Source organism: Hippopotamus amphibius, chromosome 4 (assembly GCF_030028045.1).
Source record: "Hippopotamus amphibius kiboko isolate mHipAmp2 chromosome 4, mHipAmp2.hap2, whole genome shotgun sequence".
In the NCBI taxonomy this organism is placed as follows: Eukaryota; Metazoa; Chordata; class Mammalia; order Artiodactyla; family Hippopotamidae; genus Hippopotamus; species Hippopotamus amphibius.
Window position 1 is genome coordinate 11393458 of NC_080189.1, and position 72089 is coordinate 11465546.

The following is a 72089-nucleotide window of genomic DNA, read 5'->3' on the forward strand; positions in this document are numbered from 1 at the left end:
CTAATTTGAAGAGCCACCACTCAACCACATTGGGAAATGTTGATGAGAAACCTGCTAAGAGATAAGAGAACCCCTGCCACAGCTCAGCAGACAGAGGCTCCAGGAGCTGGGGTGGGTGTAGTCATTACTATAATACTTTTAGTAATATAATTACAATAATATATAGTCATTATATATATAGTCATTATATATATACATGTGTACACGTACACACAGATATATATAATATGTGTAATTTCGATGCATGCAAGAACTCATAAAATATGCTCCTATGAGATATTCTGAAAAAAATTCTTTTTTCAGTCAATTGTATATTACAGATATGTGCATGAATTATGATAACAGGACTATTGTACATTATAAAATTCATTTCAATAGAGGAAGAACAGTCAAAATTGTGGGATGATGATGGATAAACAGAATGTAAATGGTACAAAACTTGACAATGTGAAAAATAATATTACAAAAGCCAACAAAACCAAGCTGTTATGGAAGGAGGATTATGAGAAAACATAAGAAAACAAATCTCCCCAATTTTGAAGTGGGAAATTAAAAGTCAAGGTTATGGGACTTCCCTGGTGGTGCAGTGCTTAAGGATGTGCCTGCCAATGCAGGGGACATGGGTTCCAGCTCTGGTCCGGGAAGATTCCACATGCTGTGGAGCAACTAAACCTGTGTGCCACAACTACTAAGCCTGAGCTCTAGAGCCTGCGAGCCACAACTATTGAACCCATGTGCCACAACTACTGAAACCCATGTGCCTAGAGCCTATGTTCTGCAATGAGAAGCCACCATAATGAGGAGACTGCTCACCACAATGAAGAGTAGCCCCCGCAAATAGAGAAAGCCCGTGTGCAGGAACGAAGACCCAATGCACCCAGTAAGTATGTAAATAAATAAATAGTTTATTAAAAAAATAAAAGTCAAGGTTCTAAATTTGAGAGATGTAGTTTACAAAAAATAAGATGTAGATTTCAGTTTCTGGGACGATGAGAGACTACTTACTCTACCACATATTCTTCTATGCAAAACAACTGAAAGAATACTGTCAGTGTCCTCTGGTACTTAGAACAAGACTGAACTAAGTACATAACAACAGCATATATGTTGAGCAGAGGCTGATGGGAGTTACAAGGTTCTAATTTCCACATATTTTGACAGAAAAGTGTAACATCTGACTTTCAGTAGCCTTTTCCAGCCAATGTTAATCACTCGACTGTACTGATAAATTTGGCCCATGAAAAGTACATATTCCCAGACATAAATTTAAAGATTTTGCTTTAAAAAAAAACTATATTGAAAACTGTCATTAACTGAGAAATTAAATGTCTTTACAGACCAACATCTGAGTAATTATTACATCTGAGTAAGAAGAAAATATTAACTCCAAGGGAAATGAACACTGAGAAGTCAAAACTATTTCTATAAAAGCAACATATAAAATGGAAAAACCTGTCAAAATAAACCTCTTTAGAAACTGGAATCTAATCAAAAAGCTACAGCAGCCTGAGGAGTCTTTAATATAGAAAACAAACCAACCAACCTGAAAATCTGTGGGAGAGATTTGTAGCATTTTAATTTACTCTGATACCATCCCTCACTCCCTAGCTCAGGAGCAGCCCTGAAGAAGATAGTCTGCATTTCTGGTGTATGCTCAGTACCAGAATGAGCAGAAGAAACTTTATACTCATAGAATTATGAATGTTTGGTTGGATCTGTCTGGTGCCTCCTCGAAGGATCTGCTCAAAGGATTTGCCTTTATTTTGACTAACTCAAAAATCTCTAAGGGCTGAGGCAGCTCCCCAGAAAGCAATTGTTGAAAACATTTAAAGACAAAAGTATTAGCTGCTGCCACATAAGACAAGTAATAAAAATTGGGGTAAACTATAGACTAACTTAAAAGCTTGAGTGGAAAGATTAGAAATAAGATTATTTGGAAATTGACTGATTTGTATAGCTCCAAGATTTGCTGGGAAACTAGAATGCCACATACAAGACCAGGGCTGGGAAAATGCTGAGAAGGCATCTGCAAAGATTCTAATCATTCACCTCTGTCTAAACTTCAGTCTTTATGCAGGCAGAAAATTGTCCAAGTTGCAAATGACCTGGACGAGGGATGAAGGCATGTTTCCAACACATAAAAAAGAGGTATTTTACAAAAATATGAAATGAGGTTGCAAATCTCTAGAGCTGCTGAATAATATGCATATAAAACAGTCAATATGCTTGCTGTTTAATTGGATTACCAGAGCCTGAATTGCCCTTATATGATCTGGTTCTCTATTAGGGGGCTATGGAGTAGGGTTAAGAAAAATAAAAATTCAAACCCACAAAATAGAAGAATGGATGGAAAAATAAAGTCAATTTCAAATAATATTAATGAAACTCTTCTACTCAAATTGTCCTAAAAAACCCAATTTTCAAACACAAACCAATCTAGTGCCAGAATTGTACAAGGTAAACAATGGAACACTATATTCACTAAAGATTAAATTGAATGTCTAGAGCAATTTTATAAAGACTCTAATGAAAGTATGATTAAATGTTCCAATAGGTCAATGAAAGTATTGTATTTACTAAAATTTCCAATAAATTATAAGCAACAAAAAAGTGGGAACAAAAAAGCAGTCACTGTATGTGAAAAAGGAATCTATGAGACAGCCAGGAAATAAGTAGAGTCATTCATTTCTTTCAAGCTCAATAAAGAGGATAAAGTACTAATTGGAAATTGAGATAAGGAAATAATTCATTTCAAGATTCTATTTAAAAATCTACATAGATCTCAACATATACAGACAAGGGGTACATTCCTATTTTGGATATTTTATTCATATGTTATTCTTCTAGTTGTATTGAGTTACAATCAACAGTATAATGACTTGTACAGCATAATGATTTGACTTTCATACATTGTGAAATGATTACCACAATAAGTTTAATAAACATCCATTACCTCATATAGACACAAAATAAAAAATATTTTTCCTCATGAGAACTTTGGGATTTACTCTCTTAACAAACTTCACATATAGCATATAGCAATGTTAAATATATTCATCACCTTGTACATCCCTAGTACTTATTTACTATACTATATAATGATGAAAAGATCAATACAAGAAGAGGGTTTTATACTCATCAACATATATGCACCTAATATAGGAGCACCCAAACACATAAAACAAATACTAACAGGCATAAAGGGAGAAACTGACAGGAATACAATAAGAGTAGGAGACCTTAACATCCCACTCACATCAATGGAAGGATCATCTAGACAGAAAATCAATAAGGTAACAGAGATCCTAAATGATACAATATAACAGTTAAACTTAATTGATATTTTCAGGACATTACATCAAAAAAAAAAAAAAAAAAAAAAAAAAAAAAGCCAGAATATGCATTCTTTTCAGGTGCACATGGAACAGTCTCTAGGATTGATCACACAATAGGGCACAAAATAAGCCTCAACAAAGTTAAGACTAGAGAAATTATCTCAAGTGTCTTTTCTGACTACAACAGCGTTAAAGTAGAAATTAGCCACATGAACAAATGAGAAAAAATAACTACACGGAGACTAAACCACATGCTACTAAAAAACCAATGGGTCAATGATGAAATTAAAGAGAAAATTAAAAAATACCTTAAGACAAATGACAATGAAAATACAACCATACAAAATCTATGGGATGCAGCAAAAGCAGTTCTTAGAGGGAAGTTCATAGTGAAATAGGCCTTCCTCAAAAAACAAGAAAAATCTCAAATAAAGAACCTATCCTACCATTTAAAAGAATTAGAAAAAGAAGAACAAAGTCAGCAGAAGGAAGAAAATGATAAATATCAGAGAGGAAATAAATAAAATAAAGATTAAAAAAATTGAAAAATGAATAAAACCAAGAGCTGGTTCTTTGAAAGGATAAACAAGATTGACAAACCTCTGGCCACTCTCACTAATAAGAAAAGAGAGAGAACCCAAATACACAAAATAAGAAATGAAAAAGGAAACATAACAACCAATACTGCAGAAATACAAGAAACCATTAGGGAATACTATTATACTGACAAATTTGACAACCTAGAAGAACGGTACAAATTTCTAGAAACATACAGACCACTAAAATTGAATCAAGAAAAAACAGATACTTGAACAGACCATTCACTAGTAGTGAAATAGAATCTGTAATAAAAAAAACTCCCTAAAACAAAAGTCAAGGACCAGATGGCTTCACAGGCAAATTCTACCAAACTCACAAAGAAGAACTTATACTGATCCTTCTCAAATTCTTCCAAAAAACTGAAGAGGTGGGAGCACTGTAAAAGACATTCTATGAAGCCACCATCACCCTGATACCAAAACTGGACAAAAACACCACCAAAAAATAAAATTACAGGCCAATATCACTGATGAATTTAGATGCAAAAGTTTTCAACAAAATATTGGCAAACCAAATCCAACAACACATAAAAAAGTCTATATACTATGACCAAGTGGGTTCATCCAAAGTTCATAAGGATGGTTCAACATATGTCAATCAATCAATGTAATACACCGCATCAACAAAAGAAAAGACAAAAACCACATGATCATCTCAATAGATTCAGAATAAGCATTCAACAAAGTTCAACATCCATTCATGGTAAAAACTCTTACAAAGTGGGTATAGAGGGAATGTATTTCAACATAGTAAAATCTACTCATGACAAACCCACAGCCAATATAATATTCAATGGTAAAAAGCTTAAAGCCTTCCCACTAATGTCTGTAACAAGACAAGGATGCCCACACTCACCTCTTCTATTCAACATAGTATTGGAAGTCCAAGCTACAGCAACCAGACACGAAGAAGAAATAAAAGGTATCCAAATTGGTGGGGAAGAGGTAAAATTCTCATTATACTCAGATGATATGATACTATCAATATATATAGAAACCCCTAAAGACTCCACACAAAAACTACTAGAACTGATAAACAAATTCAGGAAGGTAGCAGGATATAAGATTAACATATAGAAATTGGTTGTATTTTGTTAAAATAACAATGAAATATCAGAAAGGGAATGTAAAAAAATGCCTTTTAAAATCACACCCACCAAAATAAAATACTTAGGAATAAATCTGATGAAGGAGGTGAAAGATTTATATACTGAGAACTACAAAATATTAATAAAGGAAATTGAAGATGATTCAAAGAAATGGAAAGATATCCCATGCACTTGGATTGGAAAAATTAATATTGTTAAAATGCCCACACTATCCCAAGCAATCTACAGATTTAATTCAATCCCTATCAAATTACCCATGACATTTTTCACAGAACTAGAACAAAAATCCTAAAATTTATATGGAACCATATAAGACCCAGAAGTGCCAAAGCAAACCTGAAGAAAAGGAACAAATGAGGAGTTATAGCTCACCCAGACTTCAAACAATACTACAAAGCTACAGTAATCAAAACAGCATTTGTGCCAATAAAACCTGACATATGGATCAATGGAACAGAATAGAGAGCTCAGAAATAAACCCACACACCTACGGTTGATTAATCTTTGACAAAGGAGGCAAGAATATACAATGGGAAAAAGACAGTCTCTTCAGCAAGTAGTGTTGGGAAAGTTGGACAACTGCATGTAAATCAATGAAATTAGAATACACCCTCTCACCACACACACAAATAAACTCAAAATGGCTTAAAGACTTAAACATAAGACACGACACCATAAAATTCCTAGAAGAGATCATAGGCTAAACATTCTTTGACAGAAATCGTACCAATGTTTACTTAGGTCAGTCTCTCGAGGCAACAAATACAAATGCAAAGAAATAAATGGGACCCAATCAAACTCACAAGCTTTTGCACAGAAAAGGAAATCATAAACAAAATGAAAAGGCAACCCACAGAATAGGAGAACAAATTTGCAAACAATGCAACGAACAAGGGCTTAATTTCCAAAATATACAAACAACTCTTACAACTCAGCAACAACAAAGAACAGACAACACAATCAAAAAATGGGCAGAAGACCTAAATGGACATTTCTCCAAGGAAGAAATACAGATGGCTAATATGCACATGAAAAGATGCTCAACATTGCTAATTATTAGAGAAATGCAAATCAAAACTACAATGAGGTACCGCCTCACACCAGTCAGAATGGCCATCATTAAAAATAACAAATGCTGGAGAGGTTGTGGAGAAAAGGGAATCTTCCTACACTGTTGGAGGGAATGTAATTTGGTGCAGCCACTATGGAAAACAGTATAGAGGTTCCTCACAACACTAAAAATAGAATTACCATATGATCCAGCAACACCAATCTTGAGCATATATCCAGACACGACTATCATTCAAAAAGATACATGCACCCCCTATATACATAGCAGCACTATGCATAATAGCCAAGACATGGAAACAACCTAAATGTCCATTGACAGATGAATGGATAAAGAAGATGTGGTACATATGTACAATGGAATACTACTCGGCCATAAAAAAGAATAAAATAATGCCATTTGCAGCAACATGAATACAACCAGAGATTATCATATTAAGTGAAGTAGTCAGAAAGAGAAAGACCCTGTCCAGTATTTGCAGATATTTTTGGATGATGGTCATTCTGAACGGTGTGAGGTGATACCTCATTGTAGTTTTAATTAGCATTTCTCTGATAATTAGTGATGTTGAGAGTATTTTTATGTGCCTATTGGCCATCTGTATGTCTTCTTTGGAGAAAAGTCTATTTAAATCTTCTTTCCATTTTTTGATTGGGCTGTTTGGTGTTTTTTTTTGATATTGAGCTGTATGAGCTATTTGTACCTTTTGGAGATTAAAGGAACCCTTCTAAATTGTTAATGGGAATGTAAATTGGTACAGCCACTATGGAGAACAGTATGGAGGTTCCTGAAAAAACTAAAAGTAGAGCTACCATGTGATCCAGCAATTCCACTCCTGGGCATATATCCAGAGAAAATGATAATTCAGAAAGATACGTGTACCCCAATGTTCACTGAAGCATGGAAATGAAAGCAACCTAAATGTCCATCAGTGGAGGAATGGATAAAGATATGGTGTGTGTGTATGTATGTGTGTGTGTGTGTGTGTGTGTGTGTGTGTGTGTGTGTATAAATGGAATATTACTCAGCCATAAAAAATGAAATAATGCCATTTGCAGCAACATGGATGGACCTAGAGATTGTCATACTGAGTAAAGTAAGTCAGACAGAGAAAGACCAATATCACATGATATCACTTATATGTGGAATCTAAAAAATGGTACAAATGAGCCTATCTACAATACAGAAATAGAGTCAAAGATGTAGAAAACAAACTTATGGTTACCAAAGGGGAAAGGGAGAGGGGGAGGGATAAACTGGGAGATTAGGATTGACATATACACACTACTATATATAAAACAGATAACTAATAAGAACCTATTGTACAGCACAGGGAGCTCTACTCAATACTCTGTAGTGACCTATATGGGAACAGAATCTAAAAAAGAGTAGATATGTAAATGTATCACTGATTCACTTTGCTATACAGCAGAAACTAACACAACATTGTAAATCAACTATACTTCAATAAAAAATTTTTAAAAATAAATAAAATAAAATGAGAGAACCCCAATGGGGAGGTAGGAAAAACAAATTACTCCTCTCTGCCAGCCCCAAATAGGTTTGCGATTTATTTTTAATTAAAAAAAAAAGCTGTTTTCTTAAAAAAAAAAAAAAAGAATGAGCAAGCAATAAGACAGAAGGATAAAACAGAAGGACTAGGATTTAAAATGGACAATGAAATAGAATTATTGACAATGCATTTGTGTATGTTGAAAATAAAATCTCTATGGATGATGTATTATTACAAATAATCAAATATGCAAAAGCTGGGTTCAAGGATGATGTACAAAATGGGGAGTCATATATACCTTGTTTATGCAATAAGTACTTTGTAAACATTGCAAATCTATCCAAATTGTTCTAGTGGCTCAATAAAATTAAAATCAGAATCCAAGGAGGTTTTTCCAGGTGTAGGAATTGAGAATCTTATAAATATCATATGAAATTACAAAATATCAAGAAAAGACAAGGCAATCTTGAAGAATGAAGTAAAAGGACTTACTCTATGGCATGTTGAGATCTACAAGTTTACAGTGCCTTTATACAGTCTATCACTGTTGTATTGGGACAAAGATAAATAAACAGAGCCATGAATTCACACAGTTAACTCAGAAATTCAGAAATGTGTACACATATGCACATGCACACACTTGCATACTTGAACCAAGACAAAGGCTCTAGTGTTTTTCATAAACAATGCTGGATCAATTGGCTATCTATGTGGGTAAAAGCTAAAACATGACTTCTACCAATATACTACAAAAACATCAAGTAGGTTTCAGATCTCAGTATAAAAGATAAAAACAAATTTTATAGGGGCTTCCGAGGTGGTGCAGTGGTTGAGAATTCGCCTGCCAATGCAGGGGACACGGGTTCGATCCCTGCTCCAGGAAAATCCCACATGCTGCTGAGCAACGAAGCCCATGCACCACAACTACTGAGCCCATGTGCTGCAACTACTGAAGCCCATGCGCCTAGAGCACATGCTCCGCAACAAGAGAAGCCACGGCAATGAGGAGCCCACGCACCACAACGAAGAGTAGGCCCCACTCACCGCAACTAAAAGAAAGCCTGTGCACAGCGACAAAGACCAATACAGCCAATAAAATAAATAAATAAATAAATAAATTTATAAAAAACAACAAACAGGTTTTATAGAATATTAATTATTGGCTTATAGTGATCATCTCAGAGGGAGCAAAACTTTCTGAAACAGAATCAAAACAGTATTAAAGAAAATATGGATAAAATTGAGAATCTAATTCCTGTTTATCTAGAGGCATCATTGAGAGTAAAAGTGAAATCCACAGAACAGAAGCAAATATTTATAACACATATAACCAATACAGCCCTCATATTCAGAATATTTAAAGAATTCCTGCACAATTTTTTAAAAAAAATTTTATTTATTTATTATTTTTTGGGTGTACACCAAGTTCAATCATCTGGTTTTATACACATATCCCTGTATTCCCTCCCTTCCTTGACTCCCCCCGCCTCGAGTCCCCCCCACCCTCCCTGCCCCAGTCCTCTAAGGCATCTTCCATCCTCGAGTTGGACTCCCTTTGTTATACAGCAACTTCCCACTATCTATTTTACAGTTGGTAGTATATATATGTCTGTGCTACTCTCTCGCTTCGTCTCAGCTTCCCCTTCACCCCCTGCCCCCTCCCAAACCTTGAGTTCTCCAGTCCATTCTCTGTATCTGCGTCCTTGTTCTTGTCACTGAGTTCATCAGTACCATTTTTAGATTCCGTATATGTGAGTTAGCATACAATATTTGACTTTCTCTTTCTGACTTACTTCACTCTGTATGACAGACTGTAGATCTATCCACCTCATTACATATAGCTCCATCTCATCCCTTTTTATAGCTGAGTAATATTCCATTGTATATATATGCCACATCTTCTGTATCCATTCATTTATTGATGGGCATTTAGGTTGCTTCCATGTCCTGGCTATTGTAAATAGTGCTGCAATAAACATTATGGTACAAGTTTCTTTTGGGATTATGGTTTTCTTTGGGTATATGCCCAGGAGTGGGATGACTGGATCATATGGTAGTTCTATTTGTAGTTTTTTAAGGAACCTCCAAATTGTTTTCCATAGTGGCTGTACCAACTTACAGTCCCACCAACAGTGCAGGAGAGTTCCCTTTTCTCCACACCCTCTCCAACATTTGTGGTTTCCAGATTTTGTGATGATGGCCATTCTGATTGGTGTGAGGTGATACCTCATCGTGGCTTTGACTTGCATTTCTCTGATGATGAGTGATGTTGAGCATCTTTTCATGTGTTTGTTGGCCATCTGTATGTCTTCTTTGGAGAAATGTCTATTTAGGTCTTCTGCCCATTTGTGGATTGGGTTATTTGCTTTTTTGGTATTAAGCTGCATGAGCTGCCTGTATATTTTGGAGGTTAATCCTTTGTCCATTGTTTCATAGGCAACTATTTTTTCCCATTCTGGGGGTTGCCTTCTAGTCTTTTTTATGGTTTCTTTCACTGTGCAAAAGCTTTTAAGTTTCATGAGCTCCCATTTGTTTATTCTTGGTTTTATTTCCATGATTCTAGGAGGTGGGTCAAAAAGGATGTTGCTTTGATGGATGTCATAGAGTGTTCTGCCTATGTTTTCCTCTAGGAGTTTTATAGTGTCTGGCCTTCCATGTAGATCTTTAATCCATTTGGAGTTTATTTTTGTGTATGGTGTTAGGAAGTGTTCTAATTTCATTCTTTTACATGTTGCTGTCCAATTTTCCCAGCACCACTTATTGAAGAGGCTGTCTTTTTTCCATTGTATATTCGTGCCTCCTTTGTCAAAGATAAGGTGCCCATATGTGTTTGGGCTTACTTCTGAGTTCTCTATTCTATTCCATTGATCTTCCTTTCTACTTTTGTTCCAGTACCATACTGTCTTGATCACTATGGCCTTGTAGTATAGTTTGAAGTCAGGAAGCCTGATTCCACCAACTCCATTTTTCCTTCTCAAGATTGCTTTGGCTATTCGGGGTCTTTTGCGTTTCCATACAAATCGTAAGATTTCTTGCTCTAGTTCTGTGAAAAATGCCATTGGTAATTTGATCGGGATTGCATTGAATCTGTAAATTGCTTTGGGTAGTACAGTCATTTTCACAATGTTGATTCTTCCAATCCAGGAACATGGTATGTCCCTCCATCTGTTTGTGTCATCTTTGATTTCTTTCATCAATGTCTTAAAGTTTTCTGCATACAGATCTTTTGCCTCCTTAGGCAGGTTTATTCCTAGGTATTTGATTCTTTTTGTTGCAATGGCGAATGGGAGAGTTTCCTTAATTTCTCTTTCTGCTTTTTTGTTGTTAGCGTATAGGAATGCAAGAGATTTCTGTGCATTAATTTTGTATCCTGCTACTTGACTAAACTCATCAATTAGTGCGAGCAGTTTTCTGGTAGAGTCTTCAGGGTTTTCTATATATAATATCATGTCATCTGCAAAGAGTGACAATTTTACTTCTTCTTTTCCAATTTGGATTCCTTTTTATTTCTTTTTCTTCTCTGATTGCTGTGGCTAAAACTTCCAAAACTATGTTGAATAATAATGATAGAAGTGGACACCCTTGTCTTGTTCCTGTTCTTAGAGGGAATTCTTCCAGTTTTTCCCTATTGAGAACGATGTTGGCTTTTGGTTTCTCATATATGGCTTTTATTATGTTGAGGTAATTTCCTTCTATGCCCATTTTCTGGAGAGCTTTTATCATAAATGGATGTTGAACTTTTGTCAAAAGCTTTTTCTGCATCTATTGAGATGATCATATGATTTTTATCCTTCAATTTGTTGATATGATGTATCACGTTGATTGATTTGCATATATTGAAGAATCCTTGCATCCCAGGGATAAACCCCACTTGATCATGGTGTATGATTTTTTTAATGTGCTGTTGCAGTCTGTTAGCTAGTATTTTGTTGAGGATTTTTGCATCTATATTCATCAGTGATATTGGTCTATAGTTTTCTTTTTTTGTGACATCTTTGCCTGGTTTTGGTATCAGGGTGATGGTAGCCTCGTAGAATGAGTTTGGGAGTGTTCCACCTTCTGCAATATTTTGGAAGAGTTTGAGAAGGATAGGTGTTAGCTCTTCTCAAAATGTTTGATAGAATTCACCCGTGAACCCATCTGGTCCTGGGCTTTTGTGTGTTGGGAGATTTTTAATCACTGCCTCAATTTCTGTACTTGTGATTGCTCTGTTCATGGTTTCTATTTCTTCCTGGTTCAGTCTTGGAAGATTGTATTTTTCTAAGAATGTATCCATTTCTTCCAGGTTATCCAATTGATTGGCATATAGTTGCTTGTAGTAGTCTCTCATGATGTTTTGTATTTCTGAGGTGTCCGTTGTGACTTCTCCTTTTTCATTTCTAATTCTGTTGATTTGCATCTTCTCCCTTTTTTTCTTGATGAGTCTGGCTAATGGTTTATCAATTTTGTTAATCTTCTCAAAGAACCAGCTTTTAGTTTTATTAATTTTTGCTATTGCTTCCTTCCTTTCTTTTTCATTTATTTCTGATCTTATCTTTATGGTTTCTTTCCTTCTGCTCACTTTGGCATTGCTTTGTTCTTCTTTCTCGAGTTGTTTTAGGTGTAAGGTAAGGTTGTTTATTTGATCATTTTCTTGTTTCTTAAGGTAGGACTGTATTGCTATAAACTTCCCTCTTAGAACTGCTTTTGCTGCGTCCCATAGGTTTTGGGTTGTTGTGTTTTCGTTGTCATTTGTTTCTAGATATTTTTTGATTTCCTCTTTGATTTCTTTAGTGATTTCTTGGTTGTTTAAGAGTGAATTGTTTAGCCTCCATGTGTTTGTATTTTTTGCAGTTTTTTTCTGTAATTGATATCTAGTCTCATGGTGTTGTGGTCTGAGAAGATGCTTGATATGATTTCAATTTTCTTGAATTTGCTGAGGTTTGATTTGTGACCCAAGATGTGATCTATCCTGGAAAATGTTCCATGTGCACTTGAGAAGAAAGAGTAGTCTGTCGTTTTTGGATGGAATGTCCTATAAATGTCAATTAAGTCGAGATGTTCTAATATGTCATTTAAAGCTTGTGTGTCCTTATTTATTTTCTATTTGGATGATCTGTCCATTGATGTAAGTGGGGTGTTCAAGTCTCCCACTATTATTGTGTTACTGTCAATGTCCCCTTTTATAGCTGTTAGCATTTGCCTTATGTATTGAGGTGCTCCTATATTGGGGGCATAGATATTTACCATTGTGATATGTTCTTCTTGAATGGATCCCTTGATCATTATGTAGTGTCCTTCCTTGTCTCTTTTAATAGTCTTTACTTTCAAGTCTAATTTGTCTGATATGAGTATTGCTACTCCAGCTTTCTTTTGACTTCCATTTGCATGGAATATCTTTTTCCATCCCTTTCCTTTCAGTCTATATGTATCCCTTGGTCTGAAGTGGGTTTCTTGTAGGCAGCATATAGAAGGGTCTTGTTTTTGTATCCATTCAGCCTGTCTGTGTCTTTTGGTTGGAGCATTTAATCCATTTACATTTAAAGTGTTTATTGACATGTGTGTTCCAATTACCATTTTCTGAATTGTTTTGGGTTTGTGTTTGTAGGTGTTTTCCTTTTCTTGTGTGTCCTACTTAGAGAAGTTCCTTTAGCACTTGTTGTAAGGCTGGTTTGGTGGTGCTGAATTCTCTTAACTTTTGCTTGTCTGGAAAGCTTTTGATTTCTCCGTCAAATCTGAATGAGATTCTTGCTGGGTAGAGTATTCTTGGCTGTAGGTTTTTCTCTTTCAGGACTTTCAGGATATCCTGCCATTCCCTTCTGGCCTGCAGAGTTTCTGTGGAAAGGTCAGCTGTTATCCTTATGGGTTTTCCCTTACATGTTGTTTGTTGCTTTTCTCTTGCTGCTTTTAATATTTTTTCTTTGTGTTTAATTGTCATTAGTTTGATTAATATGTGTCTTGGTGTATTTCTCCTTGGGTTTATTCTGTATGGGACTCTCTGTGCTTCTTGGACTTGGTGAATTATTTCCTTTCCCATGTTGGGGAAGTTTTCCACTATTACCTCTTCAAATATTTTCTCAGACCCTTTCTTTGTTTCTTCTTCTTCTGGGATGCCTATAATTCAAATGTTGGTATGTTTAATGTTATCACTGAGGTCTCTGAAACTATCTTCTTTTCTTTTTATTCTTTTTTCTTTTTCCTGCTCTGTGGTAGTTATTTCCCCCATTCTATCTTCCAACTCACTTATTCATTCTTCTGCCTCAGTCATTCTTCTGGTTATAGCATCTACAGTATTTTTAATTTCAGTTATTTTGTTATCCATTGCTGTTTGTTTTTCTGAGTTCTTATGAACTGTTTCTTGTACTTTCTCTATTTTGTTATCGAGATTTTGTATCATTTTTACTATCATTACTCTAAATTCTTTTTCAGGCATTTTTCCTATTTCCTCCTCATTTATTTGGTCTTGTGGGTTTTTTTCCTGCTCCTTTGCCTGCATGGTGTTTCTTTGTTTCCTCATGGTTGTCCAAACTTTTGGGGTTGCTTGTCCTGGTGATAGAGGTGTTTATAGAAGCCTGTCCAAGCCTCAGACTAATGTCCGAATGTTGGGTTAAACAAATATTAAGTCTAGGAAAGACATCCATGTATAAGACACACAATTACTGAATCCATTAGGACATAAGGCTCTAGAAAGACCTGACAGAACCCCAGTATGCTATCAGATATTCAAAGAGAAACCCAATAGAAATTGACAACTGAAACAGAACAAATCAGAGACAAAAGCAAAAGCAAACAAACAAACAAATAACACCTTACACATACAAACATTAATCCAGGGAGATTTTGTAAGCTAGGATCAAATATAGAAAAGAGACAGAGTACCACCAGAGAGAAAGGAGATTCTCAGAATGAAATTAGACAACTGTACTAAGAACTAAGATAAAGACAAAAACCTAATATTAAATACCAAGGCGGTGCATCATCTGGAGACTAGAGCAAGGAGTCTGAGCCGATCGATAGTGTTGCTTATTAGTATGTTAAGATAAAATAAACTTAAAATGGCTGGAAGAAAGGGGAACAGAAGAGCATAGTGTGCTTGGAAATATGCAAATAAAAAGAAAGGAATAGAAATGTATAAAAGATAGGGATGAAAGGAAAGTATGAGAGATATATTCTCCATACTACCAAAAACTTAGCTAGATATAGAAGTATATAAAAAGGCAAAAAAATAAAAAAGAATAAAAAATAGCATTAAAAAATTATGTTGTAAAACTTGTAGATCCCTTAGGGCTAAGATGGTATTTAATAAAGAAAAAAAAAAAAAAAAAGAGAGAAAAAGAAAAAAAAAAAAATCCAGAACTGATCCCAGAATCGACCAGTTCAGTAGGAATTGATACGAATATTTCTGTTTTCTTAGAGTCTCAGCTGTAAGTGTCCTTCTTCTCGCCTTGGGTTTTTTTGCATTATTCTGTGACCAGCAGAGGTTCCTTTATTGTTCGTCTGTAAGCATCGGTGTGTGGGGAGGGAGAGGTTACAATCGTGGCTCCTTCCCCTGGGTATGAGTGAGCAGTGGCGCACTGTTGTTTCAGTCGGGCTTGGAGGTGCCTGTTGCAGAGGGATGCTGGTGGCTCAGGCATAAACAGAAAGTCTTAGAGTTGGGCCTCTCTCAGGTTTTTTTTTTGTTGTTGTTTTTCTTGGCAGCCTCCCTGCTGCCGGCATTCCAAGGGGTTTTAATCTAGCCCCGCCCGAGTGCCTGAGAGTGCTTGTTATCCCTGAGCACCTTAGGTGGCCCACGGGACATCTCTCCACTGCCTGTTGCAGAGGCATGGAAAGAGAGAGAGAAGCTATGCGCGAGGCTCCTCCCCCCTCCACCCGTGAGCCTGCGGCATCCAGCCGCCATCATGGCCGGGCAGCTGTCAGGGGCAGGCCCTCCTCACCGTGGACCTCTTCCCTCCTGTCCTCTCAGTCCGTCACCTTACTGGCAACAGTGTTTCTCACCCTGAACCAGCTCTCCGGTTCCCACTCTCCTGCTCCCGGACCCTCTCTTCAGCTGTGGATCGACGTCTCGGTCTGGGAACGATAAGCTGCGGTGCGGACCCTCCGTGTGTTTCTCACTCCCTCCTGTCTGCCACAGCTCCGCCGCTTCACCCTCTTTGAGCCCTCGTAGATGCCTCCCTACCGGTTATGTTGGGCTTCTTGCGGTCCTTTCTGGTGTCCGAGGCCATCTGCTGGTGTTCAGCTGGTTCTCTGTGGGAATTATTGCGTCCTTCAGTGCATTCCCAATGCATCTGTGGAGAGGGATGCATTCCATGTCCCTCTACTTCACCGCCATCTTTTTTTTTTCCTGCACACTTTTAATGAAAAGATAGATAATCCAATTTAACTTGGACAAAATACTTGAACAAACATTTCATGTGAAAGATCATCCAAATGACCCATGAGTACATTAAAAGATTAAGAGGCACTAGGTTACCAAAGAGATGGAAATTAAAATGCAAAACACTGTGATGGTCAAAATTCAAAAGCTTGAAAGTACAAAGACTAGGCAAGGCTATGGAGCAGGGATATATTGCTATTGAGAATGTAATTTAGTGAACCCATTTTGGAAAACTCTGGAAGTATACACTGTTTTTGAACATATATATTTCACTTTCAGATATGGCTAAAATAAGTGCCTACATATATATTTATATGTTATACACATTTATAGATTTATAAAAAGATTGTGTATATATATTGTATATGAATATTCTTCAGATAATTATAACAACTTTTTCCCCTAACTTCCCGGGAAAAACCTACCATAGCTTATTAAAGAAGAGTGAAACAAGGACTTATCTCTTTCTTTGACCTTATAATCCATGTGACCACACAAATATTTACTTCAGGGACTCCTACAATTAGTTTTAATTTTTTACACTTAGTTTTAGAAATAAATTATTTCATTTACTTGTTCTTAGAAAAATTGATGGTTTTGGAAAACTACTTGACAAGAACAATCAGCCCTATTTCTCTAAACAAAATTTTTCTCTGGAAAAAAAAGTGAGAGTTATAAAAACATTCCCAAAGTTATGTAATCAATAATGAATTCCATGAATGGTGCTCCAATTACAAAAGTTAGGAACATCAATTATCATTTTTTAGTTTGTCTTTGTAATATGAATGAAATGGTATAAATGAGAATTTTAAAAAATTTTAGTGCAATATATTCTGACAACCAAGTATTTTGGTGCTAGAATAACCAGCCTGATACAAATATTTTAAATACTTTTAATCACAAAAATCACCACGTCATATTTTTATCCATGTTCAAAATTGCCTGTGTTTGTGAATACCTTTTCTATTATCAATTAAGTAAATCTAAATATTGGTTCCAGTTAGAGATGTATCTTAATTTGGATTCTTCCAGAACCCAATCTTGGGACAATTATGCAACTACAAGTAATTTTTGGGAAGAAATCTTAGAAAATGTAAGTAGGAGAGCAGAAAAGGGGGACAACCAAGAAAAGATAGCCACTGAAGGTTGAATGATTAAATACCATAAAGTTGTAGTAAATGAAGTTACATCCTAATGAGAAAATCTTGAAACCAGTGGAGAATGTGCCTCTCAGTGTTAATCCACCTGCAGTTGGAGGGAACTGGAGTGTCTATACCCAAACCACTATCTGTTATTGGATGAGAGTTTTGAAGTGGGTGGGCCAAGTGCTGGGGCTCCTTTTTCCTGTGTGATGGGCTAGTAAAGTGGCTCTGGTTTCCAAGGGACCTGTCCAGGCAAAGAAATGCAGATGGTGGCATTTGGAAGTCAGGCCAGTATGCACTGAAGTGGGAAGGCAAGGTATTACGGATGGGGCACTCGCAGCATCAGCTACAAAATCCCTGTCTGTACATCACCTCTGAAATCCAAAATTTGATTGGACATAATCAGGCAGAGGAATGGGTGCAGTTTTCTGGTTCAAGATTGAAGAGGTTAATTGCCAAAAACTTTTAATAAATATTTTCTAAAGAGTTTCAAAAATTACAGTAGCATAAATATTTATCCATAGTTAAGTTAAAGTAGGTTTAATATTTTAATTTCAAAAGTTGGTTTTACTTATACTCAACCTACTAGCCTCCTTTATATTTTGTATCTTGCACTTGAAGGAATTTGATTAAACTTCTCTACTTGGAAAAAATACAATCTAAGGGATACTATCTAATATTAGCTCTTATTCACCATAAATAATATGAGAAAAATATTTAAGTGCATCAGTATGTTTTGAGAATGATCTGGCAAATCTATGTAAATGAGCTAATGTTTCTGGCTGGTTTATCACATGAAAAGTGTTCAGCAGATTTTCAACAAGAGGAAGGCACATTTAGGATGCGACGTAGATTATATAATGTGTACAAAGTCCTATTTCAGGTGCACTCATCAAGGAAGACAGTCACCCTCCAAAGCTTGAAGCTGCAGAAAAGTCTAATTTTTGATCATTGCCATTGGGATAAAACAAATAGAAAATCAGACACTAATTTCAAATATGAGTGAGCTCTTAATTAAAAATCAAATGGGCAACTAGAGCATATATCAGGCATTGATTTACTAACTTCTTAGAGTAACCAATCTTTGTATTGTGTAACAGGGAGGACAAACCAGAGATTTTTGTATTGAATGACAGTTTATGAGGCTCTCCAGTAACTTGGGTCAGCCAGCTACTAAAAATGACTCCAAGGCCTTCATCATATTTCACTGTATGTCTCTAACATCCAAGTTTTAGGTACTGATATTACAATTAATGGTAGCATGAACATCAAATGTTATTCATGTCAGCATAAACATTAAAAGCCTCCACGGTGGCTCTGGTTTAACTGCTAGTTCTGGTCTATCCTCCTGTTCTGATTTGTCTGCTTAGAGACTTAGCAACTTAGTTTAATGTAGAATCTGCCTTCTACACAAATTCATCTATTTACAGATAAATCAAACCTCTAGTAGCTTTTGTTATTCTATAAATAGTAGTACCCTGACAACACTGCCTGATTCTTTGGTTCCCACACTTGTGTGCTCTCAAATGCCTGTTTTTCTTCATTGTCTCTCCTGGCAGCTCCCAGTTTTCTGATATTAGCATCTAAGTCCAGTTACCAATAGATTCAATATCTCTAAAATTCATTCTATATTTCAGGCATGCTGTCATTATAGTTTAAAAGAATACATTTGTCACATTGTACATTATATAAGAATATACCTTAGAGGATATTCAGTTAATGTACTTATAATTCTACACATTTTTATGTATAATTTAAAAGGTTTATAGAGTAAGAAAATAATAGAATTAATAAACATCATATTATCAAAGGGCTTTCTCTTTATATTTATTAGTCCTAGAATATTTCCCATCCTACCTAATGTCTGCAAGAATAACTTTTTCCCTTACTTGCTGCAGAAGTGAAACTCTTTGGTCCAACACCTCCTACTAGCTCAGTGGACTCTGACGGCTTATAAACTCAGGTCAGTGCTACCTAGAATGCCTTTCCAGTAACTTCCTGATAGTGGAACATCAATTCTTGAATTTTACACAGCAGAAGTCATATTACTATGAATATGAAAATCCTGTTAGTCTCATAAATAGTAACTTGAATCTTAAGCATTACAATGCTGAAATATGGATGAAAATAAATTATTGCAGTATAGAGGAAGGTGTTAGAAATCCTATGCTTCATTGTAACATTACAAACACTGACAGGGTTCTCTTGGTTTTCTTTTTACATTTGGTATAATTTAAGAATGATTTATTTTCATTTACTCCAATTTATTTTAAAATTGCCTTAAATAAATACGAAGAGAATAAAAGCAAAAGTTTTCATTGAAAATTTGGCAGGTACAAACACATATCAAATAGACAAACTGTTTTTGTAGTAGTGATATTTTGCCATATTTTTTACCAACTAGAACATGCCCCCCAATTTGATAAGTGACAATGGTAATCAGGTTTACCCAGGAGATGACAAAGGGTTATCCTCAGATGAAGTCAACCATCCCTGGAGAGTAACCCTGGACAGCAAATCAGGATAAGCCAAACTGGCTCCTGAACCAGCTTCCCTGCTACAAGAAGAAGAAATCAAGCTATAAAGTTTCTCCCTGCCACTTACTAACATCTCTCTCATGGACAGCAAAGAAAAGGAAGCTAATTTTCCTCCCTTCTCTGGCAAGAGGATATTTCCAGGATGTAGTGTAAGAACATGGTCCTCAGCAGAGGAAGAAATGAAAGATAGTAAAGGACAAATCACACACTACACCTTCAGCGTCATCATTTTTAAAAGGAAGCAACAGGGTTAGAGGGCTCTTATACACCTTTCAGTTTGATACCATGACTCAGGGATGTCAATTTTCACCAGCTGCTTCCCATAAGTGTTACTGGGGAGGGGCTTTGATAAAGAGGAATAAGGAACTTATGTTTATACAGCATGGGTATCAGATGTTACACTGAGACAGGCTCAGTGCAAGAAAGGGGTCTCATGAAGGTGCCTTTTCCTAAAATTGATGATTTCTGCCAGCCTCCTGTTTTCCTGCTCCTCTGTAAACTATTAACTGGTATAAAAATAATGATTTGTTCAAAGAGGAAGGGTGGTACTACTTCTGGTATTTTTCTCAAATTGAGCTTGAATGTACAGGAAAACTCACACAGATGTGGAATGGTTGGAGCTGAGTCACCTGCTTCCTTCAGCAAGTGCAATGTATGATGAGTTCCAGATACCTTTTCTACCCTGATGGAGAGGACAGGGCACAGGGGTGATAAGGAGCTTATATATATATATAGGCTTTATAGTCTGATCAACTAAAACCAACCTATTCCCCAAAGACATTCCTGTGTTGTCCAGGGAACAAATTATAAACCATATTTTCACCATTCTGGGTCTTTCCTACAAAGCAGTGTAAAACCTCCCCCTCCCCTATTGGCTCTCCTGCTTTGTTATCTATGGTAGTGTGTATGTGTGTGTGTGTGAGTGTGTGTGTGCATACGTGTGCATCTGCTCATGAAGAATAGCAAAGATGTCAGTGCTCAAGAGGATCTTCATATAAAAATTTAACAGATAAGTCATACTTTATTGATTATTTGCCATAGTACAATCCCCAAGGATATGAATATATTATGCACTTGATCTTGAAATTATTCCTGTCTCCATATCCTATTTTTGGAAAGATTCATGAGGTAATAATGTGACCCCCATGGAGCTTGTTAAGGCAGCTCCTCAAAGGACTACATCTTTCTCAGGGAGTGAACAATCTCTGTCTGCTGAAAAGTGTTAATGTACAATAATTAAAATTTTCTATTGCAAATATTAATAATCATTACTTGGAAACTCATGTAAACTGAATCCTATTGCCTAAATGCTTTCCTGCTTTAAGCCACACCTTAAGAATTTGCCCCATTTCAAAAATATTTTTCCCTAAAGATATCCTACATTTGGAGAGGCCATTGTCCCCTTTCTGTTGTTAGCATAGTGTTGTAAGCACTGTATTTAAATGATGGATGGCTTTGCCTGAGCCCACAGATCCACAGGACAGCAAACAAACATCATGACTCAGATACCTTAAATTCATGAAAATTCACATTGATTTGGCCCTTGATGCTCCCAGAAATCATATCATAGTGTATTTCCTAGTTTCTCCTCTCAGGTTTTTTTCCTCTTTCTTTAAACCTCCCATAAATCCTTCCACTCACAGTCTTAGCTACTGAATGAGAGTAACTGAGAACATAAAAGCAATTAGATGACAGTTTGAACAGTCCTAACCAACATACTGACTGAGTTACTGAATTTGTGCATTTATCTCAAGTTCTCTGCTCTTCCTATGGAGTTACTAATTTTTCTCCCAGCAAAGGCTAGAGTACAAATTACACTATAAATTCCATCCCTCTTGCCTACTCAAGAACGTCTCTCCAGAAATTTGTCTAAATGTTCCTGCTTCTATTTTGTCTTGAACACACTGGATCAGAATGTGAAACTCTCGAGGGAGGTTAGGGAAGCCTGCAGGAGCACCAGCTCCTCCCTTCTCTGCTGCTTGGTAGCCAGGGGTGGAAGGAAGTCACAGCTGAAATCCCAAGTCAGGCCTCACTGCCTTGTCCCACTATCTTATTTCTCCCCATCAGCCCTCTCTGTCCTGTCCCACCATCTCATTTCTCCCCACTCAAGGCTGAGAAGTCTCCAGATCTGCAGTCATTAAGCTAGAGATCCAAGAGAACCAGTGATGTAGTTTCAGTCTGAATCCAAAGGCCGAGGAACCAGGATAGCTGATAGTGTAAGTTCCAGTCTGAGGGCAGGCAAAGACCAATGTCCCAGTTCAAAACAGCAGAAACATTTGTGGACCATAAAGAACCATAAGAGACTACTACAAGCAACTATATGCCAATAAAATGGACAACCTAGAAGAAATGGACAAATTCTTAGAAAGGTACAATCTCCCAAGACTGAACAGGAAGAAAAAAATATGAACAGACCAACTACAAGTACTGAAATGGACTCTGTGATTTAAAAAACTCACAACAAACAAAAGTCTAGGATCAGCTGTCTTCACAGACAAATTCTATCAAACATCCAGAGAAGAGTTAACAACTATGTTTCTGAAACTATTCCAAAAAATTGCAGAGGAAGGAACACTTTCAAATTCATTCTATGAGGCCACCATCACCCTGATACCAAAACCAGGCAAAGATATCACAAAAAAAGAAAATTACAGGCCAATGTCACTGATAAACATAGACACAAAAGTCCTCAACAAAATACTAACAAACGAATCCAACAATACATTGAAAGTATCATACACCATGATCAAGTGGGATCTATCCCAGGGATGCAAGGATGTTTCAGTATCCACAAATCAATCAGTGATTGTTAACCACATTAACAAATCGAAGAGTTAACTCTATATGATCATCTCAATAGATGTAGAAAAAACTTTGATAAAATTCAAAATCCATTTATAATAAAAATTCTCAAGAAAGTGAGCATAAAGGGAGCCTACCTCAATATAATAAAGGCTATATATAACAAACCCACAGCTAACATCATGCTCAATGGTGAAAAGCTGAAAGGATTTCCTCTAAGATCAGAACAAAGACAAGGATGTTCATTAAGTTCACTTTTATTCAACATAGTATTGGAAGTCATAGCCATAGCAATCAGAGAAGAAAAAGAAAGTAAACAATCCAAATTGGAAAAGAAGTAAAACCGTCACTGTTTACAGATGACATGATACTACACATAGAAAATCCAGAAAACTACCAGAACTCATCAATGAATTCAGCAATGTTGCAGGATACAAAATTAATACACAGAAATCTATTGCATTTCTATACAGTAAAAATGAAAAGTTAGAAAAAGAAATGAAGGAAACAAATCAATTTACCATTGCATCAAAAAGAGTAAAATACCTAGGAATAAATCTATCTAAGGAGGCAAAAGACCTAAACTCCAAAAATTATAAGATGCTGATGAAAGAAATTGAAGAGGACACGAACAAATGGAAAGATATACTATGTTCTTCAACTGGAAGGATCAATATTGTCAAAATGACTATACTACCCAAGGCAACCTACAGATTCAATGCAATTCTTATCAAATTACCAATGGCACTTTTTCACAGAAATAGAACAAAAAATTTTAAAATCCTTATGGAAACACAAAAGATCCCAAATAGCCAAAGCATATTAAGAAAGAAAAATGGAGCTGGAGGAATCAGGCTCCCTGACTTCAGACTCTACTACAAAGCCACAGTAATCAAAACAGTATGGTACTGGCACAAAAACAGAAATATAGATCAATAGAACAGGACAGAAAGCCCAGAAAAAAACCCATGTACACATGGTCAATTAATCTACAACAAAAGAGGCAAGAATATACAATGGAGAAAAGACAGTCTCTTCAATAAGTGGTGCTGGGGAAACTGCACAGCTACATGTAAAATAATGAAACTAGAACATTATCTAACATCATAAACAAAAATAAACTAAAACTGTATTAAAGGTCTAAATATAAGGCCAGATCCTATAAAACTTCTAGAGGAAAATATAAACAGAACACTCTTTGACATAAATAACAGCAAGATCTTTTTGCTATCTGTTTCCTAGAGTCATGGAAATAAAAACAAAAATAAACAAGTGGGACCTAATGAAACTTAAAGCTATGTCAGGAACTGTCTCCACCCACCAGCAGGCTTACACTAGATCTGGGACCCCAGGCTCTGCAACTACCCACCCTTGAACATGGCTCCATCCACCAATGGACTGGCACTAGCTCTGGGACCACTTGGGGCTTGTAGCTAGCCCCTGCCTGACCAGGTCCTGCCCATCAGCAGCAGCAGCCTCTGCACAAGGCAGGGCCTTGCAACCAACAGAACTGGAGTCAGCCATGCCTACCAGACCACCCACAGTAGTCAGCTGGCCACTAAAGGAGGATACAAGCAGCCCTCATAGGGGGTACCCCTGGAGCACATACCTCTGGTGATCAGAGAGGAGTGTGCTGCTGGGATATATAAAACATCTTCTAGAAAAGCCACACCTCCAAGTTTGGGAAACAGAGGCAACCTACCAAATAAATAGAAATAAAAATGGCAAATTAGGCAAAATGAGGCAACAGAGAAATATGTTCCAAACAAAGGACCAAGATAAAATGCTGGAATGAAGTAAAGTGGAGATAAAGAGTTCAAGGTATAATGATCATAAAGATGTTCAAAGACCTCAGGAAAAGATTGGAAGAACAGAGTGAGGAGTTAAAAGTTCTTAGCAAAGAGTTTAAGAAAATACATAAAGAAAAACCAAAGAGATAAACAAATATTACTGAAAAACAAAATACACTAAAAGGAATCGATAGTGGATTAGGTGACACAGAGGAACAGATCACAAAGCTGGAAGACAGATTAGTGGCAATTACTGAATCTGAACAGAAAAGAAATGGCAACAATTTAAGAGACTTCTGGGACAACATCAAATGTACAAACATTTGCATTATAGAGGTCACAGAAGCAGAAGGAAGAAAGGGGCAGAGAACATATTTGAAGACATAATTGCTGAAAACTTCCTGAACCTGGAAAAGGAAAGCGATATCGAGGTCCAGCAAGCAGGGAGAGTTCCAAACAGGATCAACCCAAAGAGGACCACATCAAGACTTGAAAAAATGTAAGACATTGATGACAGAAAATAAAGACACAAGCAGGTGGAAAGATATACCATGTTTATGTATTTGAAGAATTTATATTGTTAAAATGCCCACACTATTTAAGACAATCTTACAATTTCAATGCAATCCCTATAAAAATACCAGTGAGATTTTTCATAGAATTAGAAAAAATAATCCTAAAATTCATATGTAAACACAAAAGACCACGAATAACTAAAACAATCTTAAGAAAAAAGAGTAAAGCTGGAGGTATCACACTCACTGATTTCAAACTATACTCCATAGCTACAGTAATCAAAACAGCATAATAGTGGCACAAAAATGGGCACATTCATCAATGGAGTAGAACAGAGAGCCCAGAAATAAACCCATAGTTATATGGGCCATTAATTATGACAAAGGAGGAAAGACTATAAAATGGGAAAAGACAGTTGGGAAAAAAAGACAGCTACAGGAAAAAAAATCAAATCTGACCACTCTATCATACCATACACAAAAATAAATTCAAAATGGCTTAAATAATTAAGTATGAGACCTAGAAACATAAAACTCCTAGAAGAGAACATAGGCTGAATACACTTTGACATAAATCATAGCAATATGTTTTTTTAGATCTCTCCCCTAATACCAAGGAAATAAAAGCAAAAATTTAAAAAATGAGACCTATTAAATTTAAAACCTTTTGCACCAAAAAGGAAGCCATGCACAAAACAAAAACTATGGGATGGAAGAAAATATTTGTAAATTATATGATCAGTAAGGGATTTATTAATTAACAGCTCACACAACTCAATAGGAATAACACAACCAAAAAAAATAAATTTATTTGTTAACAGCTCATACAACTCAATAGGAATAACACAATCAAAAAATGTGGAGAAGACTCCAATAGACATTTTAACAATGAAGACATACAGATGGTTAACAGGCACCTGAAAAAGGGCTCAACATCACTAATCCTCAGGGAAATGCAAATCAAAACCACAATGAGCTATCACCTCACACCTTTTAGTGTGACTATTATCAAAAAGATAAGAAATAACAAGTGTTGATGAGGATGTGGAGAAAAGGGAACCCGTGTTCACTCTGGTGGGATTGTAAGTATGTGCAGCCACTATGAAAAACAATGGGGAGACGTCTCAAAAATTTGAAATTAGAACTACCAGATAATACAGAAATTCCACTTCTGGGTATTTATCCAAAGGAAAAATAAACACTAATTAGAAAAGATATGTGTACCCCTATGTTCACTGAGGCATTATTTACAATAGCAGATATTTTGCAGCAAGCATAGTTCCCATCAACAGATGAATGGATAAAGAGGATGTAGCATACATACATGATGGAATATTACTCATACATAAAATGAATGAAATCCTGCCCTTTGCAGCATCATAGATGGACCTACAGGTATTATGTTAAGTGAAATAAGTCTCACAGGGAAAGATAAACTTTGTATGTCATCACTAGTATGTGGAATCTAAAAATAAAACAAATGAACAAACATAACAAAACAGAAACAGAGATATAGACACAGAAAAAACAAAAAACAAAAAAACAAAACAAAACAAAACAAAAACCAGGTGGTTTCCAGATAGGAAAAGGGGAGGGAGGAGGAAATAGGTGAAGGAAATTAAGAGGTACAGACATCCAGATGAAAAATAAATGAGTCAGAGTATGAAATGTATGGTGTGGGGAAGATAGTTAATACCTATATAATATCTTTTTTAATTGGAGTATAATTGCTTTACAATTTTGTGTTAGTTTCTGCTATGCAGTGAAGTGAACCAGCTATATGTATGTATATATGTATACATATATATATATACCCTCCCTCTTAGACCTCCCTCTCCCCCCATCCCACTCATCTATGTCATCACAGAGCACTGAGCTGAGCTCCCTGCTCAGGTTCCCACAAGCTATCTATTTTACACATGGTAGTGTATTTATATCAGACCTAATCTTCTAACTCATGCCACCCTCCACTTCCCCCCTTCCTGTGTCCACAAGTCTGTTCTCTATGTTTGCATTTCTATTCCTGTCCTGCAAACATGTTCATCTGTACAATTTTTCTAGTTTCCACATATATGTGTTAATATGCAATATTTGTTTTTCTCTGTCTGACTTCACTTTGTATAACAGACCCTAGGTCCATCCACATTTCTACAAATGACCCAATTTCATTTCTTTTTATGGCTGAATAACATAGTGGAATATTATATATATATAATATACATATTATATATTATACACACACACACGCACACATACCACATCTTCTTTATCCATTAATCTGTTGATGGACATTGAGGTTTTTTCCATGTCCTGGCTATTGTAAATAATGCTGCAGTGAACCTTAGGGTACACGTGTCTTTTTGAAATATGGTTTTCTCAGAGTATATGCCCAGTAGTGGGATTTCTGGGTCATATGGTAGTTCTATTTTTAGTTTTTTAAGGAACAACCATAATGTTCTCCACAGTGGCTGTATCGATTTACATTCCCACCAACAGTGCAGGAAGGTTCCCTTTTCTCAGTGCCCTCTCCAGCATTTATTGTTTGCAGATTTTTTGATGATGGGCATTCTGACCAGTGTGAGGTGATACCTCATTGCAATTTTGATTTGCATTTCTCTAATAATTACCGATGTTGAATATCTTTTCATGTGCCTCGTGGCCATCTGTGTGTTTTCTTTAGTGAAATGACTATTTAGGTCTTGCACCCATTTTTTGATTGGGTTGTTTGTTTTCTTTTGATATTGAGCTGCATGAGCTGTTTGTATATTTTGGTTAGTCCTCTGTCCATTGCTTCATTTGCCAATATTTTCTCCCATTCTGTGGGTTGTCTTTTCATTTTGCTTATGGTTTCCTTTGTTGTATAAAAGCTTTTAAGTTTAATTAGGTCCCATTTGCTTATTTTTGTATTTATTTTCATTACTCTAGGAGGTGGGTCATAAGAGATCCTGCTGTGATTTACATCAAAGGGTGTTTTTCCTATGTTTTCCTCTAAGAGTTTTATAGTGTCCAGTCTTACTTTTAGGTCTTTAATCCATTTTGAGCTTATTTTTGTGTATGGTGTTAGGGAATGTTCTAAATTCATTTTTTTTTTACAAGTAGCTGTGCAGTTTTCCCAGCACCACTTTTTGAAGACTCTTTTCTCCATCATATATTCTTGCCTCCTTTGTTATAGATTAGGTGACGATAGGTGTGTGGGTTTATCTCTGGGCTTTCTATCCTGTACCATTGATCTATATTTCTGTTTTTGTGCCAGTACCATACTGTTTTGATTACTGTAGCCTTGAAGTATAGTCTGAAGTCAGGGAGCCTGATTCCATATTTCTTTCTCAAGATGGATTTGGCTATTCAGGGTCTTTTGTGTTTCCATACAAATTGCAAATTTTTTTGTTATAATTCTGTGAAAAATGTCATTGGTAGTTTGATAGGCATTGCACTGAACCTGTAGATTGCTTTGGGTAGTACAGTCATTTTCACAATATTGATTCTTCTAGTCCAGGAGCATGGTATATCTCTCCATCTGTTTGTGTCATCTTTGATTTCTTTCATCAATATTTTATAGTTTTCTGAGTAAAGGTATTTTGCCTCCTTAGGTAGGTTTATTCCTAGGTATTTTACTCTTTTTGTTGTGATGGTAAATGGGATTGTTTCCTTAATTTCTCTTTCTGACCTTTTGTTGTTAGTGTATAGGAATGCAAGAGATTTCTGTGCATTAATTTCATATCCTGCAACCTTATTAGTTCATTGATTAGTTCTAGTAGTTCTAGTAGTTTTCTGGTGGCATCTTTAGGATTTTCTAGGTATAGTATCATGTCATTTGCAAACAGAGACAGTTTTACTTATTCTTTTCCAATTTGTATTCCTTTTATTTATTTTTCTTCTCTGATTGCTGTGGCTAAGACTTCCAATACTATGTTGAATAATAGTGGCAAGAGTGGACATCCTTGTCTAGTGATAAATTATAACCAGACTTATCTTGGTTATCATTTGGAGATGTATAGAAATATATGTTGTGTAGCAGGAACTAATATAATGTCATAGGTCAATTATACTTCAAAAACAAACAATCAAAAAATCACACTCATAGAAAGAGAGATCAGGTTTATTGTTAACAGATTGCATGGTGTGGTGGGAACTGGGGGAACTGGTTGAAGGCAGTCAAAAGTTATAAACTTCAGGTTCTAAGATAATTACTAGGGATTAGTACGACATGATAATATAACTAACACTGCTGTATGTTATATATTAAATATTCTAAGAGTTTTCATCACAAGGAAATATTTTTTTCTATTTCTTAATTTTATATCTATATGAGATGTCGGATATTTACTAAATTTATTGTGATAAAAATTCATATTTTATATAAGTCAAATCATTATGCTTTACACATTAAACTTATACAGTACTGTATGTAAATTATATCTCAATAAAACTGGATAAAAACAAAAATTAAAAAAAATATAATGGCAGAAAAGCAAATTTTGAGGGAATTATGTCAGAGTATTTCCCAGTATGATAAAGTTTATATTCCAATGAATACAGAAAGCTCAGCAAATTACAGGTAGGATAAGAGCAACTAAAACATCACTTGGGCTAAAACATTATAGTCACACTTCTGAAAACCAAAGCTAAAACGTTCTTAAAAACCAGAGAAAATAACTATACTCATTAGCATCAGGGAGCATTTCTTTCAGATGGAAAAAATAATTTTTTTTTAGAGTTTCTTGCAGTGCACCTACTGGCAATGAACATTTAATTTTGTTTGGTTTTATTTTCTTGCTCATACTGGGTCCTTGAGATTTTGCCCGATCTATTATTTCTAACCTGGATTTATTTTGCAGTAAATATATCCAAATTCAGGCTCTCAGAAATTTCCTTTAATTGACCATTTATTCACCCTTTCTCTGTTCCCACCTACACAGAAAACTATTAATTTCATGTATATTAATAATAAGTGATGTAAAAGCATCATTCAGTCTACACAGCTGCTGTGCTTTAGAGTAAATTGTTTGTAAGCCTTGCTCTTGTGATTACTGCTTTCAATATTCAAATCTAAATCTTGCCTTAGGGTGAACTACAAAATATTTAGAACAACGAGCCACTCTTCCTCCTTCCAAAATACAAAGTGACAACACTGAACATTTCATCGTTAAAAAGAAAATGATGAGTTGCATTTCATTACATTTAAAACTGTTGCTCTTTGAAAGACACTGGTAAAAATAGAAAATTCAAGCCACAGACTGGAGAAAAATTGCTGCACATGTAGGAAAAATGATTTGATTCCAAAATAGACAAAGAACTCTTAAAACACAATAGGAAGAACACAAGCAACCCAATTTAACAATGGGTCAAAACCCTAACAGACACCTATTCAAAGAACATATATAACTGAATCACTTTGCTGCATACCTGAAACTAACAGAACATTGTAAATCAACTATACTCAAATCTAAAATAAAATTTAAAGAGAAAACCAAGATAGATGGATTGCAAATAAGCATATGAAAACATGCTCCATATCTCTGTCACCAGGAAAACAAATTAAGACAACAATGAATTATCACTATACACCTAGTAGAATGGCTAAACTCCAGAACACTGACAACACCAAACACTCATTATGATGTGGAAAAGTAAGCACTTTCATATATTGCTGAGGGGAATTCATTTTCACTCATGTAAAATGATATATTCACTTTGAAAGGCAGTTTCACAATTTCTTTAAAAAACCTAAACATACTCTTACTATACAATCTACCAATTGCACTACTTAGTATTTACCCAACGGATTTGAAAACTTGTGTGTACACAAAAACCTCCACAGAGATACTTAAAGCAACTTTATCCATTACTGCCTAAATTTGGAAGCAATCAAGATGTCCATCAATTGGTAAATGGATAAATAAACTGTGGTGCATGCAGACAACCGGTAGTGTTCTGCACTGAAAAGAGATGAACTGTCAAGCAAAAAAAAAAAAAAAAAGACACAGAGGAAACTTAAATCCATACGACTGAGTGAAGGTAACAAATGTGAAAAAACTACAAACTTTATAAGTCCAACTATAAGACACTGTGAAAAGCCAAAACTATGGAGGCAATTAAGAGATCAGTGGTTGCCAGGGATTAGCAATGAGGGAGGAAGCAAGAGGTAATTTGTTAGGGGACTGAAACTACTCTGTATGATAATATAATGGTGGATGGAATAATCATACACTTTTGCAAACACATAGAATATACAACACCAGGAGTGAATTCTAATGTACAGTATGGACTTTGGGTGATGATGGTGTGTTAATATAAGTTTATGTATGATAACGAGTGTGACACTCTGAGGGGGATGTGGACGACGGGGGAGGTTATACATGTGTGGAAGCAGAGGGTATGTGGGGTACTCTGTGCCTTCCACTGAATTTTGCCGTGATTCTAAAATTGTTGTAAAACCTAACGTTTATTACATAAAAGTGAGCAAAAGATGTAAAGAGACAGCTCACCAAAGAACATATACAGATGGCCAGGAAACAACTGCAAAGAAACTCAACGTCACATGTCATCAGAGTTTCTTGTTAAAACGAGAATGAGATACCAATGCATATCTATGAGAATTGTGAAAAAACAAAATATCTCTGTATATCTTTAAAAAGTTGAAGTGGTTGCTGTTTCTCAGTAGTCCCAACAAGGAGTCCAAACTGCCATTCCCATCAGTGTTCTGAGTCAGGGAAGACAGCTAATAAACCTTCAGGCCACTCTCTGAAAAGCTAAAAAGTAGTATGCATGGTTCATTCTTATTTTTCCCCCTTGAGGGAGAGCTGGGAGTGGGGATTTTGTCCTAATCCTGACACACTGTGCCAGGGAAGGGAAGTAGATATGGCAGATAACATATGATAAATTTGCCTAAACATTTACTGTATCTTTCCTTGATTGTGTGCTTGTCTGGAGTGCTGCCACCTATTTCTAACTTCTGCTGTTTTCACAAAGGATATTTGGTCTGTATAATCTTGTCTCTATGGAGGAACAAAGGCTTAGGGATTCCTATTCTGCCATCCTGCTGATGTTACTTTTGAGTAATGCTCCTCATGAAATCATGTCTCTTCCTGGGGAATTTTCTTGAGTTTTTTTGCACAAGCAATCATATCTCTTAAGGGGAAAAAGTCCACTGAACCAAAATTGTACCCTGCTTCGTAATGACCTCTTTTTCAGCAATATTTTGTGGAAGGCAGCCTTCACTTGAGCATTCCTTAGACTGTAGACAAGAGGATTCAGCAATGGGTTGAAGAGAGTGTAAAACAGGAAAAGGATCTTCAGCTGCTCCTCTCGTTGACTATTGTCAGGGACCATGTAAACGATCATGGCTATGCCAAAGTAGAACCCAACCACACAGAGGTGGGAGGAGCAGGTGGAAAAGGCTTTCTGGCGGCCTTCCTTTGACTGGATTTTCAGGATGGCCCAGAGGATGCGCACATAGGAGACCAGCATCAGGGAAAGGGGCCCAACTAAGATAAACACACCATCAACAAAGAGGAAGATTTCATTGATCCAAGTTTCACCACAGGCCAATTTGAGGACAGAGCGAATATCACAGAGGAAGTGGTTCACCTTCTGGGGCCCACAGAAGGGTAATCTTAACAAGAGAATGACTTGTACAAGGGCCAGGGAAAATCCACATGCCCAGCAAATGATGGCCAGGACCGTGCACACTCTCCAGTTCATGATGACAGCATACTGGAGGGGGTGGCAGATTGCCACATACCTGTCATAGGACATCACTAACAAAGTCAGGCACTCTATAGAACCAAAAGTCAAATTGAAAAGCATCTGCAGAGTGCATGAGACAAAGGAGATAGTTTTTTTGTGTTTCACTAGGTTTTCTAGCAAATTGGGCAAATTGCTAGAAGGAAAGGATATGTCAATGATGGCCAGATGAGAAAGGAAATAGTACATGGGGGAGTGCAGTCTGGGGTCTAGGCAAATGAGTCCCAAGATCATGCCATTGGCCAGCAGGTTGAAGATATATAACAGGGAGAATATACCAAAGAGGAGAAATTCCATGTCTTCACTGAGCTGGAATCCCACCAGGATGAATTCTGTGACCCATGATTGGTTGCCCTCCATCTGTAATGACAGTCTGTAAAGGACTGAAGTGTGATGAAAAAATCAGTGCTCGATAGCAATGAAAATTGGTGTTATTTATCTGAAGTGAATTCAGAGGTGGCTTGTGTTGTCCCTATATCACCGAGTTTTTTATTTTCCCCGAAAGTTTCTTTACCTTTTGTTTTCTTCCTTTTTGTGGTGAAGTAATTCAGATTTTCAGATAAGTATCAGAAATTATCATCAATACCTATATACAGAGTTTACCAAATTGTTTTTTTTCATGTTTGCCTTACCATTATTTTCTCCATATGCATGTAATATCAATAGACCACATAAGACTAAAGTGAAAATATATTGAGAATTTATCCTAAACTCTTGATTTTTTTCAATAACATGAATATTCAGTAATCCATTCTCAGTATAATCCCCTAAATCAGGAGATGTAACATTACATGATTCACTATACTAAATACAGCATTTTCTGCCCATGTAGTCTAAGATTCAAATCCAATATCACATATACTATTCATTTTCTGTAATCTTAAATAGTCAGCCTCTCTTTCCTTGACACTGATATTGTTGAAGAGTATGAGCTCCTGTTGTGTACGAGGGTGAGTCAAAATTTATCCGCACTCTGGCTGTGCGGCCATCGCAAGTTTTAATGTAATCATAGTGTGGATAATTTTTGACTCACCCTCATATGATGTCTCTCAATTGAGATTTGCCATTGACTGTCTATGTTTTAGTTCATATTAAAAATTTTGGCAGGAAAAAACAATGTGTCCTTCTTAATGTCTTGCATTAATACATAGATAATGTTAATTTTCCCCAGTATTGGTGATATTCACGTGGATCCTTGGTTAAGGCGGTGTTTCCAAGTTACTTTCCTTATAAAGTTATTAATCCATAAATTTCAAGTATATACTTTCTTTCTCCTGGTTTAACAAATTGTCTTATACTCATCTTGTAGATTTCTCACTTCAGCTTGGAATCAGTTATTTCACTAAAAATTTCCCCTTTTATTGAAGATACATATGTTCAAAGCACTATCTGTTGTTACTGAGTGTTAAATAATTTTTTATCATGATTGTTGGCAAATTTCTGATATCCACATTTAATAGGGAAGCATATAATTTGGAACAGTTTATAAATTGTTAAGGGATAATGGATCCTTACCTTTACTTATTTAATACTAATACATCTTTACTGAATTCTTTTGGAGAACTGAATCAATTTTACTAAATTAACATTGCTATTAAAGAAAATGATTTCCATATCACACAGTCCATTTTCGGCAAAAGTAGATTTAGAATTCCCAAATCTTATTAATTACCTTGTTTACATTTTTTGTTTTCTTTGTACTTAGGAAATTATAGGCTTTTGTAAATAGTAGGTTTACAGATTAAAATTTCAATAGTCTGGTTCACTGTATGAATAAAGTGGCATCTACCTCATATTAGATTTTGATATCAAGTTTTCTTAAGTATCTTAGAAAAGCATGAAATTTGATAAAATGCTGAGATAATACTTATGTGAAACATATGGCCAAAGGTGATCATTGTTAATAATTTGTATATATATATTTCTATTATTCACTGTACATATATTTTAATATATATAATTAAAATTATATGAACTGTATTATTGAACTTTTTCTTTCATTTAGCATAATACCATGTATCTCTTCCATGTCAAATATACCTCTTCAACATACTTTAAATGTAATGCACACTATTTTGTTGCATATGAATATTTTATGTAATATATTACCTTCTAACTAGGTTATGTGCAATATAATGCTACAGTGATTATATTTTATATATATTATTATTTTCTTATACTAAATTTCAGGACATGGAAGCTCTCAGTTAAATCTATCTACAAATCTATCTATATCTACCTACCTGCCTACCTACCTTTTTATCTACCAATCTATTTTAAGATAGCCTAAATAAAATTTCTCCTTACAATAATGTCAATAAAGTAATAGAAGCTCAGGAAACGAAGGTCTGAGTGATCAGTATATGCGATTCTCTACCTGGGCAGTCCCATAACTGAGCTAGGGAGCTTTAAGTTATTTCTTCAACTTAGTCAGTGGAATTGGCACTCATTCTATTCTCTTTTGTGGTAGAACAATTATTTCTATCAAAACAGTAATCTCAAGTCTAATAATTATCCATATTAGATGACAGCCTGGGAAAGTTTCAGTAAGCAATAACTATATTGCAAAACTTACCTCTCACAACGTTTCAGCAAGGGAAAGAGTTTACTATAACTTACTAGAATTCCATTATCCAGTATCAGAGGTTACCCTATCAATATTGCTATCTGTTAGGTAACATAAGTTCCTTTTGTTCTTTTGACCATATCAGAGCCTTCTCCAGAGGAAATGCCTGCATATGAAGCTTCTCATACTTCCAGATTCCTCTCAAATGATAGAGTTGGGCTAACTTGAAGAACCACCACTCAACCACATTGGGAAGTGATGACGAGAAAGCTGCTGAGAGATAAACAACCCCTGCCACAGCTCAGCAGGCAGAAGCGTCAGGAGCTGGGGTGGAGGTAGTCATTGCTACAATAGTTTTAGTAGTTATAGTAATATTTATATATATGAGTAATATTTATATATAACAGTAATATTTATATACATAATAGTAATATTTATATACAATAGTTATATATAATGAGTATATGCTATCACAGTAATATATAGTCATTATATATATCCATATACACACACACATAAATATATAATTTTGAATTCATAAAATATACCCCTAAGAGATAATCTGAAAAAAGTTCTTTTACAGTCAATGTATATTACAGATATACGCATGAATTGTGATAACAGGACTATTGTGCAGCATTAAATTCATTTTAATAAAGGAAGAACAGTCAAAATTGTAGGAATGATGATAGCTAAACAGAATGTAAATAGCACAAATCTTGATAATGTAAAAAGAGTATTACCAAAACCAACAAAAATCAGCTGTAATGGGAAGAGAATTATGGGAAATCATAAGAAAACAATTTTCCCCAATTGTGAAAAATGGGAAGTTAAAAACCAAGGGTCCAAATTTGAAGGATGTAGTTTACAAACATTAAGATTTAGATTTCAATTTATGGCAAAATGAGAGACTACATACCCTACCCCATGCTTTTCAATTAAAAACTACTGAAGTTATTCTTGAGCTGAGACAGTCTGGATTCAACTATCCATCCTGAAGGAAATTCTAAGATTTCATTTTACACAGGCAAGAAGTGATCCAAGAAAAAAAGTTCACATTGTACAAAGAAAGATCAAAGAAAGCAGCACACACATTTGTAAAACTAAGCAGATATTGACCGTACAAAGAATACTGGGCAATGTCCTCTGATACTTAGAACAAGACTGAACTAAATTAATAACAATAGCATATATGTTGGGAAGAGGCTGATGGGAGTTAAAAGGTTCTAATTTCCATGCATTTTGATAGAAAATTGTAACTATTGACTGTCATTAGCCTTTTTTCCACCCAGTGTTAATTACTCAACTGTAATGATGAATTTGGCTCATGAGCAGTGCATATTCCCATATTTAAAAAAGTATGCAATTTAAATCTGTCATTAACTGAGAAATTAATGTCTTTATAGACCAACATGTTAAAGTTACATCTGAGTAAGAAGATCAGGAAAGTATTAAATCTGTGGAGGGACATGGGTTAAAAAATGGAATAGAAAAATCAAAGGTATTTCTCTCAATAAATGCAACATATAAAATGGAAAAACCTGTCAAAATAAAACTCTGTGGAATTCTGGAATCTAACCAAAAGCTATAGCAGCCAGAAGCATGCTTAATACGGAAAACCAACCAACCTGAAAATCAGTGGGAGAGATTTGTAGCATTTTTACTTTGCCCTGATACCAATCCCCCACTCCCTAGCTCAGGAGCAGCCCTGAAGAAATAGTCTGCACTCCTGGTGTACGCTCAGTACCAGAGGAAGCAGGATATGTTCTATACACACAGAATTGTGGATGCTTGATTTGACCTGCTTGGTGCCTCCTTGAAAGATCCTCTCAAAGATCTTGCCTTTATTTTGACTAACTCAAAACTCTCCCAGGGCTCAGGCAGCTCCCCAGAAGGCAATGTTTAGGCATTTAAAGGCAAAAGTATCAGTTGCTGCCGCATGAGACAAGGAATCAAAGTTGGGGTAAACAATAGGCTAACTTAAAAGCCTGAGTAGAAAGATTGGAAATGAGATGATTCAGTACACAGGTGATTTGAGTAGCTCCAAATTATTGCTGGGAAACTAGAATGCCACACACATGACCAGAGTTGGGAAAACGCTCAGAAGGGATCTGAAAATGTCCTGATTTCTCTCCTCTGTCTAAACTTCAGACTCTGTACAGGCAGGAAATTGTCTGAGTTGTAAATGACTTGGATGAGGGATGAAGGTATATTCCAACACATAAAAAGAACCTTTTACAAAAATATGAAAGGAGGTTGAAAGCACCTATAGAGCTGCTAGATAATGTGCATATAAAACTGTCAATATACTTGCTGGTTCATTGGAATACCAGAGTCTGAAACACCCTTATAAGATCTGGTTCTCTATCCAGGGATCGTGTGGTGAAGAAAAATAAAATTTAAAACCACAAAATAGAGAGAAGGAAGGATGGAAAAATAAAACCAATTTTGAATAATATTAATAAAGTTCTTGGAGGGTGGGATAGGGAGGCTCAAGAGGGAGGGGATATAGGGATATATGTATAAATATAGCTGATTCACTTTGTTGTACAGCAGAAATTAACACAACATTGTAAAGCACTTATACTCCAATAAAGATCTAAAAAAAATTTTTTTAAACACAAACCAGGTAAGTGCTATAGTTGTACAAGTTAAACAATGAATCCTTATATTCACTCAAGATGAAACTGAATGTCTAGAACAATCTTACTAGGAATCTAATGCAAGCATGATTAAATGTCCCAATATGTTAATGAAAGTATTGTACTTACTAAAATTTCCCATAAATTATAAGCAATAAAAAATGGGAATGAGGACTTCCTAGGTGGCGCAGTGGTAAAGAATCCACCTGCCAATGCAGGGGACACGGGTTCGAGCCCTGCCCTGGGAAGATTCCACATGCCACAGAGCAACTAAGCCCGTGAGCCACAACTACTGAGCCCATGTGCCGCAACTATTGAAGCTCATGCACCTAGGCCCGCGCTCCACAACAAGAGAAGCCACTACAATAAGAAGCCCATGCACCACAATGAAGAGCAGCCCCCACTCGCAGCAACTAGAGAAAGCCCGTGTGCAGCAACGAAGACCCAATGCAGCCAATAAATAAATTAAATAAATAAATAAATTTATTAAAAAAATGGGAATGAAAAAACAGTCGCTGCACATGAAGAAAGAATCTATGAGACATCCTGGAAATAAGTAGAGTCATTCATTTTTGTTCAGACTCAATAAGGACGATAAAGTATTGACTGGAAATTAGGAGAGGGAAATAATTCATTGCAAGATTGTATTTAAGAATCTAAATACATACCTCTCAACATATACAGACAAGGAATAAATTCCTTTTTTTGGATATTTTATTTTATATGTTTTTCTTCAGTTGTATTGAGTTATAACTGACATAAAACACTTTATAAATTTATGGTGTATTGCATAATGATTTGACTTGCATACATCATGAAATGATTACCACAATAAATATAGTCAACATCCATCATCTCATATAGATACAAAATAAAAGAAAAAATATTTTTTTCTTGTGAGAACTTTAGGATTTACTCTCTCAACAGCTTTCACATGTGTCATATAGGAGTGTTAATTATATTAATTATATTTCATCATGCTGTACATTACTTCTTTATCTCATAAATGAAAGTTTGTACTGTTGGATGACGTTCATCTAATTCCTCCTTGACCACTCCCCAGCTTTGGTCCTACAAATATGATCTCCCTTTCTAAGAGTTTGGTTTTTTGTTTATTTGTTTGTTATTTGAAGTGAAATTGACCTGTAGAGCTATGTTAGTGCCAGGTGTACAACAGAGGGATAAACTCTTGAAAATTCAGGTTATGGGCATGAATGATGGATTGAGAGGCTAAATATAAGCATGATAGTATTTTCAGAGAAAGATAATTAAGAATATTGTTAAGAAGCAGTATTAGAAGAGGTTTCACCAAAAATGTTCCAGATTGAAGAAAGACTGAACTTAGTTTCCAAATTGATATAAATGCATTCTGAAAGAGTACAGTAAATGTAAATGCATCCATAAGAACATCGAAGAACTTCTGATAATTGAAGACAAAATGAATCTTCGGATCAAAAATTTGAGATTTAGATAGAATAAAAAATAAATTCTTAATAAATATAAATTAACAATTAAATATTTGTTGTTTTCCTCTTTACAAAAAAATAGTTTCCTAAGGCTACTGTAACCAATTACAGTGTTAGTTTTTGTTTCATAAGTTTTGTAATATTTATTTCATTTGCCTCTTTAAAGTTTCATTGCATTATTTTAGTATTTAATTTTCCAAGATCAAAAGGAAATATTAAAAATCACCAAAGGTAAAAGAAAAGTATTTACATAGGAACAACGATTTCACTGACAGCAGATTTCTTATCAGTAGCACAAAATCTGAAGACAATAAGGTACTATCTTTAATGTAATAAGAGGCAGAGAAGCTCTCAGTCAAGAATTTTATAACTGCAAGAACTTGAAAGAATGAGAGCAAAATAAGAGATGTTTCATATGTAAATTGTAAAAGTTTAGGGCATATATCACTTTAGTGTTCTAATAATGATTATTCCTTAATAGGGCAGAAGTGAATTCAGAATCAATCAAATATATACAAACAATATTGAACAATGTAACAAAATATGATCTTATATTTAATAACTTATGAGCTAAAAAGAATTATTTTGATATTTTAAAAGGATAAAAATAAAATTAAAAAATAAATGAAGAGGTATTTGAAAGTAAAGACTGCTATATGCTTGAAGAGGCTCAAAAAACTGAATGATTTTAAATTTAATACAATAAATTATTCATTTTGATGTTAGCATCAATAAAAAAATGACATAGAATGTATGGTTTCCAAAATTACAGCACAAATAAGTGAAATGTTAAAGAATTATCAATCAAAAAAGAAGGGAGTGGGCTTCCTAGGTGGCGCAGTGGTTGAGAATCCACCTGCCAATGCAGGGGACACAGGTGCAATCCCTGCTCCAGGAAGATCCCACATGCCGCGGAGCAACTAAGCCCGTGCACCACAACTATTGAGCCTGCGCTTTAGAGTCCGTCAGCCACAGCTATTGAACCCATGTGCTGCAACTACTGAAGGCCACATGCCTAGAGCCTGTGCTCCACAACAAGAGAAGCCACGGCAATGGGGAGCCCACGCACCACAACGAAGAGTACCCCCCACTCACTGCAACTAAAAGAAAGCCCATGCCCAGCAAAAAAGACCCAACACAGCCAATAAAATAAATAAATAAATTTATTAAAAAAAAAGAAGGGAATAGGTAAGAAAACAGAAAAAGAGAAGCAAAAAAAATTGTTGATATTCAGAAACCACAAAATACATTGATATGTCTACATATACCCATTAATGTATTAAATGTAAATGAATTATATATCTATCAGAAGATAGAGATGATCATATCAGATTAAAAACAGAAAATCCACTTATGAACTCCTTACAAGTCACACCTAAACATAAATGTACACAGACATACACGAACCCCAAAACCAAAAAAGACTGATAATAAAATAATGAGAAAACATGTTTTACACCAACAGTGACTGGTAGTAGCAATACTGATATCAGACCCAAGCACAGATGGGCACGTAAGAGATACTACAAAGTTGAAATAAAATGAACAATCTGCCAAAAGATGAAAAGTCACTGTCCATTCCCTATAAAACAATTTAGCAAATTTTATATAGAAGGAAATTTGTTTATTCTAAAAAACATACAAAAAACATTATTATTGATACTGAAATTTTTAAAACTTTCCATTTGAGTTAGGAAATGATTTTAACATACTCTACTAAAATTACTTCTTTTTAATGTTGGCAATGAGACAAAAAAAAGAAATAGAAGGGCTAGGATTTAAAATAGAAAATAAAATATAATTATTGACAACATACTTGTGTATGTTGAAAATAAAATCTTTATAGATGACCTATTATTACAAAATAGCAAATATCCAAAAATCCAGGTTTAAGGATGATGTACAAAATGAGGGGACATATATATATATATATATATATGTATATATATATATATACACACACACATATATATAACGCCTTGTTTACAGAATGAGAATTTTGCAAAGATTGAAAATCTCTCCAAATTCTTCTATTCGTTCTATAAGATGAAAATCAGAATCCAACGTTTGTTCATGTGTAGAAATTGAGAACCGTATTGTAAATTTTATATGAAATTATAAAAGATCAAAAAGAGTCAAGGCAATTTTGAAGAAAAATGAAGTTAAAGGACTTACTCTATGGAATATTGAGACCTATAAGGTTACAGTGACCTTATACAGTCAATTAATGTTGTATTGGGACAAGGATAAATGAACAGACCTATGAAATACCACAGTTTACTCAGAAGTTCAGAAATGTGTACACACAAACATGTACACGCACACACACATACACACACTTGAACCAAGACAAGTGTTTTTAATAAATAAGGCTGGATCAATTGGCTATCTGTGGATAAAAACTAAACATGACTTGTATTAATATATTACAAAAAAAATCAGTAATTAGGTTTTAGACCTAATTACAAAAGATAAAAACAAGTTTTGTAGAACACTAATTAGTCGCTTATAATGAAAACCTCAGAGGGAGCAAAAATTTCTGAAACACAATTAAAACAGTATTAAAGATTCATAAAATGAAGAACCTATCTCCTGTTTATCTGGAGACATTGTTAAGAGAGTAAAAATGAAATCCACAGAATGAAAGAAAATATAACACGTGTAACCAATAGAGGACTCGTATTCAGAAGATTTAAAAAATTCCTGCACGTTGTTAGTGAAAAGATAGATAATCCAATTTAAATTCAACAAAATACTTAAACATTTCACATGAAAGATCATCCAAATGACCCTTGAGCACACTAAAAAACTAAGAAGCACTAAATTTTCTAGGTTGCCAAAGAGATGGAAATTAAAATGCAAAACACAATGATGATAAATTTCTAAAGTTTGAAACTACAAGGATACGCAGCAGGGATACATCACCATTGAGAATGTAATACAGTGCACCCATTTTGGAAAACTCTGGAAGAAGTGACTGTTTTTGAACATATGCATAACGACTCATGGATTTTACTTTCAGATATGCTCCAAATAAGTGCCTGTATATACTTTATGCACATATATAAATTTATATAAAGATTGTATATATAAATATTCTTAAGATAATTATAATAACTTTTTTCCCCTAATCTCCAATGGAAAAAACAATCATAGCTCATTACAGAAGGCTGAAACAAGGACTTGTCTCTTTGCTTGAACTTACAGTCCATGGGACCACACAAATATTTATTGCAGGGACTCCTATAATTACTTTTAGAAATGTAATTTGATTTACTTATTCCTAGAAAAATTAATGGTCTTGGGAAACTACTTGACAGGAATAATCAGACCTACTTCTCTAAGCAAAACTTCTTTTTCTGGAAATTAGAAAGTGAGAGTTACAGAAACACTCCCCAAATTATGTAACCAATAAAGAACTGCATGAAAGGTGCTCTGATTACAAAATCCATGAACATCAATTAATATTGTTTAGTTTGTCTTTGTAATATGAATGAAATGGCATTAAAGAAAATTTTAAAAATTGTAGTGAAATATATTCTGACAACCAAGTATTTTGGTGCTAGAAAAACCAGTCTTCTACAAATATTTTAAATATTTCTAACCATAAAAATCACCATGACATGTTTCTATCCATATTCAATATTGCTTGCATTTGAGAATATCTTTTCCACTAACAATTAAATAAATCTAACTATTGGTTCCAGTTAAGAGATGTATCTTGGTTTGGATTCCTTCAGAGCCCAGCCCTGGGACAATTATTCAACTACAAGTAGTTTTTAGGAAGTAATCCTGGGAAATGCAAGTAGAGGAACAGAAAAGGAAGACAACCAAGAAAAGACATCTACTGAAGGCTGAATGATTAAATGTCACAGTCTCATAGTAATTGAAGTTACATCTTAATGAGAAAACCTTGAAACTACTGGAGCATGTGTGTCTCAGTGTTAATCCACCTGAGTGGGAGGGAGCTGGAGTGTTTATACACCAACCAGTATCTGTTATTGGATGAGCACTTTGAAGTGGGTGAACCAAATATTAAGGCTCCTTTTCCCTGTGTGATGGGCATGTAAAGTGGCTGTGGTTTCCAGGGAACCTACACAGGCATAGAAATGCAGCTGGTGGCATTTGGAAGTCAGGCCAGTGTGCACTGAAGTGGGGAGGCAAGATGTTATGTACGGGGTACCCAAAGCATCAGCTACAAAATCCCTGTCTGTACATCACCTCTGGAATCCAAAATTTGATTGGACATAATCAGGCAGAGGAATAGGTATGGTTTTCTGGTCCTAAATTGAAGAGAATAATTGCAAAAATTTTTAATAAATATTTTCTAATGTTTTTTGAAATTACAATAGGATAGATATTTATCCATAGTTAAGTAAAAACAAAGTTTAATTTTTTAATTTCAAAAGTTGGCCATATTTACACTCAAACAATTAGCCTCCTTTATATTATGTATCTTGCACCTTTATAAAGGAATTTTATAAACTCCTCTATTTGGGTAAAATATAATGTAAGGGATACTACCTAATATTAGCTCTGTTATTTACCATAAATAATATGTGAAAAATAAGCGCATCAAGTATGTGCTGAGAATGATGCAGCAAGTCTATGCAAATGAGCTAAACTTTTTGGTGTTTTACCACATGAAAAGCATTCAGCAGATTTTCACAACAGGAAGGCACGTTTAGGGTGGAACATAGACTATATAATATGTACAAAGTCCACTTTCAGAGGCACTCACCAAGGAAGACATACATCAAAGCCTGAAACTGCAGAAAACTCTAATTTTTAATCATTGCCATTGGGGTAAAACAAATAGATAATCAGACACTGATTTCAAATATAAGCCCTAAATAAAAAATCAAATGATCCAATACAGCATATTGCAGGCACTGATTTATTAACTTCTTAGAGTGACAATACTCTATATTGTGTACCAGGGAGAACAGGCCAGAGAATTTTCTATTGAATGATAGTTTATGAGGCTCTCAAGCAGCTTGAGTCAGCCAGCTAATAAAAATGACTCCAAGGGCTTCATCCAATTTCAGTGCATGTCTCTAACATTAAAGTTTTAGGCACGGATGTTACAATGAATGGCAGCATAAACATCAAATGTTATTAACGTCAGCACAAGCATGAAAAGCCTCCGTGGTAGCTGCTGCTTTAACTGCTAGTTCTGGTCTGTCCTGTGTTGTTTGCTTACGGACTTAGTTTAATGTAGAATCTGCCTTCTATACAAATTCATATATTTACAGATAAATCAAATCTCCAGTAGCTTTTATTATCTTACAAGTAGTAGTACCCTGACAACATGCCTGATTCTTTGGCTCCCAGACTTGTGCTCTCAAATGCCTGTCTTTCTTTATCGTCTCTTCTGGGAGCTCCCAGGTATCTGATATTAGCTTCTAAGTCCAGTTACCAATAGATTCAGTATCTGTAAAATTCATTGTATATTTCAGGCATGCTCTCCTTACATGATAAAAGAATACATTTATCACACTATATATTATATAAGAATATACCTTAGAGGAGATTCAGTTAATATATTTACATTGTTACATAATTTTATATATACTTAGAAAGGTTTATTGAGTAAGAAAATAATAAACAGCATAATAAACATTATATTACAAGTTGATTATCAGAGGGCTGTATCTTTATAACAGTCCTAGAAATTCTCCCATCCTACCTCATGTCTACAGGAAATAATCACTGCTTTCCCTGACTTGCTGCAGAATTGAAACCCTTTGGTCCAAAACCTCAACCAGCTCAGTGGACTCTGATGGCTTATAAACTCAGGTCAGGGTGACCTAGAAGTCCTTTCCAGTAGTTTCCTGTTAAGAGACCATCAAGTCTCATCTTTTACACAGCAGAAGTCAGATCATATGAAAACCCTGTTAGCCTCATAAATAGTAACTTGAATCCTAATATTAGAATGCTAAAATATGGGTGAAAATAACCAAATTACTGCAGCGTAGAGGAAGGTGTTAGAAATCCTTATTGGAACACTGCAAACAATAGGATTATCCTGATTTTCTTTTTGCATTTGGTAAAATTTAAGAATGATTTATTTTCATTTATTCTATTACTTTGAAAAATTGAGAAATAAATGTAGAGAACAAAAGCAAAATTATTGACTATAAATTTGCCAGGTACAAACACATGTGAAATAGAGAAATTGCTTTTTCAGTAGGGACGTTTCACCATATTTTTACCATCTAGCACTTTTCCCAAAAAACTGATAAGTGACAATGGTAGTCATGTTTATCCAGGAGATGACACAGGATTTTCCTCAGATGAGGACAACCATCCCTGGAGAGTAACCCTGGAAAGCAAATCGGATAAGCTAAACTGGCCCCTGCACCAGCTTCCCTGCTACAAGAAGAAGTAATAACGGGATCTTTATCAAACAGCTAAAGGATTTCTCCCTGCCACTTACTAACACCTGCCTACTGGGCAGCAAAGAAAGGAGCTCCAGCGTTCTCACTTCCCTGACAGGAGGACATTTCCATGGTATCGTAGGGACAGACGGTCCTCAGAAGAGGAAGAAATGAAAGTGAAGGACAAATCACACACCACCCCCAGCTTCATCATTTGTAAGGAGAGGCAACGTGGTCAGATGGCTCTTATGCTCCTTTCAGTTTTATACCATGACTCAGGGACATTGAGTTTCATCAGTCCCTTCCCATAAGTGTGACTAGGGAGGGGCTCTGACTAGGAGGAGTAAGAAACCTATCTTTAGAGAGCATGGGTATCAGATGTTACTCTGAGACCCTGGGCAGAATGCAAGAAAGCAGTCTTCACAAAGGTGGCTTTTTCTTCTTTCTAAACCTGATGATTTCTGCCAGATTTCTGTCCTATTCTTCTGTAAACCACTAACCAGTATAAAAATAATGATTTGTTCAAAGAGGGGATGTGGTACAACTTCTGGTACTTTTCTCAAATTGGGCTTGAGTATACAGGAAAACTCAAAGAGATGGGGAATGTTTGGAGCTGAGTTACCTGCTTCGTGAAGCAATTACAGTGGATGATGAGCCTCAGATACCTTTTCTGCCCTGACAGAGAGGACAGGGCACAGGGGTGCTCAGGAGCTTCTAGATGCGAGGGCTTTATAGTCTGATCACCTAAAACCAACACATTCCCCAGAGACATTCCTGTGGCATCCAGGGAACAAATTACTAAGCGTCTTCTCCCCATTCTCCATCCTTCCTACAAAGTAGCACAAAACCTGCCCCTCCCCTCTTGGCTCTCCTCCTTTGTAATCTATGACAGTGTGTGTGTGTGTTTGTGTGTGTGTGTGTGTGCACTTATGTAAGAGAAGTAAAAAACTCATGAAGAATGGCAAAGATGTATGTATTCATGAGAATCTTGATATAAAAATTTAACAGATGTCATACTTTACTGATTATGCCCCATAGCACAATCCTCAAGGATATGAATGTATTATGTACTTTGTCTTGAGATTTTCCTGCATCCATACCCTACTTTTGGAAAGATTCATGAGGTAATAAATGTGACCCCCAGGAGCTTGTTAAGGCAGCCTCTCAAAGGACTGTATCTTTCTCAGGGAGTGAACACGCTCTGTCTGCTGAACAGTGTTAATGTGCAATAATGAGCAAAACTTTCCATTACAGATATTAATCATCACTTGGAAACTCTTGGAGATGCACTCCTGTTGCATAAACGCTTTCCTGCTTTAAGCTACTCCTTAAGTACTTGTCCCATTTCGAAAACACTCTTGGCCCAAATATATCTCCCACATTTGGAGAGGCCATTGTCCCTTCTCTGTTGGAAGCATGGTGTTGGAAGCATTGAATCTAGATGATGGCTGGCTCTGCCTGCACCCACAGATCCACAGAACAGCACACAACACTTAAATTCACGAGTATCAAGGATTTGGCTCTTGATACTCCCAGAAATCATACTATATCTCCCTAGTCTTCTCCCAGATGATTTTTTTCTCATGATCTTTCTTTAAACTTCCGTAAGTCCTTCCATCCATAGTCTCAGGTAGTGAGTGAGAGCAACAGAGAACATGGAAGAAATCAGATGACAGTTCGTACTATCCTAACTAACACACTGAATGAGTTACTGAATTTGTGCATTTATCCTAAGTTCTCACACTATGGAATTATGAGGTTTTTCCTCAGTCAAGGCCAGCCTCCAACCTTTGCTAGGAATCCCATCCCTCTTGCCTACTCACGAATTTCTCTCCAGCAATTTCTGTCTCAAATGTCTCTGCCCCTATGTTGTCTTGAACACATCCATCAGAATGTGGAACTCTTTACTTCAAAGACACCAATTATCTATTTGCTATATTGAATGATCTGTTCTCAGTTTCACCTGACTTGACTTGCCAGCAGCATTTACCATATTCACTGATTCTCTCTCTCTTTGAAACATTTCTTCACTGACTGTCATGACACTCTGCGCTCCAGTGTCTTTCTCCCCTCTGGTTGCTCCTGCTCAGACTCTGTTGTTGGATCTTCATGTCTTCAGATCTAGAAACACAGGTATTGTTCAGGGTTTATTCCTTGTGTCTATTTTCTATTCACTTTCTATAGGACCTCATGGATCTTACAGATTTCAACATATTTCATTTGCTGATAACACATTAGTATCACAATCAGGCCTCTTCCCAAAATGCAGTGGTCCAGAATTAATGTTTATTTCCTGTTCATTGGTGTGATCAGCAGGTCCTTTGACTTCCCATCTCGTAGAGTAATTCCAATGCCCTGAAGCCACATACAAGGAGCCAATTAGAATTTTTTCTCTCATGCCTTACTCTTGCTTATTGTCAAGAGAGTGCCTGGTTTATGATAGATTCCGTTACATTTTACATATATATATTTTACAATGAACATTTATCTAGTTAATGCTTCTCTTTATTTCTTCCCTTCTTCTAGACGTCTTTCATGATTGCACTTTACATATATTTTTGTATTGCTGATTATAATTAAAAATATTCATTGTATTTTCCTATATTGGTTATAAAATTCAGTAATGATTCCACAATTTGTAATAGAGTTTAAGAGGGCAAGACTTATGGCTTGCTTAGGTTCTAATCCGAACCTCATTTTTTGTGCCATAACTGTAATTTCTTTTCTATATGTCATAGGTTTATTTGTTCTTCCAATCCTGGCTACACCTTCCAGAGGCTGTAAGTATGCTGGTTCTCACCATGACTGCAGGGCTGTTTCTTTTCTAGGAACCACAGAGCTGGAGTGATGATGGGAATAGAGCAAGTTAAATCCCCACAGACCTCATCGTTCTTAACAAGGTCAGCAGTTCTTCTTGGATGAACACTCATCAGATTTTTGTAAGCCTTTAATTTCTGGGTTTTGAAACAGCTGATTTTGAGAGATTATGTCAGCGTGCTTTCTGTTTTTCTGGAGCAGTGAATCTTTTTTTTTTTTTTTAATTAATTAATTAATTAATTAATTAATTAATTTATTTTTTTGGGGGGTACACCAGGTTCAATCATCCGTTTTTATACACATATCCCCATATTCCCTCCCTTCCTTGACGCCCCCCCCAAGCCCCCCCCACCCTCCCCGCCCCAGTCCTCAAAGGCATCTTCCATCCTCGAGTTGGACTCCCTTTGTTATACAACAACTTCCCACTGACTATTTTACAGTTGGTAGTATATATATGTCTGTGTTACTCTCTCGCTTCGTCTCAGTTTCCCCTTCACCCCCCGCCCCCTCCCATACCTCGAGTTCTCCAGTCCATTCTCTGTATCTGCATCCTTGTTCTGGTCACTGAGTCCAACAGTACCATTTTTAGATTCCGTATATGTGAGTTAGCATACAATATTTGTCCTTCTCTTTCTGACTTACTTCACTCTGTATGACAGATTGTAGTTCTATCCACCTCATTACATATAGCTCCATCTCATCCCTTTTTATAGCTGAGTAATATTCCATGGTATATATATGCCACATCTTCTGTATCCATTCATTTGTTGATGGGCATTTAGGTTGCTTCCATGTCCTGGCTATTGTAAATAGTGCTGCAATAAACATTATGGTACAAGATTCTTTTGGGATTATGGTTTTCTTTGGGTATATGCCCAGTAGTGGGATTACTGGATCATATGGTAGTTCTATTTGTAGTTTTTTAAGGAACCTCCAAATTGTTTTCCATAGTGGCTGTACCAATTTACAGTCCCACCAACAGTGCAGGAGAGTTCCTTTTTCTCCACACCCTCTCCAACATTTGTTGTTTCCAGACTTTGTGATGATGGCCATTCTGACTGGTGTGAGGTGATACCTCATTGTGGCTTTGACTTGCATTTCTCTGATGATTAGTGATGTGGAGCATCTTTTCATGTGTTTGTTGGCCATCTGTATGTCTTCTTTGGAGAAATGTCTATTTAGGTCTTCTGCCCATTTGTGGATTCAGTTATTTGCTTTTTTGGTATTAAGCTTCATAAGCTGCTTGTATATTTTGGAGGTTAATCCTTTGTCCGTTGTTTCATAGGCAATTATTTTTTCCCACTCTGAGGGTTGCCTTTTAGTCTTGTTTATGGTTTCTTTTGCTGTGCAAAAGCTTTTAAGTTTCATGAGGTCCCATTCATTTATTCTTGATTTTATTTCCATGATTCTAGGAGGTGGGTCAAAAAGGATGGCGCTTTGATGGATGTCATATAGTGTTCTGCCTATGTTTTCCTCTAGGAGTTTGATAGTGTCTGGCCTTACATGTAGGTCTTTAATCCATTTGGAGTTTACTTTTGTGTATGGTGTTAGGAAGTGTTCTAATTTCATTCTTTTGCATGTTGCTGCCCAGTTCTCCCAGCACCACTTATGGAAGAGGCTGTCTTTTTTCCATTGTATATTCTTGCCTCCTTTGTCAAAGATAAGGTGCCCATATGTGTTTGGGCTTACTTCTGAGTTCTCTATTCTATTCCATTGATCTTCCTTTCTATTTTTGTGCCAGTACCATACTGTCTTGATCACTATGGCCTTGTAGTATAGTTTGAAGTCAGGAAGCCTGATTCCACCAACTCCATTTTTCCTTCTCAAGATTGCTTTGGCTATTCGGGGTCTTTTGCGTTTCCATACAAATCGTAAGATTTCTTGCTCTAGTTCTGTGAAAAATGCCATTGGTAATTTGATCGGGATTGCATTGAATCTGTAAATTGCTTTGGGTAGTACAGACATTTTCACGATGTTGATTCTTCCAATCCAGGAACATGGTATGTCCCTCCATCTGTTTGTGTCATCTTTGATTTCTTTCATCAATGTCTTAAAGTTTTCTGCATACAGATCTTTTGCCTCCTTAGGCAGGTTTATTCCTAGGTATTTTATTCTTTTTGTTGCAATGGTGAATGGGAGAGTTTCCTTAATTTCTCTTTCTGCTCTTCCGTTGTTAGTGTATAGGAATGCAAGAGATTTCTGTGCATTAATTTTGTATCCTGCTACTTTACTAAACTCATCAATTAGTGCGAGCAGTTTTCTGGTAGAGTCTTTAGGGTTTTCTATATATAATATCATGTCATCTGCAAAGAGTGACAATTTTACTTCTTCTTTTCCAATTTGGATTCCTTTTCTTTCTTTTTCTTCTCTGATTGCTGTGGCTAAAACTTCCAAAACTATGTTGAATAATAGTGGTGAGAGTGGACACCCTTGTCTTGTTCCTGTTTTTAGGGGGAATTCTTCCAGTTTTTCTCCATTGAGAACAATGTTGGCTTTTGGTTTTGCATATATGGCTTTTATTATGTTGAGGTAATTTCCTTCTATGCCCATTTTCTGGAGAGCTTTTATCATAAATGGATGTTGAACTTTGTCAAAAGCTTTTTCTGCATCTATTGAAATGATCATATGGTTTTTATCCTTCAATTTGTTGATATGATGTATCACATTGATTGATTTGCATATATTGAAGAATCCTTGCATCCCAGGGATAAACCCCACTTGATCATGGTGTATGATTTTTTTAATGCGCTGTTGCAGTCTGTTAGCTAGTATTTTGTTGAGGATTTTTGCATCTATATTCATCAGTGATATTGGTCTATAGTTTTCTTTTTTTGTGACATCTTTGCCTGGTTTTGGTATCAGGGTGATGGTAGCCTCGTAGAATGAGTTTGGGAGTGCTCCGCCTTCTGCAATATTTTGGAAGAGTTTGAGAAGGATAGGTGTTAACTCTTCTCGAAATGTTTGATAGAATTCGCCTGTGAACCCATCTGGTCCTGGGCTTTTGTGTGTTGGGAGATTTTTAATCACTGCCTCAATTTCCGTACTTGTGATTGGTCTGTTCATGGTTTCTATTTCTTCCTGGTTCAGTCTTGGAAGATTGTATTTTTCTAAGAATGTATCCATTTCTTCCAGGTTATCCAATTGATTGGCATATAGTTGCTTGTAGTAGTCTCTCATGATCTTTTGTATTTCTAAGGTGTCTGTTGTTACTTCTCCTTTTTCATTTCTAATTCTGTTGATTTGCATCTTCTCCCTTTTTTTCTTGATGAGTCTGGCTAATGGTTTATCAATTTTGTTAATCTTCTCAAAGAACCAGCTTTTAGTTTTATTTATTTTTCTTATGGTTTCTTTCCTTTCTTTTTCATTTATTTCTGCTCTGATCTTTACGATTTCTTTTCTTCTGCTCACTTTAGGGTTTCTTTGTTCTTCTTTCTCTAGTTGTTTTAGGTGTAAGGTTAGGTTGTTTATTCAATCATTTTCTTGTTTCTTAAGGTAGGACTGTATTGCAATAAACTTCCCCCTTAGAACTGCTTTTGCTGCGTCCCATAGGTTTTGGGTTGTTGTGTTTTCGTTGTCATTTGTTTCTAGATATTTTTTGATTTCCTCTTTGATTTCTTTAGTGATTCCTGTTGTTTAAGAATGAATTGTTTAGCCTCCATGTGTTTGTATTTTTTGCAGTTTTTTTCCTGTAATTGATATCTAGTCTCATGGCATTGTGGTCTGAGAAGATGCTTGATATGATTTCAATTTTCTTGAATTTGCTGAGGTTTGATTTGTGACCCAAGATGTGATCTATCCTGGAAAATGTTCCGTGTGCACTTGAGAAGAACGTGTATTCTGTTGTTTTTGGATGGAATGTCCTATAAATATCAATTAAGTCGAGATGGTCTAATGTGTCATTTAAAGCTTGTGTGTCTTTATTTATTTTCTGTTTGGATGATTGATGTAAGTGGGGTGTTCAAGTCTCCCACTATTATTGTGTTCCTGTCGATGTCCCCTTTTATAGCTGTTAGCATTTGCCTTATGTATTGAGGTGCTCCTATATTGGGGGCATAGATATTTACCATTGTGATATGTTCTTCTTGGATGGATCCCTTGATCATTATGTAGTGTCCTTCCTTGTCTCTTTTAATAGTCTTTACTTTCAAGTCTAATTTGTCTGATATGAGTATTGCTACTCCAGCTTTCTTTTGACTTCCATTTGCATGGAATATCTTTTTCCATCCCTTTCCTTTCAGTCTATATGTATCCCTTGGTCTGAAGTGGGTTTCTTGTAGGCAGCATATAGAAGGGTCTTGTTTTTGTATCCATTCAGCCAGTCTGTGTCTTTTGGTTGGAGCATTTAATCCATTTACATTTAAGGTGATTATTGACATGTGTGTTCCAATTACCATTTTCTCAATTGTTTTGGGTTTGTATTTGTAGGTGTTTTCCTTTTCTTGTGTTTCCTACTTAGAGAAGTTCCTTTAGCACTTGTTGTAAGGCTGGTTTGGTGGTGCTGAATTCTCTTAACTTTTGCTTGTCTGGAAAGCTTTTGATTTCTCCCTCAAATCTGAATGAGATTCTTGCTGGGTAGAGTCTTCTTGGCTGTAGGTTTCTCTCTTTCAGGACTTTCAGTATATCCTGCCATTCCCTTCTGGCCTGCAGAGTTTCTGTGGAAAGGTCAGCTGTTATCCTGATGGGTTTTCCCTTATATGTTGTTTGTTGCTTTTCTCTTGCTGCTTTTAATATTTTTTCTTTGTGTTTAGTTGTCGTTAGTTTGATTAATATGTGTCTCGGTGTATTTCTCCTTGGGTTTATTCTGTATGGGACTCTCTGTGCTTCTTGGACTTGGTTCATTATTTCCTTTCCCATGTTGGGGACGTTTTCCACTATAACCTCTTCAAATATTTTCTCAGACCCTTTCTTGTTTTCTTCTTCTTCTGGGATGCCTATAATTCGAATGTTGGTACGCTTAATGTTATCAGTGAGGTCTCTGAGACTGTCTTCTAATCTTTTTATTCTTTTTTCTTTTTCCTGCTCTGTGGCAGTTATTTCCCCCATTCTATCTTCCAACTCACTTATTCGTTCTTCTGCCTCAGTCATTCTGCTGGTTATAGCATCTAGAGTATTTTTAATTTCAGTTATTTTGTTATCCATTGCTGTTTGTTTTTCTGAGTTCTTATGAACTGTTTCTTGTACTTTCTCTATTTTGTTATCGAGATTTTGTATCATTTTTACTATCATTACTCTAAATTCCTTTTCAGGCATTTTTCCTATTTCCTCCTCATTTATTTGGTCTTGTGGGTTTTTTTCTTGCTCCTTTGCCTGCATGGTGTTTCTTTGTTTCCTCATGGTTGTCCAAACTTTTGGGTTTGCTTGTCCTTGGGTTTTTTTGCGTTATTCTGTGACCAGCAGAGGTTCCTTTATTGTTCGTCTGTAAGCGTCGGTGTGTGGGGAGGGAGAGGGTACAACAGTGGCTCCTTCTCCTGGGAGGGAGTGAGCAGTGGCGCACTGATGTCTCAGTCAGGCTTGGAGGTGCCTGTTGCAGAGGGCGCCGGTGGCTCAGGCGTAAACAGAAAGTCTTAGAGTTGGGCCTCTCTCGGGGGTTTTTTTCTTTTCTTTTTTTCTTTTTTTTTCTCTCGGCAGCCTCCCTGCTGCTGGCGTTGCAAGGGGTTTTAATCTAGCCCCACCCGAGTGCCTGAGGGTACTTGTTATCCCTGAGCGCCTTAGGTGGCCCGCAGGGCTTCTCTCCACTGCCTGTTGCAGAGGCGCGGAAAGAGAGAGAGAGGCTATGCGCGTGGCTCCTCCCAGCCGCCAGTGAGCCTGCAGCCTCCAGCCGCCATCATGGCCGGGCAGCTCTCAGGAACGGGCACTCCTCTCCGCGGGCCTCCTCCCTCCTGTCCTCTCGGTCCGTCACCCTACCGGCAACAATGTTTCCCACACTGAACCAGCTCTCCTGCTCCCACACTCCTGCTCCTGGACCCTCCGTTCAGCCGCGGATCGATGTCTTGGTCCGGGAACGCTGAGCTGCGCTGTGGAACCTCTGAATGTTTCTCACTCCCTCCCGTCTGCCACAGCTCCGCCGCTTCACCCTCTTTGAGCCCTCGTAGATGCCTCCCTACCGGCTATGTCGGGCTCCCCGCAGTCCCATCCGGTGTCCGAGGCCGTCTGCTGGTGTTCAGCTGGTTCTCTGTGAGAATTACTGCATCCTTCCGTGCATTCCCAATGCCAAATGGAGCAGTGAATCTTTGAAGGTCTTTACTCATTTATTTCTACTGACCAGAGCTTTCTTTTTAATGAAAGTATATTTTCTGTCTATGCGGAGACAGCATAAACTATCCTTTATAGTATATACGCCTAGATAAATTTGAAGAATCTTTTCTAGATTTTCACATGACTAACTGCTGCCTGTTTTAGGTGCCTGAGAAGTAGATCTGGGGTCCTGACAGCTTCTGACATTTCAGGTCAAATTATATAGCAATGTTCCATTGACGGCGTTTATGTCACAAAGTGGGGAAGATTTAGCACAGAGGAGATGTCTTTTTGCTCTTTTGAATTCAATGTGCTCATCATCATCCTGGTTTGCTGATTGAAGAACTCACACACGCACACACACATGTGCGTGCACACACACGCACTCTTTGTCCACAATATGGTATTTATTTCCCATGGTTTTAAGTAATTTTAAGGTAAATTTTGATTATTTGCTCCTTTTAAAGGATCTCAGAAAAATGCAGGCTTGGGCAACTTAATAAGGAATTCTGATATGATTATTGTGACTTCTTCAAGTGCTTGTAAAACTGGAACTATATTAAGATGTTTTTGTGTAACTACTGAAAGAATGGTCTTATATTCTGTGAGAGCTCAATTTGAAGACTTACAATTAAGAAAAAGAAATCTGTTCCCACACTTGAAAAAAATATACTTTTGTCATGTCTCATTTCATGGTGGAAACTTTTCCAATAGTGTATTTAATAATATGTTTGATGAGTGACCTCCGTAGGTCAATGCTTGGCACACTTTCAACTGACACATTTATTTATTTCTTAAACCTCTGAACTAAGTGTTAGTTTCTAGGCATGCCATAACAAAATACCATGACTGCATGGCTTCAGCAACAGTAATGTATTTTCTTCTTGTCCTAGGAGCTAGATGTGTAACATCAAACCTCAGATGGGGTTGGTTTCTTCTGCAGCCTCTCTTTGGCTTGGGGATGGCAATCTTTTCACTGTGACATTACCTGGTTTTCCTTCTGTGTATGTCTGCATGCTAATCATCTCTTCTTCAAGGACACCTGTCATATCGTATTGGTGTCCATCCTAATGACCTCTTTTTAACTTAATTACCTTTTAAGTAAACACTCAAATATATATACATTCTGAGGTACCGATGGTCAGAATGTCAAGATGTACATTTTGGGAAAGACACAATTTAGTTCATAAGCTAATTATTCTTACTATACACTATGTATGATTAACAGCCACAAAACAAACTGCTTAATACTTCTCAGGTTTGTGACAATAATTCTAATGAATAGTACTTTTTGAGATACAGCTCAGCATTGTATTGTTCCTGTAAATTACCTAGCTACTCATACAGGCATTACAGTAAACAGAAAACTGTTACCTGGTGCAGCCTGTTGCTTGCATAATTATGTATATGTGCCCTTGCCCAAATCCCATCAATGTGGTGAAATTTATTATTTTCTTATTAATAAGCTTAAATAACACTTGTTATGTGTTAAACATCAATTTTCCTCCCCCATCTTTTCCCCCACAACACTTAGTTCTTTGTTGAGAAAGGTACAATTGTTAATGCAATCAGAAGTGAGTTTAGGCTTTGAATGAGTATTTTTTAGAAGTAGATAGACAGGACAAGGTTGTAATACTTGTTGAAAGTGAAGTACAAGTGAGACTTCCTATGTGGCACAGTGGTTAAGAATCCCCCTGCCAATGCAGGGGACACAGGATGGAACCCTGCCCAGGAAGATCCCACATGCCACAGAGCAACAAAGCCCGTGCACAACAACTATTGAGCCTGCGCTCCAGAGCCCATAAGCCACACCTATTGAGCCTGCTTGCTGCATTACTGAAGCCTGTGTGCTTAGAGCCCGTGCTCTGCAACAAGAAAAGCCACTGCAATGAGGAGGCTTCACCACAATGAAGAGTAGCCCCTGCTCACCGCAACTAGGGAAAGCCCATGTGCAGCAATGAAGACCCAACACAGCCAATAAATAAATAAATAAATTAAAAAAAAAAAAAGAAAGGGAAGTACAGGTAAGGATCATATTCACACAAGCTTTCTTACAAGAGGTATTTTCCAAACAGTGCTCAAGAAAATGGACACCAAGCAAGGAGATGATATCTTCAATAGATTGAAGTTACAGGCCAATAAGAAAGCTGGGATTTAGGGGATGAGATCACAGAGAGGAAGGATATGATGAAAAGGATTCCCAAATATATGCAGAATGTCTTCTTAGGCATTGCTCAAGTCTAACTTGCAAAAATGTAAGTGAAATACACTTGTTTTATCAAATCTAAAAACCAAGAACTAAAGTGAACAAGGTGATCTTCAACAAATTGAATTGCCCTTAGGGAGAAAACCACAAAGCCTCCTTAATCTTTATATGATGATATTATAATCTATATCCTTTTCCCTTTAGCATTCCAAATGTGAAAAAGCAGGAAAAAATTACCAATAACCAAGAGATACAAGAGCCAATAGGAGAGGTCCTAGGTATAGCATCAATTCAGAAGCCACAATATTTCAAAATAATGGTCATTCAGATAAAAGTTAGTGGAAACAAAGATAGAGAATGTTTAAAGAGTAAAATTTCAATTAAGAATTAGAACCTACAAAAAATGTTCAGATATTCATTCTTAAGGAGCAAATAATAGTATGTGAAACTAAGAAAACATTGAGTGGATTTAACATCAGAGTGGACCCTGTAAAGAATAGGATCAGTGAATTCAAATGAATGATCAAAAGAAAAATTCATATAAAAACATTAGAAGAAAAATAATGAAAAAAAAAAGAGTAGAGACTGAAAGATCTATGAGGATACAGTTAAAAAAAAAAAAAAGCTGACCATACTCATGAGAAAAGCCAAATAAAATGGGACCAGAGTATCCAAGATGGTGGAGTAAGAAGACCCAGAGCTCACCTTCTCCCACAGGTACACCAAAATTATAACTTTTTGCTTTTGATGAGAAATTTTAGAAGACTATCAGAAAAGATTTTGTAAACCTAAAGCTATAAAGAAGGAACCACAATAAGATGGGCAGGAGGGGCTGAGACAAGATAGGGTCAAGATTTATACCCCTGACTGGGTGACCCACAAACAGGAGGATAATTATAATTGCACAATTTCTCCTTAAGAAACAAGGGACCTGATCCCTACATCAAGCTGCTCCCCAGCCTAGGGTGCCTGAACTAGGAAGATGAGCCCCAGAACCCTTGGCTTTGAAAGCCAGCAGGGCTAACTTCAGGAGAGACAAAGGGCTGTAGGAAATAAAGATTCCACTCTTAAAGGGCACATACAAGATCTCACAAGCCCTCTGAGCCAGTGCAGAAGCAGTAATTTGAAAGGATCCTGGGTCAGACTCACTTGCTAATCTTCGAACACCTCCTGAAGAGGAAGGAGGCAAATGAAGTTGACCCTGGGAAAGCAGACACTGGCAGCAGCCATTTTTGAGAGTTCACTCTTTCATGAGGACACTGGGGCTGGTAAGCGCCATTTTGGAATCCTCTCTGGAGCTTATTAGTTTTGGCACGGGCCCCACCCACCAGCCTGTACCACCAGCCTTTAGATGCCCCAGCGCCAAACAGCAAGCCAAGCAGGGACACTGGGCCATTCATGAGCAGGCTGACTGCCTTAAGACCCACTGAGCCCACAGCCACCCCAGGGCCCAGCCCTGTATACCAGAGGGCCCAGGTCCTGTCCCATAGATCAAGAAGCTGAAACTAGCCCTGGGAACAGCCTTATTCACCACTGTGCAGGCATCAACCCCAGGACCCCCTGGGCCCCAGCCCCATCCACCAGCAGGCCAAGGACAGCTCTAAGACACATCTGACCCCACAGCCAGTCATGTCAGTAAATGGCCACACCCACCATCAGGCTGACACTAAATCTGGGAACCATGGCTCTGTAACTACCCACCCTCAAACCTGGCTCCATGCACCACTGGCCCAGCACTAGCTCTGGGACAGTTTGAGGCTTGGTAAGCTCTGGTGAGCAGAGGACAGTGTGCTGCTAGGCATACAGGACATCTAGAAAAGGTACATCTCCAGGGTAGGGAAACATAACCAATCTACCAAGTACATAGAATAAACACAGCAAATTAGGCAAAATGAGGCAACAGAGAAATATATTCCAAACAAAGCAAGAAGATAAAATGCCAGAACTAAGTGAAGGGAAGATAAACAATCTACCCGAGAAAGAGTTTAGGGTACTGATTGTAAGATGCTCAAAGAACTTGGGAAAAGGTTGCATGAATGGAATGAGAAGTTAAAATTTCTTAGCAAAGAATTTAAGAAAATATCTAAAGCAAAGCCAAAGAGAAGAAAAACAGTAACTGTAGTATAAAATACAGTAGAAGCAATCAAGATAAGATTAGAGTAGATTAGATGTCACAGATCACAAAGCTGGAAGACAGATTAGTGGAAATGACTGAATCTGAACAGAGAGAGAATGAAAAGAAATGGTGACAATTTAAGAGACCTCTGGGACAATATCGAGTGTACTAACCTTTGCATTACAGGGGTGCCAGAAGGAGAAAGGAGAAAGGCGAAGAATATGTATTTGCAGATATATTAGCTGAAAACCTCCTGAAGCAGAGAATGGTAACAGAAATCCAAGTCCAGGAAGCACTGAGAGTACCAAACAGGATCAACCCAAAGTGGACTATGTGAAGAGTTGAGAAATAGGAAGAGGCTGATGATAGAAACTGAAGACGATACAAGCGGGTAGGAAGATATACCATATCATTGATTGGAAGAATTAATATTGATAAAATGCCCATGCCATTCAAGACAATCCACAGACTGAATGCAACCCCTATCAAAAAATACCATTGGAATTTTTCATGGAACTGGAAGAAATAATCCTCAAACTCATATGAAAACACAAAAGACCATTAATAGCTAAAACAATCTTAGAAGAACAAAGCTTGAGGTATCACACGCCCTGATTTCAAACTATACTAAAAAGCTACAGCAATCAAAACAGCATAGTAGTGGCACATACATCAATGGAACAGAACAGAGAGCCCAGAAATAAACCCACAGTTATATGGACCATTAATTATGACAGAGGAGGAAAGAATATACAATAGGCAAAAGACAGTTTCTTCAATAAATGGTGTTGGGAAACATGGAGATCTACGTGCAACACCTGACTATTCTCTCATGCCATATGCAAAAATACACTCAAAATGGCTTAAATTATTAAATATGAGACCTAGAAACATAAAACTCTGAGAAGAGAACATAGGCAGAATACAATTTGGCATAAATCATAGCAATATATTTTTTTAGATCAGTCCCCTAATACAGAGGAAACAAAAGCAAAAACAAACAAATGAGTCCTACTTAAACTTAAAATCTTTCACACAGAAAAGGAAACAATGGACAAAACAAAAAACAACCTATGGAATGGAAGAAAATGTTCATAAATGACATGACTGGTAAGGGATCATTATCCAAAATATATAATCATGTCATTCAAGTCAATATGAATAAAACAAAGAACCCAATGAAAAAATGGGGAGAAGACCTGAACAGACATTTTAACCATGAAGACACACAGATGACTAATAGGCACCTGAACAAAGGCTCAAGATTACTAATCACTAGAGAAATGCAAATCAAAACTGCAATGAGATATCACCTCACACCTGTTAGCATGACTACTGTCAGAAAGATAAGAAATAACAAGTGTTGGTGAGGACCTGGAGAATAGGGAACCCAAGTTCACCACGGTGGGAATGTAAACTGGTGCAGCCACTGTGGACACTATGTGGAGATTTTTTTAAAAATTGAAGATAGAACTACCATATCATCCAGCAATTCCACTCCTGGATATTTATCCAAAAAAAAAAAAAAAACACTAATTAGAAAAGATATATGTACTCCTATGTTTGTGTAGCATTATTTACATAGGCAAGATATTGAAGCAACCTAAGTTCCCATCAATAGATGAATGGATAAAGAAGATGTGTGTGTGTGTGTGTGTGTGTGTGGGTGTGTGTGTGTGTGTGAAAGATGGAATATAACTCAGTCATGAAAAAGAATGAAACATTCTTATTTCAGCATCATGGGTGGACCTAGCACTATTATGCTTAGTGAAAGAAGTCAGACAGAGAAGATCAAAGAGTCATGTTTTCACTTACATGTGGAGTCTAAATAACAAAACAAATGAACAATGAAACATAGATATAGAAACAGAGAAGATATGGGTGGTTGCCAGAGGGGAGGAAGGAGGGAGGAGGAAAGATATATGTGAAGGAAAATAGGAGGTACAAACTTCCACTTGCAAAATAAGTGAACATGAAATGCACAGTGTGGGGAATACAGTTAATTCGTATATAACGTATTTTTACAGTGATAAATTATAACTAGAATTATCCTGGTGATCATCTGGAGACGTACAGAAATTTCAAATCACTATGTTGTGTAGCAGGAAGTAACATCGTGTTAACAGGTTGATTAGATCAAAAACAATCAATCAAACAACCAAACTCACGGAAAAAGAGATCAGGTTTGTAGTTACCAGATATAAGGGGGTGGGGACTGGGGAAGCCAGATGAAAGTAGCCAAAAGTGACAAAGTTCCAGTTATAAGATAAATAAGTCCTGGGAATGTGATATACAACATGATAAATATCATAACTACCATTGTGTAAATTACACATGACAGGTTTTAAGAGAGAAAATTCTAAGAATTCTATTGACAGGTAAAAGTTCTTTTTCTTTAATTTTGTATCTACATGAGATGCTGGAATTTTACTAAAGTTGTCGTGATAAAAAATTCACGTTGCATATAATTCAAATCATTGTGCTCTGCACCTTAAACTTATACATGCTGTATGTCATATCTCAATAAAAGTGGAAAAAATAAAAAGTAAAAATAGTATATGGGACTTCCCTGATGGCTCTTTGGTTAAGAACCCATCTTTCAATGCAGTGGACCTGGGTTCGAGCCCTTGTCAAGGAAGATCCCACATGCCACGGAGCAACTAAGCCTGTGTGTCACAACTACTGAGCCTGAACTCTAGGGCCCATGACCACAACTACTGGGCCTGAATGCCACAACTACTGAAGAAAACGTGCCTTGAGCCCATGCTCTGCATCAAGAGAAAACACTGCACTGAGAAGCCCACGCACCTAAAGGAAGAGTAGCCCCTGCTCACCGCAACTAGAGAAAGCCTGCGCACAGCCACAAAGATCCAATGCTTCACTGGCTGCTTAAGCAGCCTAAATAAATAAATAACTAACTTTCAAAACATATAATGGAACAAAAGCAAATTTTGAGGGAATTATATCCGAGGTTTCCCAGCACAATAGAAGTTATCTTTTCATGAATACAGAAAGCTCAGCAAACCACAGGCAGGATAATTGCAACTAAAATATCACTTGGGCACGTTATAGTCATGCTTCTGATAACCAAAAATAAAATGTTCTCAAAAACCAGAGAAAATATTTATACCCATTATCATTAGGAAGCATTTCTTTCAGATGGAGAAAAAAATGTTTTGTTTAGTGTTTCTTACAGTGCAAGTGCTGTTGTTAAACATTTTTTTGTTTGTTTTTTCTCATTTCTTTTTTCTTTCGCCCATACTGGATCCTTGAGATTTAACCCTATCTATTATTTCTCACCCGGACTTATTTCCCAGAAAATATAGGCAAATTCAGACTCCGAGAAGTTTCCTTTCATTAACCATTATATTCACCTTTTCTTTGTTGCCATATATAGTTTCAACTATTAAAGCTGTATGAGTTAATAAGTGATGTAAAAGCATCATTCAGTCTACCATGATGCTGTGTTTTAAAGAGTGATTTGTAAGCCTTGCTCTTGTGATTCCTGTTTTAAATTCTCAATGTTAAAACTTGCCTCAGGGTGAAACATAGAGATTTAGAACAATCCACACTTCATGCCTCCAAAATACAAAATGATAATAACCCTGAACTGAAAGTTAAAAGTTTTCAAAAGAAAAAAGTTGATATGTTGCATTTAATTAAATTTAAAAATTATTGGGACATATTGATACAGGAAAGGGAGGAAATATTTGTGAATGATATGACTGGTAAGGGATTCACATCCAAAAGAGAAACAGCTCCTACAACTAACTCAACATGAATAAAGCAAACAAGCTGGTCAGGAAATGGGCAGAAAATCTAATAGATATTTCTCCAAAGAAGACATACAGATGGCCAGCAGACACATGAAAAGATGATCAACATTGCTAATTCTTAGAGAAATGCAAATCAAAACTACAATGAGGAACCACCTCACACTGGTCAGAATGGCCATCATTAAAAAATGTTCAAATAACGAATGCTGGAGAGGGTGTGGATAAAAGGGAATCCTCCCACACTGTTGGTGGGAATGTAAGTTAGTGCAGTCAATATGGAAAAGAGTATGGAGGTTCCCCAACCAACTAAACACAGAGTTGCCATATGATCCAGCAACCCCATTCCTGGGCGTATATCTGGACAAAACGATAATTCGAAAAGTTACATGCACCCTTATGTTCAGAGCTGCACTATACACAATAGCCAAGACATGGAAACAACCTAAATGTCCATCTACAGATGAATGGATAAAGGAGAAGTGGTACATATATACAATGGAATACTACGCAACAATCACAACATTGTAAATCGATTATACATAAATGAAAAATAAAAGAAAAAATAAAAATAAAAATAATGATAAAAAACAACAGCAAAATTGTTGCTCTGTGAAAGACACTAGTAAGAATATAAAAATTCATTCCATAGAATGGAGAAAAATCTTTGCACATGTAGGAAAAATAACTTGATTCAGAAATATACAAAGAACACTTAAAACATAATACTAAGAAAACAAACAACTCTATTTAAAAATAGGCCCCCAAACCCTAACAAACATCTACTTAAAGAATATAAATGGCAAAGAAGCATATGAAAAGACGCTCCACATCTCTGTCATTGGGGAAATGCAAATTAAAACAACAGTGAAATATCACTATACCCATAGTAGAATGGCTAAAATCCAGAACACAGACAATACCAAACACTGATTAGGGTGTGAATCAACAGGAACTTTCATCTATTGCTGGGGGAAATTCATTTTCATTCATGAAAAAGACAGTCACTTTGGAAGGCAGTTTCACAGCTTCTCAAAAACTAAACATACTCTTACTATAGGATCTACCAATTGCACTACTTGGTATTTACTCAAAGGAATTGAAAACTTATATTCACACAAAAACCTGCACAGAGGTGTTTAAAGTAACTTTATTCATAATTGCTATTCATAGTTGCCTAAACTTGGAAGCAATCAAGCGGTCCATCAGTTGGTAAATGGATCAATAAACTGTGGTGCATCCAGACAAAGGACAGTGTTCTCCACTAAAAAGAAATGAACTATTAAGCAAAGAAAAAAAAGAAAAACAGAGGAAACTTAAAGGCATACAAGTGAATGAAGAGAGCCATTGTGAAAAACTACATACTTTATATTTCCAACTACATGACATCCTGAAAAGCCAAAAGTATGGAGGCAATTAAGAGATGAGTGGTTGCCAGGGACTAATAATGAGGGAGGAAGGAAGAGGTGATTATTTAGGGCAGTGAAAATACTGTACATGGTAGTATAATGGTGGATATACATAATTATACACTCATGCAAACACACAGAGCGTGCAACACCAGGAGTGAATTCTAACCTACACTATGGACTTTGGGTGATGATGATGTGTTAAGGCAGGTTGATGAATGATAACAAATGTGACACTCTGAGGGGGGATGTTGACAATGGGGGAGGTTATGCATGTGTGGAGGCAGGGGGTATGTGGGGTATCTCTGTACCTTCCACCGAATTTTGCAGTGATTCTAAAATTGCTCTAAAATATAAAGTTTATTACATAAAAATGGACAAATATGTAGAGAGACAGCTCACCAAAGCAGATGTACAGATGGCAAGGAAGCAAATGCAAAGAAACTCAACATTACACATCCTCAGGGAATTTCAAATGAAACCAAGAATGAGATACCAGTGCAGATCTATGAGCATAGTGAAAACCAAAACAATCTCTGTACAGCTGTAGAAAGTTGGAGTGCTTGTCATGTGTCCCAGTGACCCCAACAAGGAGTCCAACTGCCATTCCTGTCAGTGCTCTGAGTCAGACAAGACAACCAACAAACCCTCAGTTCACTCCCTGAAAAGCTACAAAGTAGTTTGCCTGGTCCATTCTTTCCCCTCTTGAGGGAGAGCTGGGAGTGGGGATTTTCTCCTGTTCCTGACATGCTGTGCCAGTGAGAGAAAGTAGATATGGCGGGTAAAATACGATATATTTGCCTAAGCACTTACTATATCTTATCTTTGTTTTATGCTTTTGTCAGGTTCTGTAACCTAGTATCTGACTTCTGGTGTTTTCACAAAGGAAATTTGGTCTATATGTTCTTGTCTCCGTGGAGTAACAAGAGTTTAGGGATTCCTATTCTGCCGTCTTGCTGCTGTTACTCTTGAGTAATGCTTATCATTCAATTATGCCTCTTCTTGGGGAATTTTCTTGAGCCATTGGCACCAGCAATCACATCTCTTAGGGGGAAAAATGCACTGAAACAGATTTGTACACTCTTTCACATTGTCCTCTTTTTCTGCAATACTCTGTGGAAGGCAGCCTTCACTTGAGCATTTCTTACACTGTAGACAAGGGGGTTCAACAATGGGTTGAAAAGACTGTAAAACAAGAAAAGGATCTTCAGGTGTTCCTCTCGTTGACTATTGTCAGGGACCATGTAAACGATCATAGCTATGCCAAAGTAGAACCCAACCACACAGAGGTGGGAGGAGCAGGTGGAAAAGGCTTTCTGGCGGCCCTCCTTTGACTGGATCTTCAAGATGGCCCAGAGGATGCGCACATAGGAGACCAGCATCAGGGAAAGGGGCCCAACCAAGATAAACACACCATCAGCAAAGAGGAACATTTCATTGATCCAGATTTCACCACAGGCCAATTTGAGGACAGAGCGAATTTCACAGAAGAAGTGGTTCACCTTCTGGGGCCCACAGAAGGGTAATCTTAACAAGAGAATGACTTGTACGAGGGCCAGGGAAAATCCACATGCCCAGGAAGTGATGGCCAGGACCGTGCACACTCTCCAGTTCATGATGACAGTGTACTGGAGGGGGTGGCAGATCGCCACATACCTGTCATAGGACATCACTGCCAAAGTCAGGCACTCTATAGAACCAAAACTCAAAATGAGAAGCATCTGCAGAGTGCAAGAGACAAAGGAGATAGTTTTTTTGTGTTTCACTAGGTTTTCCAGCAAATTGGGCAAATTGCTAGAAGCATAGGATATGTCAATGATGGCCAGATGAGAAAGGAAGTAGTACATGGGGGAGTGCAGTCTGGGGTCTAGGCAAATGAGTCCCAAGATCATGCCATTGGCCAGCAGATTGAAGGTATATAACAGGGAGAAGATACCAACGAGAAGCGATACCACCTCTTCATTGAGCTGGAATCCCACCAGGATGAATTCTATGATCCATGATTGGTTTCCCTCCATTCCTAATGATAGTCTGTAAAGGGCTGAAGTGTGATGGAAAGGTCAGTGCTGGGTAGCAATGAAAGCTTGAATTATTTATCTGAAGTGAATTCAGGGGAAGCTTGTGTTGCCCCTATGTCACCAAGTTTTTTTCTCTTATGTTTCTTTGCCTTTTTAATTTTTTTTACTATTTTTTGTGAAATAATTCAAATTTTCAGATAAATATCAGGGATTATAAACCATACTAATATATATATATTTTAGCAAACTGTTTTCATGTTTGCCTTATCATTACTTTTCTCTGTATGTCCATAGTAAAATTTCCTGAAGACCACATATGAGAAAAGTGCAACCATATTCACATATTAACAATTTATTCCTAAACATTTTTTATTTTTTTCTCAATAACAAGTATATTCACTAATCCATTTTTGGTATTATTACCATAATCTGGAGAGGTAACATGACTATGATTCACTATTCTAAATACAGCATTTTCTGCCCCTGTAGTCTAAGGTTCAAATCCAAAATCACATGTACCACTCATTTCCTCTAATCTTAAAGAAACTTTCTGGCTGTGTCTCTGATATTTTCGAAGAGTATGAGCCATTGTTTTGTATAATCACTCTCAGTTGCTCTCAGTTGTCCACTGATTGTCCATGTTTCAGTTCAGATTAAATATTTTTAGCAGAAGAAAATGTGTCCTTCTTAATGCCCCCCATTAATACACAGATAATGTTAATTTGTCCCAGTGTTGGTGATGTTCATGTGGATCCTTGGTTAAGGCTATGTCTCCAGGTTATTGCCATAACAAAGTTATTAATGCATAATTTTTAAATAGTTTCTTCCTTCTGGCTTAACGAATTATCCTACATTCATCTTTTAGATTTTCCACTTAAGCTTAGAATCAGTTATTTCACTAAAAATTATCTCCTTTCATTGAAGAATCATGTTTTCAAAGCAATATCTGCTCTTATTGGATATTAAATAATTACTTTATCATCATGATTTTTGCCAAAATTCTGATATCCTCAATTAATAGGAAACATATAGTTCGGGACAGTTGGGACATAAATTGTTAAGCGGATAATGTATTCTTAACTTTACTCATTTAATCCTAATACTTCTTTACTGACTTCTTTTGGAGAACCAAATATATTTCATTACATTAATAAGATTATTAGAAAAATGATCTCATTATTATTAACAAAATGATGACAGTGTACTGGAAGGGATAGCAGGTTGCCACACACCTGTCATAGGACATCACTGCCAAAATCAGGCACTCTATAGAAGCAAATGTCTATAAATTTACATTTTTTGTTTTTCTTTTTATTCAGAAAATTACAGACTCTTGGAAATTTTATACTTAGAGGTTAAAATTTCAACAATCTTTTTCATTGTGTGAGCAAAGTGACATCTACATATGTAATGAGATTTTGACATCGTTTTCTTAAGTCTCTTAGAAAAACATGAAATCTGATAAAATGCCAAGGAAATAATACATATATGAAACACATGGATAAAGGTGATCATTATTAAAAATTTCTATATGCAGTTTTCCATTATTCACTATACATGAATTTTCATATATATAATTAAAATTATATGAACAGAATTGTTTATCTATCTTTCATTTAGAATAACATCATATATATTTTCCACATCAAATATTTCTCTGCAGCATACTCTGAACATTCACACACTATTTTGTTGCATATGAACATTTTGTTTAATATATTACCTTCTGACTAGGTTGTGTGCAATATAAAGCTACAGCATCTAAATTTTATGCATATATTTTTGCATACATTTTATTCTTTTCTTTACTAAACTCCAGGACATGGAAGTCCTAGGTCAGATCTATTCCTCTTTCCCTCCTGCCCTTCCTTCTTCCTCCCTCCCTCCCTCCCTTCCTTCCTCACTCCCTCCACCCCTCCCTCTCTCCTTCCCTCCTTCCCTTTTTTCTAATAGGGTGTCCTATTAAATATTTAACAAAACATTCCTCAGTCAATTGTAAATTAGAGATATATGCATAAATGTGATAACAGGACTACTGTGCAGCATTAAATACATTTAAATAGAGAAGGAATAGTCAAAGTTGTGGGCATAATGGTGGATAAACAGAATATAAATAGCACAAATCTTGACAATGTAAAAATAGTATCACAAAACCCAACAAAAATCAGCTGTTATGGGAGGAGGATTATGGGGAATCATAAGCAAACAAATCTCCCCATTTTTGAAGTAGGAAATTAAAAACCAAAGGTCCAAATTTGGAGGATGTAGTTTAGAAACACTGAAATTTAGATTTCAGTTTCTGGCAAGATATGAGACTACATTCCCTACCCCTATATCTTCTATTAAAAACAACTAAAACTATTCTTGAGCTAAAACAGTCTGGATTCAAGTATCTTTACTGAAGGAAATTCTAAGATTTCATTTCACACAGGAAATAAGTGATCTCAGCAGGAAAATTTGCATTGTAAAAAGAAATAAAGATCAAAGAAAGTAGCACATGCATTTGTAAAAGTGAGCAGATAATGACTGTACAAAGAATACTGGCAATATCCTCTGGTACCTACAACAAAACTGAACTAAACCCATAACAATAGCATATATATTGGAGGGGGAGTGATGGGAGTTAAAAAGTTCTAGTTTCTGTGCATTTTCATTGAAAATTCAAACTAATGACTTCAAATTATTCACTAATTCAAACTAACCACTCGACTGTACTGATAAATTAGGTCCATGTGCAGTACTATTCCCATACAAAATTTAAAGATTCTGCTTTAAAAAATAGTATGGGTTGAAAACTGTCATTATCTGAGAAATTAAATGTCTTTACAGGCCAACATGTTAAAATTATGTCTAAGAAGATCAAAGAAAATATTAACTCTGTGGAGAGAGATTGGTAAAAAAAAAAATGGAAGAAAAATCAAAAGTATTTCTTTTTATAAAAGCAACAAATAAAATGGAAAAATCTCTTAAAATAAACCCCTTTGGAATTCTGGAATCTAACCACAAGCTATAGTAGCCAGAGGAATACTTCATATGGAAAAGAAACCAACCAACCTAAAAATCAGTGGGAGAGATTTGTAGCATTCTTACTTGCCCTGATACCAGCCCCCACTACCTAGCTCAGTAGCAGCCCTGAAGAAGATAGTCTGCACTCCTGGTGTATGCTCAGTACCAGAGGAAGCAGAATACACTCTATACTCACAGAATTATGCATGCTTGATTTGACCTGCCACGTGTCTCCTTGAAGGATCCACTCAAAGGACTTGCCTTTATTTAGACTAAGTCAAAACTCTTCCAGGGCTGAGGCAGCTCCCCAGAAAGCAATTGTTGAAAACATTTAAAAGCCAAAGTATTAGCTGCTGCCACATGAGACAAGGAATCAAAGTTGGGGTAAAAACTTAAAAGGCTGAGTGCAAAGACTGAAAAGAAGATGATTTGGAAATTAAGTGATTTGACTAGCTCTAAGATATTCCCAGGAAACTAGAATGCCACACACATGACCAGGGCTGGGAAAATGCTGAGAAGGGGTCTGGAAAGGTCCTGATCTCTCACCTCTGTCTAAACTTCAGACTCTGTACAGGCAGGAAATTGACCGAGTTGTAAATGACCTGGATGAGGGATGAAGGCATGTCCCAACACATAAAGAGAACCATTTACAAAAATATGTAAGGAGGCTGAAAACACCTCTAGAGCTGTGGGATACTGAGCATATAAAACAGTCAATATGCTTGCTGGTTCACTGGATTATCAGAGCCTGAAATGCCCTTATAAAATGTGGTTGTTTATCAGGGGATTATGGTGTAGGGTGAATAAAAATAAAAACTCAAAACCACAAAACAGGAAATGAAAGGATTAAAAAAACAAATTAAAATTAAATAATATTAATAAGACCCTTCTACTCAGAATGTGCTTAATAAGACAATTTTCAAATACAAACCAATTTGCTGCTAAAGGTGTACAAGTTAAACAATGGAACCTTGTATTCACTCAAGATGAAATTGAATGTATAGAACAATCTTGCAAAGAATCTAATGTAAGTATCATTAAATGTTCCACTAGGTCAATGAAAGTATTTTATTTACTAAAATTTCCAATGAATTATAAGCTATAAAAAAGTGGGAATGAAAAAATAGTCATTGCAGATGAAAAAAGAATCTATGAGACATCCTGGAAATAAGTCATTCATTTTTTTCAAACTCAATAAAGAGCATAAAATACTCTTTATTGAGTTTGAAAATGGTAAAAGAGGAAAATAAAGCATTAAAAAATTACATTTAAGAGTTTAGGGACTTCCCTAGTGGCACAGTGGTTAAAAGTCTGCCTGCCAATGCAGGGGACACGGGTTTGATCCTTGGTCTGGGAAGATCCCGCATGCCGTGGAGCAACTAAGCCTGTGCACCACAACTACTGAGCCTGCGCTCTATAGCCCACAAGCCACAACTACTGAGCCCAAGAACCACAAATACTGAAGCCTGTGTGCCTGGAGACCATGCTCTGCAACAGGAGTATCCATCGCAATGAGAAGCCCATGTATCACAACAAAGAGTAGCGCCCGCTTGCCACACTTGGCAAAAGCCCATGGGCATCAATGAAGATGCAACACAACCAATAAATAAATAAATAAATAAATAAACAAATGGAAAAAAAAGAATTTACCTACATATCAACATATATAGAGACAAGGGATAATTTGGTGGGATATTTTATTATATTTTATTCCACCCATTTTTCTCCCAGTTGTACTGAGTTATAATTAACATATAATACTTTATAAGTTTAAGGTGTAAGCATCATGACTTGACTCACATACATTATGAAATGATTACTACAGTAAGTTTATTGAGCAACCATCATTTTCTGTAAATACAGAATAAAAGAAAAACATTGTTTTTCCTTGTAAGAACTTTGGGATTTTCTCTCGTAACTTTCAGATATAACATACAGCAGTGTAAATTATATTCCTCATTTGTACATCTCTAGATTTATTTATCTTATAACTGAAAGTTTGCACCTTTGGACCACATTCATCCAATTCCTTGTCCCTTGCCCCCACCTCTAATCCTATAAATCTGATCCCTTTTTCTGTGTGTTTGGTTTTTTAGTTGTTTTTTAATTTAAGTATAATTGAGCTGCAAAACTGTTAGTTCTAGGTGCTCAACAAAGGGAGAAATTCCTGAAATTTTGATTTGCGGGCCAGAATGATAGATTGAGAGGCTAGATATAAGTATGATAAAATTTCCATAGAATGATAACACAGGATGGCAAAGAGGTAGTGTTAGAAGAGGTTTCACCAATAATGCTCCAGAATTGAAGAAAGACTGACCTTAGTCTCCAAACTGATAAAAACATATTCTGAAAGCATAAAATAAAGTAAATGAAACCATTAGGACATTGAAGAACTTCTGATAATTAAAGATAAAAATGAATATTTACTTTGAAAATTTGAGATTATGATAGATTAAAAAATAAATTCTCAGTAAATATAAATTAACAATTATATGTTTGGCTGTTGTTTTCCTCTTTACAAAAAAGTTTCCTAGAGCTGTCATAACAAATTACAGTCTTAGTTTTTGTTTCATAAGTTTTGTAATATTTAATAAAAGCCATAATTTCATTTGCCCCTTAAAATGCTTTGTTACACAATTTAGTATTTAATTGTCTGCAGATCAAGGAAATGTTAAAATTCACCAAAGGCAAAAGAAAAGTAACTACATAGGAACAACAGCGTCACTGACAGCAGATTTCTTAGCAGCACAAGATCTGAAGATAATAAGGTACTATCTTTAATGTAACAAGAGGCAGAGACGTTCTCAGTCAACAATTTTATAACTGCAAGAATTCTCTTGAACAAAGGAGAACAAAATAAGAGATTTTTCATATGTAAATTATAAAAGCTTAGAGCCTATATCTCTTTAGTATAATAATGAAGATTATTCCCCAATAAGGGCAGAA

The 72089-nt window shown here is 36.3% G+C and overlaps 2 protein-coding genes across 2 annotated transcripts; both read right to left on the reverse strand.

The window, feature by feature from the left end:
* Positions 1-31832: 31832 nt before the first annotated feature.
* On the reverse strand, positions 31833-32870 carry LOC130851792 (olfactory receptor 2A2-like). Its single transcript, XM_057732528.1, has 2 exons — positions 32619-32870; positions 31833-32573 (listed from the first exon to the last, which is right to left on the reverse strand). The coding sequence occupies exons 1-2, from the start codon at positions 32868-32870 to the stop codon at positions 31833-31835; spliced, it is 993 nt and encodes a 330-aa protein (XP_057588511.1).
* Positions 32871-65204: 32334 nt separating this feature from the next.
* LOC130852069 (olfactory receptor 2A2-like) lies at positions 65205-66137 on the reverse strand. Its single transcript, XM_057732717.1, has one exon. The coding sequence runs from the start codon at positions 66135-66137 to the stop codon at positions 65205-65207; it is 933 nt and encodes a 310-aa protein (XP_057588700.1).
* Between the last annotated feature and the right edge of the window lie 5952 nt (positions 66138-72089).

Excerpts from the sequence above, each read along its gene's own strand:
- LOC130851792 (XM_057732528.1), bottom strand. The coding sequence starts at position 32,870 with ATGGAGGGCAACCAATCATGGGTCACAGAATTCATCCTGGTGGGATTC. Across the intron at positions 32,574-32,618 it reads CCAATTTGCTAGAAAACCTA|ATGCTTTTCAATTTGACTTT; the intron begins GTGAAACACAAA and ends TGCACTCTGCAG.
- LOC130852069 (XM_057732717.1), bottom strand. The coding sequence starts at position 66,137 with ATGGAGGGAAACCAATCATGGATCATAGAATTCATCCTGGTGGGATTC.